The following is a 72089-nucleotide window of genomic DNA, read 5'->3' on the forward strand; positions in this document are numbered from 1 at the left end:
TCTAGCTCATTTGATAGATGAGGAAGTGGAGGCAGAGTTGTGTCCAGGATTACACAGCCAAGTAAGTTCTGACGCTGAATTTTAACTCATGAAGATGAATCTTCCTGATTCTAAGACCAGTGCTCTATCTGGTGTGCCATCTAGCTGTCCATATTTCTATAATTTGATGTTCACAATTGAACTTAACACTCCCAAACAGAGTATCAACTTATTTCTAGAAGCTATGCCTGTTGCATTCAACAAATATCTATGGGGCATCTTTTTTATGCATAGCAGGGTGAGAGACTGATGCAGTCCTAGAATGTCTCCGTTGCATCTTTAATAGCAAGCAGTCCAGAATCCCACAATTTTGCAGTTCATATATCAAGAAATATACTCAGTAAAGTTTAATGTCTTATTTAAGGTTAAATGGCTTTAATGGCTTATTTAAAATCCTGATTTTAAACCCAGTACTTTCCCCACTAAATCTAGTTTCTAGGATGAACTGGGAGAAACTTCAGAGATTATCTAGTCCAAAAATTACTTTCCTTTAACTTTTTTATTACTTTTGTCAAACCCTGAAAATCAATGACCCAAGAATCTAATACTTATGTAACTACTGTTCATTCTGAAAAATGCCAAAGAGCTCATAGAGGTGATAACCCAATAAAGCAAAATAAAACCAAAGAGCTCACGGTGATTATAAGCAAAAAGCATTTTTCATTCTGTTGGAGGAGGGAAGCTAGATCTGCGCTCTGCATGCTGGGGTCTGCTCTGGAGACCAAAGGCAGTGAGGCTGAGCCTGATACATATACATATGATACACTTACAACTGATACATCCACTAATGGCTACACAGTGAGCTGTAGCCTAGCGAAGAGGGGTAACAGCAACAATGAAGCAAGTTTGATTTATAGCAGGGCTTCATGCCCAGAACATGGTTCTTGGAGATGTCCGAGATCAGGGGCTGGTGTGCAGATTGGAAACAGTTGAGGGATTTTACTACAGCAGAAGGTGAGGTGCTTGCTGGACCTCAGCTCTGGAAAACAGGGTGTCTCCTAATAATAAAAAGAGAGGAGATGCAAAAGGGGATGGTGGGTGGCCTTTACATGGGGATGCTGACCTTTTTTTTTCAATGAACAATCATTAATTTTTCTCCCCTTCCATCTTATCATTGTGTGGGACGGGTGCCAGACCCCCTTACCCAAATTCACTACTCAGAGGCATCTTCAGATACAGAGAGAAAGCATTTATTCGGTTCTTGCAAGGAGAGGCCCAAGCACACCCAGGCAGACATTGAGCCTCTCAGTTCCCACCTCCCAGCATGTCCCTGGCCCACGGAGCCAAGCTGGTTAAATAGGAAAAGAGCCAAGTCTTTTCGCTGGATGGACTAAAAAGGAAGTAACCATTATTGACCAATGTTCAACATGCCAGCATGGTGAATAAAGTGCAGACCTCAGACCCTTCTAGACTGGAAAAGTCACTTAATAGATGTGAACTTTAATTTCCTCATCCTCCGTATTATTTTTTTTAATTGGTCAATATATTTTTTTAAATTTTATTTATAAATTTTTTGACAGTACATAGGCATGAGTAATTTTTTTAAATAACATTATCCCTTGTATTCATTTTTCCAAATTATCCCTCCCTCCCTCCACTCCCTCCCCCCATGACAGGCAATCCCATACATTTTACATGTGTTACAATATAACCTAGATACAATATATGTGTGTAAATACCTTTTTCTTGTTGCACATTAACTATTAGCTTCCGAAGGTATAAGTAACCTGGGTAGATAGACAGTAGTGTTAACAATTTACATTCACTTCCCAGTGTTCCTTCTCTGGGTATAGTTATTTCTGTCCGTCATTGATCAACTGGAAGTGAGTTGTCATCCTCCGTATTCTGATGGAAGAGGAAATCTTCAACAAAGAAGATCTAATTCAGTTCCAATCGATCAGTGATGGACAGAATCAGCTACACCCAGAGAAGGAACACTGGGAAATGAGCATAAACTGTTGCATTTTTGTTTTTCTTCCCAGGTTATTTTTACCTTCTGAATCCAATTCTTCCTGTGCAAAAAAAAAAAAAAAAAAAAAAAAAAAAAAATCGGTCTGCACATATATATTGTACCTAGGATATACTATAACATATTTATGTATGGGAATGCTTGCCATCTAGGGGAGAGGGTGGAGGGAAGGAGGGGAAAATTCGGACAGAAGGGAGTACAAGGGATAATGTTGTAAAAAATTACCTATGCATATGTACTGTAAAAAAAAAAGTTATAATTATAAAATTAATAAGAAAAAATGTGGGGAAAAAATTTCCTCATCCTCCATCATCAAGGGAAAGATAATTTCATCTTCCCTCAGGGAAGCTGTTGTGTGGGTCAAATAAAAAAAGTATGTAGTGTTTTGCAAAGCTTAAAGTACCATATAGATGCAAGCTGCTATTATTTGCAGAGTTAATTGCGCTGAATGCAATGAATATGTTACTAAAAGCCGAGCATAAATCAAATCATCTGTTAAAAAAATGTAATAGATTAACTAACTCTGTTCTAGCTATGGATTCAGAGCAAGAGGACGCTATCGATGCTCTCTGAGATCCTTTGATTAGACCTGATCTGAAACGCGCTTTTGGAGATAGGCGATGACTTGATGGGACCTTAAAGCAACTGTTTTTCTACGTCACCTGATCCCGCCCCCCTGAGGCTTCTAAGGTGCTACTATTGGTCTTCCCTTCTTAGCCCATTCCCTCCACGCTTGTGTTGTCACTCTTTGGCATCCTGTGCCCAACCGGAAGTTAATTGAAAAACAATATGGCGGCGCCGGTACCTGGTGTGGGACGCCTGGAGGAAGAGGCTCTGCGGCGGAAAGAGCGGCTCAAGGCGCTTAGAGAAAAGACTGGGCGCAAGGTGAGAGGGGGAGAGAAAAAGGCGGGATGATCGGCGGGAGAGGAGTGTGGACTGAGCGGGATAACGGTCCGGGACGCCTCGGGGCAGATGTGGCCTGCAGGACCTCGTTAAACGCATGCGCGGGGATCTCTGGTCAGTTTGGGTCTCTACTTCGGAGCCCCTATGCCTGAGCGTCTACCTCTACTCGTCCTCCAGTGACTCCACGTGAAGAAGTCCGTGATAAGCGAGCGTGGTCCCCTCGAGATTCTACACTTCCCAACCTCCTCGGAGAAACCGAGGCGTGGGGGAGGGGCTGAGACGTGGGGGAGGAAGTGTTTAAGAGTTTGAGGCTGAATTTGAACTCTGGTCCTCCTGACGTCAGAGTGTTCTATCCACTGCCATCTAGCTGCCCCTTCCAATTCTCTTTTAAAAATCAGAAATCTGAAGCCAAGAAAAGCAATCTAGTCATCTCATTGGTAAATTTAGATGGAATTTCAGCCCAGGTCTTCTGACTATCCACTGCATGAAAATCTAAATAATTAAAAGATTTAAATAGTAGTTTAAGGCAACATTAATTGCAGCATATCATAGTGAATGGAACAGTTTTAAATTAAAATAAAAAACCCGCTAACTATATGAGCTTAGGAATGGCTTTTACCTTTTGGGATTATCTTCTTTCTTTATTTATTTGTTTTGTTTTCCCTGAGAGTCTGGGGTTGGGTGACTTGCCCAGGGTCACACAGCTAGGCAGTTGAAGCTGGATTTGAACTCGGGTCCTCCTGAATTGAGGGCTGGTGCTCTATCCACTGTGCCACCTAGCTGCCCGGGATTATCTTCTAAAGGAGCTTCTACCCCAGTAGTTCTTTTTCTGAGAAAGGCACAACTTTTTTGTCTGTATATTAGTATTTAAAGGAACATTAGAAGAGGTTAAATTAGAATTGTTAAATGGACTGTGTAGATGATTGCTATGAATTCAGACAAGGGAAAGTTCTACTAATTTTTTAAATCATTGTTTGGATATATCCTAAACTTCAGAAGGCTAATGAAAAGGTCTTCTAATTCAATCAAGCAGTAATGGGCAAGCATTTATTAGGCTCCTGCATATTAGTAAGGTACTCAAGACATAAAAAGGAAGCAATAATGCTGCTGAGGAGATTACTGAATTCTGTGAGAGAAACTTGAACATATTTTAGCATAAATTTGCATAATAAATGCATACTAAGTACAATTTGGTTAAGGTGGGTGGGCACTGATTTCTTAAAGGAGGATAGGAAGCAGACTATTGAAGAAAGAGAGATTGTGTGGTGCAGAGGTGGCAAGTAAAGTGACCTCCAGGTGTAGGAGAGATGGTCTGTTCAAAGGGGCTGAGACGGGAGGTAGAGAGCTGAGTTTGAGACTATTTTAGCTGGATATTATAATGTAGGAAAGAGAATGTTAGAAAGATGGTAGCCAGGTTGTAATTACGTTTTCTCATTTTCCTTTTCAACTTTAAAGATTTTGTTGTCTCTTTGTCCTTCTTCCTTAAAGAGGTGATGCTTTGATATGCAAGTGATTTGGATTGAAGTGAGGGAGAGCTGTGCAAGCCTTGCGTTCTCCTTTGGGTCCATTGACCATGTAGATCTGGATGATTGGAGATGACCCTGGATGTGGTGGGAGGTGAAATGCTTTAAAAACCAAACAGGAATTTTATCTTTGAAGGAATAGGGAACCATTAGAGTTTATGTAGAGAGATGTAAATCTGCCTTTTAAGGAACATCTTAGGTATCCATATGGAGGATGAGTTAGAGTAGGAGGAGGCTTAAGGCTGGGAGAACAATTATGAGGCTGCTGTGGTCTAAATGAGAGATGATTAATAACTATTATTATGTTGGCACATAATGAAGACTTAATAAATGTGTATTAATTAATTTATTAAGTCTGATCTTAAGATCATCTCTCCTCTTTCTCCCCTTAGGTTTCATTATGCCTTTATTAGTTTTCTATTATTAAGTAATTTATATATCTTGGAAATGAGACCTTTGTTCCAGAAACTTGTAAAATGAGGGGATTGGGCTTTATGATTATAAAGACCCTTGTTCTAAATACACTCATTTCTTCTATCATGGAACATGAATTTCTTCCAACTTTTGGTGCTCAGCAAAATCGAGCAATAAAAACCACAGAGCTGATGGGGCAAATGAAATTAGGGACACAGAGTTCAAAAATATCAGTATCATGCAAAAAAAGATAGATAGTTAAAAATGGTAGCACAGTTTTATACATGTTACATAGTTAAGAAATATTAAGTACTACAAGCAGCATAGTAGATTGGAAAAGAGCACTGTCTCTGAGGTCAAAGGACCTGGGTTCAAATGCTTTCACTTATATGGTAAAATTATATTGCTGTAATTTATGTGAGTTTGGACAAGACTGGGCTTCAGTAATTTGTAGAAGGAGGGGGTGATCCTTCTATCTATATATGATCTTATGAAGGGTTCAAATCTTAAATCACTTAATCTTAATGAGTCTCAGTTTTTTAATCTGTTAGATGGTAATAATCCTTGTACTCTTTACCTCATAAGGTTTTGTCAGGAAGGTGCTTTATAAATCTGAAGTTGCTATAAAAATGTGATTGTCACTGTTATTAATCCTCCCTCCATTCTGATGATTCCATGATAACATTAGTTTGCCTACTTGCCCCCTGGTGACCCATTCAGTTTTTTATGTCTTTTATGTATAGTTTATAAAGGACATGACTTGAAGTGCTGGAATCCTTTCTCTGGTTCTTTTAATATTTCTTAGATAATGTTAATTCATGATTTAGCATGCCTCCTATTCTTTTTTTTTTTTTTTGAACATTTTATTAATTTTTATAATTATAACATTTTCTTTGACAGTACATATGTATAGGTAGTTTTTTTTTTTTTTTTTTTTTACAACATTATCCCTTGTACTCCCTTCTGTTCTGAGTTTTTCCCCTCCTTCCCTCCACCCCCTACCCTAGATGGCAGGCATTCCCATACATATTAAATATCTTATAGTATATCTTATGTACAATATATATGTGCAGAACCGAATTTTGTTGTTGTTGCAAAGGAAGGATTGTATTCGCAAGGTAAAAATAATCTGGGAAGAGAAGCAAAACAAAAACAAAACAAACAAAAAAAAAACCAGTGCTCTCAGTTTACACTCATTTCCCTGTGTCCCTTTTCTGGGTGTAGCTGATTCTGTCCATCATTGGTCAATTGGAATTGGATTAGCTCTTCTCTATGTTGAAGATATCCACTTCCATCAGAATACATCCTCATACAGTATCATTGTTGAAGTGTATAATGATCTTCTGGTTCTGCTCGTTTCACTCAGCATCAGTTGATGTAAGTCTCTCCAAGCCTCTCTGTATTTCTCCTGTTGGTCATTTCTTACAGAACAATAATATTCCATAACATTCATATACCATAATTTACCCAACCATTCTCCAATTGATAGACATCCATTCATCTTCCAGCTTCTAGCCACTATGAAAAGGGCTGCCACAAACATTTTGGCACATACAAATCCCTTTCCCTTCTTTAGTATTTCCTTGGGATATAAGGCCAGGAGCAGTACAGCTGGGTCAAAGGGTATGCACATTTTGATAACTTTTTGGGCATAATTCCAGATTGCTCTCCAGAATGGTTGGATTCTTTCACAACTCCACCAACAATGCATCAGTGTCCCAGTTTTCCCACAGCCCCTCCAACATTCATCGTTATTAGTTCCTGTCATCTTAGCCAATCTGACAGGTGTGTAATGATATCTCAGAGTTGTCTTAATTTGTATTTCTCTGATCAATAGTGATTTGGAACACTCTTTCATATGAGTAGAAATAGTTTTAATTTCATCATCTGAAAATTGTCTGTTCATATCCTTTGACCATTTATCAATTGGAGAATGGCTTGATTTCTTATAAATTAAAGTCAATTCTCTGTATATTTTGGAGATGAGGCCTTTATCAGAACCTTTAACTGTAAAAATGTTTTCCCAATTTTGTTACTTCCCTTCTAATCTTGTTTGCATTAGTTTTGTTTGTGCAGAAACTTTTTAATTTGGCATAATCAAAATTTTCTATTTTGTGATCAATAATGGTCTCTAGTTCTCCCTTGGACACAAACTCCTTCCTCCTCCACAAGTCTGAGAGGTAAACCATCCCATGTTCTTCCAATTTATTTATGATTTCGTTCTTTATGCGTAAATCTTGGACCCATTTTGATCTAATCTTAGTATGTGGTGTTAAATGTGGGTCCATGCCTAGTTTCTGCCATACTAATTTCCAGTTTTCCCAGCAGTTTTTGTCAAATAATGAATTCTTATCCCAAGATTTGGGATCTTTGGGTTTATCAAACACTAGATTGATATTTTTATTCACTATCTTGCCCTGTGAACCTAACCTATGCCACTGATCAACTAGTCTATTTCTTAGCCAATACCAAATGGTTTTGGTGACTGTTGCTTTATAATACAGTTCTAGATCAGGTACAGCTAGACCACCTTCACTTAATTTTTTTTTCATTACTTCTCTTGAAATTCTTGACCTTTTGTTCTTCCATATGAATTCTGTTATTATTTTTTCTAGGTCATTAAAATAGTTTCTTGGGAGTCTGATTGGTATAGCACTAAATAGATAGATTAGTTTAGGGAGTATTGCCATCTTAATTATATTTGCTCGGCCTATCCAAGAGCACTGAATGTCTTTCCAATTATTTAAATCTGACTTTATTTTTGTGGCAAGTGTTTCGTAATTTTGCTCATAATAATTCCTGACTGCTTTGGTAGATATATTTCCAAATATTTTATACTATCGACCGTTATTTTGAATGGAATTTCTCTTTGTATCTCTTGCTGTTGGATTGTGTTGGTAATGTATAAAAATGCTGAGGATTTATGTGGATTTATTTTGTATCCTGCAACTTTGCTAAAATTCTGAATTATTTCTAATAGCTTTTTAGCAGAGTCTTTGGGGTTCTCTAAGTATACCATCATGTCATCTGCAAAGAGTGCTAATTTGATTTCCTCTTTTCCTACTCTAATTCCTTGAATCTCTTTCTCGGCTCTGATTGCCGAGGCTAGAGTTTCTAGTACTATATTGAATAGTAATGGTGATAGTGGGCAACCTTGTTTCACTCCTGATCTTACAGGGAAAGGTTCTAGTTTATCGCCATTACATAGGATGTTTACTGACGGTTTTAAATATATGCTTGTTATTATTTTAAGGAATAGTCCATTTATTCCTATACTCTCAAGCGTTTTTAGTAGGAATGGATGTTGGATTTTATCAAATGCTTTTTCTGCATCTATTGAGATGATCATATGGTTTTTATTAATTTGATTATTAATATGGTCAATTATACTAATAGTTTTCCTAATATTAAACCAGCCCTGCATTCCTGGTATAAATCCCACTTGGTCATAGTGTATTATCCTGGGGATGATTTTCTGAAGTCTTTTTGCTAATATCTTATTTAAGATTTTAGCATCAATGTTCATTAAGGAAATTGGTCTATAGTTTTCTTTCTCAGTTTTCGATCTACCTGGTTTAGGTATGAGTACCATGTCTGTGTCATAAAAGGAATTTGGTAGGACTCCTTCAATCCCTATTTTTTTCAAATAGTTTATATAGCATTGGAGTTAGTTGTTCTTTAAATGTTTGGTAGAATTCACATGTAAATCCATCTGGTCCTCCTATTCTTTATTATAGTTTTTTATTTTTCAAAATACATGCAGAGATAGTTTTCAACATTCATCCTTGCAAAACCTTGTCTTCCAACTCAAGTTTCCAATTCCTTGCCACTAAAAAAAAAAAATGGCTACTATAAACATTTTTGTACATGTGATCTTTTACCTTAATTTTATGATCTCTTTGGAATGCAGACCCAGTAGAGACTCTCTTGGATCATAGAATATGCACAGTTTGATTGTCCTTTGGACTTAGTTCCAAATTGCTCTACAGAATGGTTGTAATCAGTTCACAACTCCACCAACTATATACTAAGTGTCCCAGTTTTTCCACATCCCCTCCAGCATTTATCATTATCTTTTCCTGTCATCTTAGTCAATCTGAAAGGCATGAAGTGACACATCAGAGTTGTATTAATTTGGATTTCTCTAATCAGTAATTTAGAGAATTTTTTCATATGACTAGAAATGGCTTTAATTTATTTATCTGAAAATTATCTGTTCATATCCTTTGACCATTTATCAATTGGGGAATGACTTGTATTCTTATAAATTTGAGTCAAATCTCTTTCAGAAATGAGGCCTTTATGAGAACCTTTGGATGTAAAATTTTTTTCCCCAGTTTTTTGCTTTCCTTCTAATCTTAGCTGCATTGGTTTTGTTTGTGCAAAACCTCTTAAATTTAATACGATCAAAATTACTCAGTTTGTATTCATAATGTTCTCTAGTTCTTTTTTGGCCATAAAATTCTTCCCTTCTCTACAGATTTTAGGTAGACTATCTCTTGCTCTCCTAATACAGTATCACCTTTTATGCCTAAATCATGAACTCATTTCAACCTTATTTTGGTATGGGTATTAGATGTTGGTTATTGCCTAGTTTCTGCCATATTATTTTCCAGTTTTCCTAGCAATTTTTGTCAAACACAGTGAATTCTTACTCCAGAAGCTAAAGTCTTTGGATTTATCAAAACTACATTACTGTAGTTTTTGTCATTTTAAATCATTGTCATGTTTAGTCATTGACTGTTCTGTATTATTTACCCAATCTATTCTACTGATCCGCTGTTCTATTTCTTAGCTAGTACCAAATGGTTTTGATGAACACTGCTTTATAATATAGTTTTAGGTCTGGTATGGCTAGGCCACCTTCTTTTGCATTTTTTTCATTAATTCCCTTGATATTTTTGACCTTCTGTTCTTCCAGATGAATTTTGTTATTATTTAATATTTTAATTTCTTAAACAGTATATTTGCCTACTTGTCATATCTAAGATTAATGCGGTGTTATGATTCCTACAAGGTACTAAGACAGTGGAATTGATAGAAACAATAATTATCTAATTTAGCATGGTTCAGTATGATTGATCTGATCCTACAAGGAGATGTTATGGGCCAGAACTTGAAACAAGGTACTAAGTTGAATTGAGGAGACAATGGTTAAATCTAATTTGACATTGATTTAATTCTACAACAATTGGTTTCCTAATGATGTAATGATTGGAGTATACTCAGTGTACAGCATATAAGCAAGGGCCAGACCCACAAGCCCATTCTTGGAGGCGGAGACAGATTCATTACATTTTCCATCTTTGTGCTGGCTGGAGGCTTTGGATTCAGAGGGAGCTAGAGGCAGAAGCTGGAAGAGACAAAGCACTAGTGGCAAGGGCTCTCGGAACCAAGGAGAGAGATAGGCCTCTAAGAAAGCTAACCGGGCTATTTTGAAGGAGACAATAAAGGATCTGAACTTATAGCTCCTGGCTGCATTTGGGGTGATTATTGAACTGAACTGAAACTAAGGCTGCTCTTAGAAGCTCCCCAAGAAACCTGCTCCCAGAGAACATTATATTTTAGAGGAGAACATTACAGTGCGGTTAGAATTGCTCTCTGACCCCAAGAGGACAAGAAGATTTTTAAAAGAAAGGATTCAAGTCTAAGGGAAATTTAGATACCCTGAGTAGTTTTTTAAACCCATTTCTTTGGCACGGAATGGGCTTTGAATTGCTTATACACATATGTAAAATATCAGGGTGGGCTGAAAATATGGCTTTTTTATTATTTTACTCTGACTTTCTGGATCAGAAAGCTCGTGACTCTGAGCTCATTTTTAAACAATGGGCACCCAGAAATCACATGGTTTTTCTCTTTCCAAATTAAGAGCCAACTTGTTATTGAAATAATTTGCATTATTCTTTGAAGATGCTACTGTTCTTAAAGTAGGAAATTAACTACCTCATTAATGCCAAGTGCCTTGTAGAGTGTTTTGGAGTTCCGAGAATTTAGGAATAAGGATGAAGTTCCAAGAATGAATTCATTTTTATATTTGAAAGTATAGTCAATTGTAAGCCTTTCTTCCCTTTTTTATCCATATCCTTTTTACTCCAGAGTTTATTATTATATCAATAAATAAGCCCTTTGTAATTGTAATTTTCTTTTGTTTCTTCTCTATCTTGAAAAATAATTGCACCCTTAAGGATTCTGTAATAATAATTCCTAGTTATATCTGAATTGACAGCATTTGGCAGGATAGTGTTAGGCTTTCCTGGGGTGGAAAAAATATATGTGAAAATATATAAACCTCTCATTTTCTTTTTCAACTTTAATTGTTTATTTTCTTATTCAATATTTTAAGTCTTCTTTAGATATTTTCAGTCTTCTTAGATTGAAAGACCTTGCTGGCAAAAAAATAAGTCTGGCTTTTTTCTTTTTGTATTTGCTGTTAGCATTTGTGGTTTCATCAGTAGAAGAAGGTGAAAAGGAAACCTGAAAGTGAAGCTTTTATGTGAACTGAGACTGGTTTCATATTGACTTAGGCTTCAGTTTGAAATCTTGGTTTAGAAAAATCTTTCTAAAGAAAAAAAAGACTTTATAATTCTGTGTAAGTATTCTATTTATCTCAACTCCCACCCTCCTTTTGTAAGTCTCAGCTATATGCTATCTAGCTACTTGGTTTAATTAATCAACAGATATTCATTAAGCATATATTGTTTAATATTTTGCTTAGGGATAAGTGAAAATTGGAGAAAAGATATGTCAGTGAATCATATTAGAAGTTGAAGTTGAATTTGCTGTTTAGTTTCCTAGGCTAGAAGGCTGTCTTATAAGAACTTTAGGTGCTGAAATAGCACAGGAAATGCTCATTGGCTGCTATTGGTAAGATAAAGTTTAAGTTTTATTATTATAGGGAGGAAGCTGCTATATGTTGTTGAGTCATATTTGAGGATACTGGTTTAAGTATCCAAGCTCTCTTGTTTGATAAGTGATTAGTACTTTTTCTTGAGCTTGCTAAATTAATTAATGATTATGTTATATACATATATAATTATATCATTTGATCTTTACAACAGCTTCAGGGAGGTAGGTGGTATTATTATATCCATTTTATAGATGAGAAATTGAGGCAAACAGGTTATTTGACTTGCCCAGAGTCATACAAACTGAGATCAAATTTCAACTCAGGTCTTCCTGACTCCAGATGGGATGATGCTTTATTTATAAATAGTCTACTGTACTATCTAGCTAAAAAAATTGTACTTCTTCTTTCTTTTTTCCTTTTTCTTTTTTTTCTTTTTTTTTAAAATAATAGCCTTTTATTTTTCAACATAGGTTAAATATGTATCTTCTAAAAAGATTCCAGATTCATCATGCTGCACAATAAAAATCTGACCAAAAGGGAAAAAACACACAATCCCCCCCCCCCCCAAGCAAACAAACAATAACAAAAAAAAGTGAAAATACTATACTTTAATCCACATTCAGTCTCCATAGTTCTCTCTCTGGATGCAGATGACTCTATCACAAGTCTATTGGAGTTGTCTTAGATCATTGTTGAAGAGCCAAGTCTTTCACAGTTGATCTTCACATTTATCTTGTTGTTGCTGTGGACAATGTTCTCTTGGTTCTGCTCACTTCATGCAGCATCAGTTCATGTAGGGTCTCTCTAGGCCTTTCTGAAATTATCTTGCTGATTGTTTCTTATAGAATGATATTATTCCATAACATTCATGTACCACAATTTATTTAGCCATTCCCCAAATGATGGGCATCCACTCAATTTCCAGTGCCTTGCCAAAACAAAAAGGGCTGCCACAAACATTTTTGACCATAGACGTGCAATTCTTCTAAACATATTTCCATAATGCTGCACAAGAAAAATCAGAACAAAGTGGAAAAAACAGGAAAAAAAAAAACAACAAGCAAACAACCAGCCAACAACAAAAAGGTGAAAAGAATACAGCATTCATTTTTGTAAGATTTTGAGGTCTGAATATTTTCTCCCTTATTCTCTTATCTTCCCCCTCACCAAGACACCAGGTAATCTGATATAGGTTATACATGTACAATCATTTTAAACATATTTCCATATTAGTAACATTGTGAAAGAAGTCATACAAAAGGCAAAGACCAATAGAAAGAAAAAGCAAATAACAAAATAGGTGAAAATAGTATGCTTTGATCTGCATTCAGTCTCCATAGTTTTCTGTCTGGATAACATTCATTTAAAAAATTTTTTTGAGTTCCAAATTTCTCCTCTTTCCCCACCCTGAAAAGATAAGAATTTTAAATAGGTTATATGTGTATCATGTAAAATATAGTTCTTATGGAAAAAATCAAAATTGGAGCAACCAAGAGATTAACATATTTATTAAACCTTTGCCAAATATAGTCTTTGTGAGGAATATAAAATAAAGTTAAAACACTGACCTCTGCCCATTAGGAAGTTAACATTAACTTGAGTTTATAAGATCATATATGTATATATATGGATTGATGACTAATATAAGACTGTCAGATATCAGGATATAACATGTCAGTTGAGTTTTATAGATAAATGAGTACCATGTTCTGAAGGATGCCAGATTGGGTTTTTTGTTAAGGAGGAGGGGCAGGAGGGGATTGGTAGCTGGGCTTCTTTAGAGAATAGATGTTTAGATAGGAAATAAGAATGCTAACTAGTGGTTATGGTGTTTACAAGAGTCCAAAGATAAGAATTGAGTGTCAAGCATGGTCTGGGGCAGGTAGGGTAGTAGTGGGAGACCTGATTGGGCTGATTCTATACACATTTTATGAAGTGCCAGTTACGTGTGAAATAAGTGCAGTGCTAGGTGCTGAGGCTTCAAGAGACAACAAACCATAGTGAAAGGTGGAAAAATACAGTTTGTACAAATGAATTAGTTCAGAGAAATGAGGAGGAGAGCCCCAAGAATTGGGGAAATGTGGGAGGTGTCACTGAACCACAAAGGAGAAAAGGATTCTGGGAAGCAGAAATGGCCAAGATATAGGAGAATCGCACATATAAATGCTGGCTCTCATTAGTTAAAGTATTGAGTTTGGGAAATAGTTAATAGTCAAATTTAGCTGGAAAAAAAGAAAGAGGAGTATAAAATAGGGCAGGAAAGATAGGTTGAAGTGGAGTTGAGGGGAGGCTGGTGAAAGGAGAAGGTAGAGGAAAGGAGGGAGAAAAAAATTTGAAACTCAAAATTTTACCAAAATGAATCTTGGAAACTCTCTTTACATGTAATTGGAAAATAAAATAACTATTGAGAGGGGGAAAAAAACTGCACCTTCCTTTCTAGTTCTACTCTAGCACCATGATTGATTGGAGTTTCACCTCAGCCAGCTTCCTCCTTCATTGCATCATTAGTGTTCATTAGGGTTGTAGTTATTCAAGAAAAAGTTACTTGTAGAGACTTTTGACATTCTCATAAGTTTTAATAATACTGCTAATTGTTCTAGAACATCAATTCCATCACATCAATTAACAGAAGTGCTACTAGGTAATGCAGTGGATAGAGCAGCAGCCCTGAAGTCAGGAGGACTTGAGTTCAAATCTAGTCTCAGTTACTTAATACTTCCTAGCTATGTAACCCTGGACAAGTCACTTAACTTCAATTGCCTCAGCAAAATAAATAAATTGAAACAAAACAAAACAAACAAACAACAACCCAGAACTGTTTTTATACTAGTACTACTACCATGACAACATAACTGTCTTGTTTGCAGCTGGTTGCACCACTATTCATTCCTTTCCTTTTCTGTCTAGTAACTCTTACTATAAATGGAAAGACATACCATCAACTCTCATTTCTCAAAAACAACCAGAAGTGAGACCTCAGTTTTAAAGATCACCTTAATCATTATAATTTTGGATTCTGAAGAGAGATATTCAAAAGGATTGGTTTAATAAGTATTTTCTTTTCTTTTTTTTTTTTTTAACCGTCTTATCTTCATTGTCATGGCAATGGGCAGATAGACTTTCTGTCATGTCACCTGACTTAAGATTTTTTAGCTGATCTCTTTAAACATGTGGCCTAGGCTTTCTTATCTTCTTAGTCTGTAGCTAGATATTGAGTAGTTCCTGGCAGAAGCATTTGATTAAGCTTTCTTTGTGAAAACATATGATAAACCCTTCTCACTACTTTGAATGATGTGGGTTAGAATATTGAAAAAGACAGAAACAGAGAATTACGTTGGATATTTTTAGCATTGTGGCAGAAAATGATTTGTTTTGGGACCTTTTTTTTTCTTGCCTATATATTCTTCAGTAAGGCATGGTAACCACATAGGATGTCTCAAAAATCTTAGTGCAGTTTTAAATTTTAATAAGCTTACAACTGCACTAAGACTTTTCAGACACTTTATGTATAAATGTTGCATTTCCATTGTTTTTATTAAAAGATTTTTGTTACCTATTTTTTACGTCATGTAGATTTTCTTCTTTATTCCACTCTTTTGCCTTCCCAGAAAGCTACCCCTTATAACAATTTCTTAAAGAAGAAAAAGAGGAGAGAAAAAGAAAGAATGAGAAAACTCGTTAAGCATATTGAAAAAATCTTCCATTTTATTGCATTTCCTTTGTAGCATGGCTAACATTAAAGAAACATTGAAAGCCAAAGAATTCTTGGTATTCAAACTAATTCTTTCCCCTGGTCTTTAGCTTTCATAACAGAAGAGTGGGTATGAGATTGATGTTATGTTAATTGTTTTAGTTCAGTGCTATCTGTTGATAGTGAATGTACTAACAAAGTTATTCCTTTTTGTTTTTCTTAGAACCATTAGTGTTTGATTATTTTCAGTATTCTTTTCACTATATAGTTCTCAACATAGCACCCAGATGTCTTATGTGATTGTTTTATTTAATAGCTAATTTATTATAAATTTTCTCTGTAGACATTTGGAATCTAATAGCTTTTTCCTAATTTTTCCTGTTCTTATTCACCAGAAGTGAAACCTCAGTTTTAAAGATCACCTTAATCATTACAATTTTGGATTCTGTTTATTTGCAAGTTGTATTTACTTCTGAAATTTTCAATTTCTGAATTTTTCTATATTTAATGTCTCCAAGATAGATTTTAATTTTAATAAAAAAAGATTATTAAGTTATAGTACCTTCTCCAAAAATTTAATTAATTTATTATTATGAATTTCACCATTCATTCATTCATTCATTCATTTATTTGTATTTAGAGAAGGCCATCAATTTTTTTGTTGCTTGTTCTTTGTTCTCAAGAGGACCATGACATCAGAGAGTGATGCCATGACAGGCAAATGAATTGGATTTTAGTGAGGAAGGGCTAGTCAAGGCCTTCTGCCTTACTTTCCCTTACAGATTATATGTAAAACCATACTACGCATATTTCTGTTTATTCTTTTTCTGGAAGTAGATAGTATTTTCCTTCATAGGGTCCTTTGTAAGTGATTTGAGTATTTACAATACTCAGAATAACTTGGTTGCTCACAATTATTCTTCAAATAATATTGTTGTTAACCCATATGCAACTTTCTTGTGGTTCTACTCATTTCACTTTTCATTATTTCATGCAAGTCTTCCTATGTTTTTCTAAAATCAGCCGCCTCAACATTTCTTACAGTGCAGTAATGTTCCATCACAATCATCTTCCACAACTTGTTTAGCCATTCCCCAATTGATGGTCATCTCCTGAATTTCTAGTTCTTTGCCATCACAAAAAGCTGCTATAAATATTTTAGAACATAAGAAGTTCTTTTTCTTTTTACTCTGATCACCTTGGGAAACAGATCTAATAGTGGTATTGCTGAGGTAAAAGGAATAAGTTTTATAACTCTTTGGGCATTATTCCTGATTGTTCTCCAAAATGAATCATTTTATAGGTCTACCAATAGTGTATTAATGTTCCCGATTTTTCCTTGTACCTTCCAGCATTTATCATTTCCCCCTTCTTTCATTTTAGCCAATCTGTTAAGTGTAAAATGACATCTCAAAGTTGTTTTAATCCTCATTTCTCTAATCAATAATAATTCACAACATTTTTCTACATGATTATATAGTTTTGATTTGTGGAACCATTTTTAATATATTTCCCCTTCAATTTACCCCTACTTGACTACTCCTATGGAAGCTTCCCAAATTCAAAAGCTCAGAATCCTCATTTATTAATTTCCCTCATGCTACATAATCAATTGCATTATCTTCCAGAGTACCTCTTCTGTCTAATCTCTCTGTTCATTCCTACAGCTAATACCTTTTGCCTAGGCTTTCACAAAAATCTCCCAATTGGTTTCCCTGCCTTAGTTGTTTATCTACTCTAATCCAACTAATTTGTCTTCTAAAATAGTAAAAAACGAATGTTGCTTGAGTGCATATCTGACTGGATCACTTCTTAATCCATGGCAATATGCTTATCTTTTGTTTCCGATACATATAATATATATGGTTCTGTTTGTCTCCCCAAATTCTTTACATCCTGGCCCTAGTCTATTTTTCAGACCTCACTTTTTAAAAATGGTATTTTATTTTTTAAATACATGTAAAGATAGCTTTCAGCATTTATCTTTATAAAACCTTGTATTCCAAATTTTTCTCTCTCTCTCCCATCTGCCCAAGACAGCAAGCAATCCAATGTAGATTAAACATGTGTAATTCTTTTAACATATTTCCATATTCTTCTTGATCAACACAAATCAGATCAAAAGGGAAAAAAACAAGAGAGAGAAAAAAACCCTAAGCAAATAAATAAACAACAACAAATAAGGTGGAAAACTATGCTTTGATCCACAGTTGCTATGTATAATATTCTCTTGATTCTGCTCACTTCATTTAGCATCAGTTCATGTAAATCTCTTCAGATCTGGTCTCATTCTTAACAAAAGCAATACACATATACTGTGATCTAGCCATACTGTCCTTTTCAGCGACCCTTACATACAATTCTTTATTTTTGATTTCTCTGCCTTTGCATACAACTATCACTCAAGTGTGCAAAATGTATCCTCTCTTACAGTTGCTTCATGGAAACCCTCTTTTAAAAAAAAATTTTTTTTTTTTTGCTAAGTGAAAGAGGAGGTTTTTTTTTGTTTTGTTTTGTCTCAATTGCTACCTAGCCTTAATTAGTCAAACTAAAACCTGTTGAAGAACTGAGCTTAAAAAGGCTAATTTCTCACTGTATCCAGGCTAATCTCCAGTCCTGATCTGTATCTGGTCACTGAACTCAGATGGATCTGGAGAAGAAAATGAGGCAGGTAACCTTGCAGCCCTCCCTTACTTAAGTCCAATTCACCTGCATGTCACTGCATCCCCTCCATGATCCATGTCTTTTTATCTTCTCAATTACCCATACAGTCTGGGTTTTGATTTAGGATTTTCCACTGGTCAACCTTTTTTTTTTTTTTTTTTTTTTTTTTTTTTTTTTTTTAAACACAGCTAAGGAGTATGGTGTCAGTTCATTTAGATCCTGTGAGGTGCATACTCAGGGTATCGAGTCCTAATTCTGTCTCAGCTTTCTGAATTTTTACCTTTCTGAAGGTCTATTTGTTGTTATATCCACCTGTGAGAGGCACTGTAATGCATTCAAAGAAGTAACTGTCTTTGTAGTCTGAGCATCTAGATTCCAGTGGGAGCCTTCTCCTTGGGCAGAAGACTGCTTACCTTATTGATACTTAAGTTTTCTCATCTATAAAGTTGAGAAAATATTTATGCTGCCTACCTCACCTCATAGAATTTCTGAAGGGAAACTTGTATGTAAGTGCAAACTGTTAGAATTAGTAGTCTGTGGTCTCTTCCCTGAGATGACTTACCCCTTACTCAATCTACTTTTGTTGATTGGTTCTCCTGGGACAACTGCCCTCTAAGTTGGATACTCTTCTTACCTAGCCCATAGGCCCAGTAGGTGCTGTTATGACTTCACTAATAAGCAGATGTGTTTACTGAAATGTCAGTGAGAACAATGAAGCATCTCCCCGGGAGTCCCTGGGAGGCTGTCTTACAAACCTACTTTTTGCCTGGTGTAAGGCGCAAACAGTATCAAAGCAAAGAGAGGACATAGAGTTCATAAGGAGAGGTGTGCATTATAACTACAGCACCTGAAAGCTGCTTGTGATATCCTTCTCTGGGAGTAGTTGGGAGAACCCCACAAGAAGATGCTGTGGACCTCTGCTGATGTCTCAGATACTTGGCTGCAGCTTCAACAGTCTCCTGCTTTGAGCTTCTCTGAATTCCTGGTTTAGCATATGGCTGTGCTGTTTTGTACGGAGCCACGGTTTAGGACCAGCAGTAGTTAAAACTTAGTGCTGTCTTCCCCTAGGCAGGTTTCCCATTCCTAGCCTAGCCTTTTAGCCCCTCTCACTAATTTGACTTCCCATCGCTGAACTCTGCTCTGTTCTGCTTCAATGCACCATATTCAGATTGGATGAGTAGTGCAAAAGGCAGAGAGAAATTTCATTCTCTCTTCCCCCAACCTCTTCTATACTCTGAGAGAGATGTAAGGGAGAAGGTACAAGTCACCTATGAGAGCTGATTTTCCTGTCTCTCCTCAAGGTTGCATGACTGAGCGCCTTTTTTCAGAGATGGCAGTAGCTTTTTACGGATTTCCAGGAGCAGGTCTGATGAGCCAGCCAATCTCTAGAACTTTTTATGGGTATCATTATTTGCTTTCAACCAGTGACAGATACCTTTAATTGCAGCTTGATTAAATAACTTTTCCTTAAGAGCTTATGTAAAGATTCTTTAAGGTATGGTGAAAATTGGGGAAATAACTCCTTGGAGTTGGTGTGAGGTATAGTATAATCCTGGAAGAAAGCTTCTTTAAGTCATCTAAGTTGAATGTGATTTTTCCTTAGCAATAATACGTATTACCTTCTCTACCAGTGACCTAATACTTACAAACCATAATTTATGTAAACTGGATAGTATAGTAAACAGTCACACAGAATTAGAGTCATTTTTAGAAAAAGAACTGCATAAGATTGGGAGAGTGAGAATGTAATCCTAAGGAAATAACAGCTTTGGGAAAAGTAGTGCTTGTAATCTAGCCAGGGGCTAGAAAACTCTTTCTTTACTTATTCCAAGCTTTTCCAGGCATTCTGGTTTCCCTCATTTGGACATTCTTCAGTTTATAAAAATCATTGCTCAAAACTGAACATAGCATCTAGGAAGATGGTGGATGCCCCCTTTTGGAGGTCTTCAAACAGAGGCTGGTAGATGATTTGTTGGCTACATGAGAGCAGAGATTCCTTTTGTGTGTGCCTTGGACTATATGGGCTTTTGTAATTCTCAAATTCTATGAATGCTATAGAATATTATTGAGGGCTGCCATAAACATTTTTGCACATGTGGTTCCCTTTTCCTCCTTTAAGATCTCTTTGGGATATAGACCCAGTAGAAACACTGCTAGATCAAAGGGAATGCACAGTTTGATAACTTTTTGACTATAAGAATTTTTTTAAAAACAATTTAGGATTCTAGGTTTTTGTTTTTGTTTTGTTTTTTTTTCCAAATTAGATTCATCCCACTATTCTAGAACCTATAAAGAACTTTTTGGATCTTGATTGTGCATTGTTTTAGCTATTCCACCTAGAGTTTGATGCCAAGAACATTTTTGTTAAAGAATCATTTTATCCAAGTCATCGATATTATATGTATTTGGGCTAACCTCCTAAGATCATGGGACAAGCCACTGGGGATCTCTCATATCCATCTGCCCTATACTCTTTGGTATGCAAATAAAGTTAAATAAGAACTAGAACTAAACTAGAGACTCTAGATCTTTAACCTCTTTTCTTTCTTGTTCCAGATTCCTTTCTTTATCAAATATATCAGTCAGCCACAAACAAAACAAAAACCTTTGTTTTGCCTTGTATTTGGGACAGTGCAAGACCTCCCCGTTTCCCCACATAATCTTACTATCCCTACATTATATTTTTATTTTCTTCCTTTCTCTTCATTTAGCATTTACAAAACCAATTATTGTTCAGCACTCAAATCTGTTTAAAATTTTTTAATAGATTTTTATTTTCAAAATACACGTAGATAGTTTTTAATACTCACCTTTGCAAAATCTTTTGTTTCAAGTTTTTCTCCCTCCTTTCCATCCAGCCTCTTCCCCTAGACAACAAGTAATCCAATATAGGTTAAATATATGCAATTCTTCTAAATATATTTCCACATTTATACTACACAGAAAAAAAAATCAGATCAAAAAGGAAAAAATGAGAACAAAAAGCAAACAACAACAAAAAATGTTGAAAATACTATTTTGTGTTCTACATTCAGTCCCCATAGATGCAGATGGTTCTCCATCACAAGTCTACTGGAACTGGGCCGAACTCAATAAATCTTAGTAGGCCTGCAGATTCTTTTTAGTTGATTGAAATTCAGAGTTCCCTAAGATTTTTTTATTCAGCATCACATAGATCACATTAAGGTTTACAAAGCACAAATATATTGTTTTATCCTCATGAAAACCCTGAAACTCATTTTATAGATAGTGAAATAGACTTAGAGAGTTACATAGCAGATGAATATCAAAGGTCTGTTAACCTATTCAGTGCTTGTCAAGAGACTTGGGACTCCGCAGTAGAATTTTTGGATTAATTTAAACCAAGAAAAATTGGGAGCAGCTGCCTTAGTATAAACAACTCCAGTCACTTTGTGTTGTCACTTTGCCACTCTCTTCTCCTTCAAAGAGCTATGATGACCCTGAAGTCACTGACATATTTTAAAAGCTTAAAAAAAAAGAGATGATGAAATGCTTTCTTTTTATCTTCCCAGTTAATTAATGGGAAAAAAAATGGCTAACATTTATGGATAATATAATATCTACAATGTGGTTCTATCCCAGCTCTGTGAGGTGATTAGTTCTTATTCCATTTTACAGATGAGAAAATTGAGACTGAGAGACTATGTGACATATCTGGAATGAGCATTTGAGGTAGGATTTGAACTTAGATGTTCCTGACTCCAACTCCAGAAAAGCTTATCTACTGAAACAATTAAAGAATAAATTGTACCTTACCTGAAAGGAAATATTTGTGGATGAATTTTATAAGAAAGTGTTTTCCCCCTTCAGTTAATTATAATTTTCTGACTTATTGCAGGTTTAATTCTGATTATTCTTTCAGCACTCCTAGATCACACCAAAGCTGAGACTTTCCTTAAATTTAGTTTATTTTAATGTAACACCCCAGGAAAAACAGTTGGTCACATGTCAAAGTACTTTTTTGCTTAGACTCAGTATCCTGAAGTGAGAAAACTTAACTCTTAGAAAACTTTAGATTTGTTTGGGAATTGACTTATGAAGTATTTTGATTTGGAAAGCTTGATACCATATTCATTTGTTCTTCTTTTTAACTTTTTCATTGTTTTGTTTTTGGTGAGGCAATCTGGATTAAGTGACTTGCCCAGAGTCACACAGGTACTAAGTGTCAATGTCAAGTGTCTGAGACTGGATTTGAACTCATTACTCCTGACTCCAAGGCCAGTGCTCTATCCACTGCACCACTTTGCCGTTCCTCTTTCATTCTTACCATTCTTGTAGAAATTAGACATTCATGATCTACCTCTAGCCATTATACATACTAGAGTAGTTCTTAAATGGAAGCCCCATTTTACCCAAGTGATATCAGATGGTATAAGGGATAGAAATCAGATAAGCTTGACTCAGATAAGCCAAGCTTCAAGTAGCACATCTGACTCAGTGCCTTGGGAACACAGATTGTACTTTTAAGCTCAGTATTCTAGGTTAGTGGTGTCAAACTCAGTTGGACAGGGATCCCTGCTGGCCTCATCTTGACTCAGAAAACTGCAAATGAACATTGTTATTTTGTATCTTTAGATGTTTTGTTAAACAATTCCCATATTCATTTTTATCTGGTTCCTTCCAGGCAGACAACATGGGCAGTTGCTTTTAGGTAACTCCTGAAGTCTAAATTGCAGAATAGTGCTCCATATGTTTTGTTGGAGAAAGTTTCATAGAATCACAGTATTCTGGAGTTGTAAGGGACTTCAGTGGCCTAACTCCAGAGAAGAATTTCTACTATAACATATTGGGCAAGTAATCTTTCAGCCTCTGTTTGAAGTAAAGGCAACCCCCTTCCTTCGAAGGCATTAGTTCTACTTTTGGATAAATCTAATGGTCAGGATAAAATTTCTTAAAATGTCCTCTAAATTTGCTTCTTTGCTACTTCCTACCATTGCTCCTGAGTTTGCCTACTGGAGTAAACAGACTAAGTCTAAATCCTTTTATAGGTACTAGCTCTTTAGATTCTTTAAGACAATCATCCCGTTCTCTACTTATGTTTAAGCAAAACATCCCCTATTCTGTTACCTGAAAATATGACTGAACTCGAGACCTTTCACAATATTGAAGCATCCTCCAGCTTATTAATGTCCTTCCTAAACTGGACTGCTCAGAATTTATGTGGTTAGACTCTGACACAGTACAGTGGGACTAGTAACTCTTCTGTTGTGGGCATTTAGCTTCCAGCCTTAGATGCTCACTAGCTGTGTGACTTTAGGGCAAGTCACTTAATCCTATTTGTCTTAGTTTCCTTATCTGCAGAATGAGCTGGAGAAGCAAATGGAAGATTACTTTAGGATCTTTACCATGAAAATCCCAAGCGGGGCCATAAAGAATCAGACACAACTGAAAACAATTGGACAACAACAGTTCTCTTATTGGAGTCCAAGATCAAACTAGCCTTTTTGATCGCCATATATCACATTTTATTTATATTGAGTATATAGTTCCCTAAAATCCTCAGATCCTAATAAAACTAATAATAACTGCTAATAAAAACTGCTGCTTAACCATACTACCCCCACCAGCAACTTGTAAGGTTGATTTTTTTTTTTTTTTGGAACCAAAATATAAGACTTTTAACATTTATTTTGGTTATATTTGATCCTGTTCAACTCAATTCAATGCTTTAATCTATCCACTGCAGGATCTTTTTGGATCATGAATCTGTCATCTATTATGTTAACTAACTGTTCTTCCCAACTTTGGCTTTTCAGCAGATTTGTTTAGTATGCCATATAAGTCATTTACCTATAAAAAATATTAAACAGTTAAAGGCTAAATATAAATTCCTGGAACAGGCCACTGAAAGTGATTTCTTGCCAATTTGACATCAGCCCATTAAGGCTACTCTTTGAATTGGACTATTAAACTGAGTCCAAATCCATCTAACTAGCCCATGTTGCTTCATATTTTTGTTTTCCAGAAGTTTCTATGCAGATGAAGCCACAGAGTTTTACCTGTAAGATACAAAAGATAATTCTTTTATAGCCCTTCCTAAGGTTATTGTGATGATCAAGTGTGATAATGCATAGAGGGTCCCAAAAGTGTTTTCTCTCTCTCTCTCTCTCTCTCTCTCTCTCTCTCTCTCTCTCTCTCTCTCTCTCTCTTTCTCTCTCTCTTTTAATTATAGCTTTTTATTGATAGAACATATGCATGGGCAATTTTTCAACATTATCCCTTGTGCTCACTTCTGTGCTGACTTTTCCCTTCCTTCCCTCCATCCCCTCCCCCAAGCCACTCTGTTTTCATCCTCCTAGTCATTTCTTACAGAACAGTAATATTCCATAACATTCATATATACCACAATTTATCCAACCATTCTCCAATTGATAATCATTCATTCAATTTCCAGTTTCTAGCCACTACAAAAAGGGTTGCCACAAACATTTTGGCACACAGGTCCCTTTCCCTTCTTTAATATCTCTCCCCAAAGTATTCTTTTTTTTTCTTTTCTTGAGGCTGGGGTTAAGTGACTTACCCAGGGTCACACAGCTAGGAAGTATTAAGTGTCTGAGACCAGATTTGAACTCGGGTCCTCCTGAATTCAAGGCTGGTGCTCTATCCACTGCACCACCTAACTGCCCCCTCCCCCAAAGTATTCTTGAAGCTTTAAGTTATTAAAGATTTTTGGGATACTTTGTACACTGCCTATTGAAAATTTTGTGTGTGTGTGTGTGTGTGTGTGTGTGTGTGTGTGTGTGCGTGTGTGTATTATTCCTTAGATTCTTTTTACTAGCAGCAAATATGCAGTTAAGGAATATTTGTCTTGTCGATATTGTATTAATAACAGTAGTCCTCAGATTTGTCATTAAGATACTGTTCTTAATTCAACAAAATATTTATTAAAAGTACTTGCTATATACTTGACAGAGGGATTATGAAAATGAATCAAAGTACTTGCTGACCTAAGGAAACTGAGAGCTTAGAATTATTATCAATAATTAATTACAAATTTTATATATTAATTACAAAACAAATTAGTCAATCAGCAGGCATTTATTAAGTAATTAGTATGTGTCAGGCACTCTCAAGTGCTGGAGATTAAAAAAAAAGCAAGAGACAGATCTTATTCTTAAGGAACCCACAGTCTAATGGGGAAGACAACATACAAACAACTATGAACAAACAAGATTTATATAGAATAAATAGGATATTATGACTAGATGGAAAAATTTCCAAGAGAGAAGTATGAACATTTTGAGAAGGAAGAAATTGATTTTAGGTGGAAGACCATAGAAAATTTCATAGGTAATATATCTGAATTGGATCTTGATGGAGGGGGAGGATTTTGCATAGCTAAAATGTGAAGGAAGACCATTCTAGGTAACATTCATAAAAAGGGGCATTGGAACATTTCTTAAAATTCAGAGGTCAGAAGGAAGTTCTTAAGAGAGATCATGTCAATTTTTGCAGTAGATTAGAGCCATGAATGGACCTTAAGGTGACAGTAGGACATGTTGAGAGGAGCATGATATGAGTAGATGAATGATGTGAAGTAAGGTGTAGGAAGAAAGCTAGAATAAGATTATAAGGGCCTTAAATGTCTTTTTTACCTTTCTCATAGAATGTTCATTTAGGTCCTTTCATTATAGTCAAGTGAAATTTATGAAAGGGATTAGTGAATAATGAAGGCATCAGACTTGCAGCAAATTCATTATTTGGATGGAAGTAGATGACCTAACTTCTAGCCTAGTCCAGCACAAACCTTAGACTGGAATGAATAAAGATCAAGAAATCTAATGAGAAAATATAATAAAGGACAACTTCTTTGTAAGAATTGCAAGGAAATTAATTCTCATGCTCACCCAGATGGTGAGCCTTTCTGTCTTTCTGTAATGTAGGAGCAGCTACCATGGCATGGGGATGGGGAATCAAAGTACTTGCTGACCTAACCCTCAGAAGAGAGGAAGAAGGGAAGCAGAAGCTAATTGCCTCTCCCTTTAAAGTCTGAGTGGGAAGTTTTTGGTTTCTCGTTGGCCAGTCATCTTTACAATATTCTATCATGAGGATCAGGAAGCACTTGGGACCAACCAGAAGCATTTGGTTTTTATTGCCCTTTAGGAAAAGATATGCCCAGCAGAAGGGGCTAACGGGACAAAACACATGCTCAGATCTATAGGAGATGAACTCCAATTTAGCAGATGAGGGGTGAGAATATGAAGGGAGTTGGTACTAATTTACTACCTCTATTACAAAGAGAAGAAAATAGACCCAGAGGAGGAAAGTGACTTGTCATAATTAAGTAACAAAAGCAGGTTCTAATCTACCAGCTTGGGAATCCAAAGCCAGAACTCTTCCCTACTTTATAAGACTTAGTAAATAAAGGAAACATAGCAATTGCTAAATATTTAAAGTGTCTCACTTTATCTGTAACATCTATGTTTTGGTCATTTGCTATTCCAAAGTCAAAGATTAAACTTAGTGGGGGGTTTTCCATTTTGCAGAATAAAGAAGATGAGGAACCAAAAAATAAGTTTTTGAAAGAAGAAGAAGGTGGTGAAAAACACAGGTAATAGATTGTTTTTTGTTTACTTGTTTGTGATATATGGTAATGTATGTTATATGGTGACCTTTTGTATAATTTGAGGCAAAGCATTCAGACGATTTAAACTATGTTATAGCCTACTAAATGTTCTCATTTTCCTCCTTCCCACATCTAGCTGTTTGTATTGGAAAGAAAATCTGGAAGCCTGGCTTCTAATCTTTGTTCTGCCATTAAATGAGTTGTATGACCCTGAGCAAATAACTTATTTTTTTCTGGTCCTTAAAGCAGATGATCTAAAAGGGATCTTTACTTTTAATATTCTGTAGTGATGGAGGTAATAGTAGTGTCCTGAAGGATACTTACTTAGAGGATTTGATTTTGCATTTTACTTATTTTTTTCTAGACCTTCATGCTATGGACTTCTGTGTGCGCCAATTTGAATGGCTGATTTTACTTTTTTGTATCCCTAAGGAGTATATTGTCTGTCTCCTGTCTTACAGGTAAAAATAATAATAATAATAGCTGACACTTACGTAGAATCATATGGGTTTTTTCACAAATGTATAATTTGGTACCATAATTCTGTCAAGTAGATAATGCAAATATTATTCCCATTTTATAGATCAGTGGTCCTCAAACTTTTTAAATAGGGGACCAGTTCACTGTCCCTCAGACTGTTGGAGGGCTGGACTATAGTAAAAACAAAAGCTCACATTCTGTCTCCGCCCCTCAGCCCATTTGCCATAATCCAGGGGGCGGCATAAAGTCCTAAGCAGGCTGCAGTTTGAGAACCCCTGTTATAGATGATGAAACTGAAACTCAGTATATATGCAGAGTCACATACTCACTTACTGGCACAGGCAGGATTTGAACCCATGGCTTTAGATTTCTAGTATACTGACCTTTCCATTTCATAGCTACTGCCTTTACGAGTTAAGAAAATATATATCCACATCAATATAAGAATATATATAGCCACATCTACTTACAAATATTACTAAAATTCAGTGACTTCTCACAACACCCTGGGAAGTAGATATTTTAGAAAGTTTATTTTCATTTTTTATAAATGTGTTTAATAGAAAATGATACTTAGAAAAGTTAACTCATTTGCATATGATCACACAAGTGTTAAAGGCAGAATTAAATCAGGTAATCATCAAGAATCTTAAAGAGTCTAAAGGAATCCCTATGATTAATTCTGCTGCTACAAAAATCATTAATCACATCTTATCAGCACTGATTTTCTTGTGTATTTGGGAAGTGAGTGCCTTCACATGAATTTTGAGAATAATTGTTCATTTTTTCAAAGTAAACACTTTAACAAACAAGAAACAAACTCATTTTGTGCTTTCATATGCTTCTTTGGCCTCTTTAGTTAGGTTCTGGAATATAATATAATCTTTGCTTAAGGACTTTGAGTCTTTGGGGAGCATTGATTATTTTAATCTACTGGAATAGAATGTGTTGAGGTGTTACAGAGAAGATTTCTTTTCACTGTTTAATGAAGATCTCTCATTCAGTACATTTTAGACTTCAGAGGATCATAGAGTGGGAAGAAGCTTAAGAGTTTACTGAGCTCAATTTCCTAATTTTGCAGAAGAGAAATCTGACACAAAGAAAGTGATTTGCACAAGTTCAAACAGGTACTAAGTGGCATAGTTGAGATTTAAACTCACATAGCCTTACCCAAATCTATTGCTATTTCTACATTGCTCCAAGAATAAGAATTCTTGTTTCTTTTGTAAGTCCAGTCAGCCTCTAGCAGCCTTCTCTATTAGCAACTACAGTACCTTTTTTTTTTTTTTTTTAACAATTTGTTGCTTCTTAGCTTCTATAGACTGGAAAATTGGATAATTAATGCTTTTTAAAGAAGTACCTAAAATAAATAAGTAGACATAAATACAGAATCTCCAAAAGATCTTCTTATGAGTGGAGTATGTATGTTTTAGTATACTTTTATATGTAGAAAAATACTGATGTATGTAGAAAGATACTGAAAATATAGAGAAAGATTGTATCTTTTCTAGGGGAAGATATAATGAGTTCCAATAAAAAAATATTTTTGCGTGATCTTATAAGATTCTCATAGAATCATGCAGATCATGTATGAAATAACATTGCCATTTGTTCATTTGAATGAGGTTACAGAGACTTATATTCTTTTCCTGTAAAAGAAGCTAGAGGCAGGCACAATTAGCAACAACAAGAGTTTGAAACAGATATGAAAAATCCAAAAAACCTAATGGGCTTGGGCCATGTAATGTAGGGGCAACATCTCACCTACCTATCCCAATAGAAAGTACTTTAGCATATTATTGCAAAATCTACAAAGTACCCATTCTAATACCTCATTATGCTACGTAATTGGGTTCTTGAAGAATTATGCCTGGAGAGTACAACTTTGGCAGGTTCTGCTATGTTATAAAGAAAAGCCTTAATTGTTGTCCTGGCCACAGCTCTGTCTGCTGTTTGGTCGACCAAAAGCTAAGTATGGAGAGGCTCATTACTGATAGGCAGTCCTCTTATTTTCTGACCATGGCAACTCATGAAACAAAGAAACATAACAAAATGGCCCTTCATGCTTTGTGGCTACCTTTCATTTCTGTGATGACAAGGGGGAGAGATGGAAAAAATGACCAAGGATACTAAGAATCAAATAGTTTTTAAACGATTTTAAACCTTTACTCAGTTCTTGGTATGGAATGTGAGAGCCTTGTCTAGTGACATGGGATTGCTGTAGGTAGGCATACTATTGGATTATAATCAAGATCTGTCTTGACATTCTCATTATAAATAAAATATAGACAAAAGAATTTTTTTTATTAATAGCTTTTAATTTTTCCAAATATATGCAAAGATAATTTTCAACATTCACCTTTGCAAAACTTTTGTGTTCCAAATTTTTCTCCCTCCCTTCCCCTCTCTTCACTCCTCTAGACAGGAAGCAATCCAATAAAGATTAAGCATGTGCAGTTCTTTTAAACATATTTCCATATTCATCATGCTGTGCAAGAAAAATCAGATCAAAAGGGAAAAAACAAGCAAACAACAACAAAAAGGTGAAAATACTATATTTTGATCAATGTTCAGTCTTCATAGTTCTCTTTCTGGATGCAGATGGTTCTTTCTGTCACAAATCTATTGAAATTGCCTTGAATCACCTTGTTGTTGAAAAGAACTATGTCCATCACAATTGATCATCATACAATCTTGTTATTGCTCTATACAATATTCTCTTGATTCTGCTCACTTCATTTAGCATTAGTTCATATAAATTTTTTCAGGCTTTTCTGAAATCAGCCTACTTGGAATACAAAAGAATGTTGCAGCTAAATTGAAGACTAGCATATATATTTTCCTTGGAGAGCCAATCAACTCCTTGGTGGAGTTGATTTTATTATGTTTCCAAAGACAACAAAGGACCATGATTTCATCTGGTATTGTGTTGTTTATGCTGAGTATTTGCTGAGAAGCTACTATGAAATTGGAGCCTGTGTGTCAAATACATAATGTAGAGAATCAGGAAATAGAGAAATTCCGTGAAAAACTTGATAAGATCAAATGAAATGACATCCATGTAAAGGGGGAAATAGAGGAGGATGATAAAAAAAATAGGTGAGAAAATAGGGTTTAGGATTAAGGAAATAATTAGAAGGCAGTTTGAAAAGTTTCAGCATCATTAGAATATGAAGGAGACCTATAAAGGTTATCTAGTTCATCCTCCTCTCTTGGGAATTTAGGAAAAATTGAGTGGGCCTAATAAAACCTAAGTAGATTAGGGATAGTTTGGGTTAAATTTTTAAAAAAATTTAATTTTAAATTTTAAATTTTTTATTTAATTTTAAAATTTTCATTGGTGTCTTTTTTTTTTTCATATCATCATAGCATTTTCCTGTATTTTTCTTCTTCCCCCTTCCTGAAACTATCCTATTTAGCAAATAGTAACAAAAAAATCTTTTAGCAAATAATGTTTTTATAACCAAAGAAACAAGAAAAAGGAAAAAAAATTGTCCTAATTAGTCAATGCATTAATAACCCCCAAATATGTGCAATGTGTAATACATATAGACCTTCTACTTCCATAAAGGGATGGGTTGGGGGTGTCCTCTCAAGTCTCTTCCTTTGAGTTAGGCTTGATCTTTAGAATATTGTTATATTCACTTTTGATTTTTGGTATGTGGCTGTTTTTTCCATTTACTTAGTGTTTTCTTGGTTCTATTCTCTCTACTAATTCATGTAACTTTTCCATGCCTTTCTGTATTCATCACACACATAATAGCCCACAATTTGTTTAGGTATACCCTAATTGATGACCATCTACTTTTTACAAAAATTCATTTCTATCACAAAAAGTGCTGCTATAACTATTTTGGTATATGACTTCCTTGGGCTATAAACTTATTAAGGGAATCTCTGGTTCAAAGGATATTTACATAATTCCAAATTGCTCTCTGTGATTGCTCATCACAGCTCCTTCAACAATGTATTAGTATGCCTATCATCCCACAATCCTTCCAATATTACTATTCATATGGTTCTAGAGATCTCTAGAGGAAATTCCATAAATCTTTCTTACTTATCTTTTCTCAGATACTTCACAGGCTTTGTGTCACCTGTGTTAAACTTGATATATTTCATTTTAAAAAGTCCATATAGTGACTGATCTTGTCAGATCAAAAGAAATCAAAACACTTATTAGATACCCATAGTATCATAAACGTGAGAAAGTAACTTAGTCCTTTTCTGTTTTTTTCTCTCCTCTTGCCATTTAAATAGTTTCTCTAGAAACTTCTATCTAGGTAATTCTGATTTATATAGGAAATACAAATAATCATATCCTGACAAAGGCAGATTCCCAGGACTTCTGCCAAGGGAACATTTGATACTTGTATTATAATTGATTAAAATAACCCATCATTGATTTACTTTTCTTCTGTGAGCCTCAGTTTCCTCATAGGGTGGAGTTGGCTTTAGATAGACTAAGATCCTTTTTAGCTCAATATCTGTGAACCTATAATTCTTTGAGTCCTGCTTGTACTGGCTTCCGAAGTAATCTACTGCCTAGTCTTACCTTCAGCCTGGATCACATCTGCTCTGATTCAGGTACTAGGAAAAATGCTATTAAAAATAGCCAAAGAAACATCAGTAGAGAAAATTCCATTCTAGAAGCATCTTCCACTGCTAAAAAAACAAAAACAAAAACAAAACAGATTTGCTTAAAGAAAGGGAGATGATTTCATTTTCCTAATATCACATGGTAATTGTCCTTGTCCTTTTTGACTCATTTTAAAATCCCATCATTTTTGTGAAGTGTTCCTGGGGCTATTATTCAAAGACAAACTCTTAAATTTAGCATTTACTTTGCTTTCTCTGCTTTAGTTTTGTCTTAATTAAATTGTAGGTTCTTATAGAACCAAGTCATATATTACTTGGGTCTGTCATTTACCAAAACTTTATTACAGTGTAAAGAATTCTTTAGCAAATAATTGATTCAGCAACACTTAAGTGACTGTCTTTGGTAGGTAATGGAGAAGATAGTTTAGTAGGTGAGTTTTTTACCTCAAGATGGAGAAATTGAAAGTCTTCAAGGAGGAGCTATTTGAGTTTGACTTTACAGGGTGGATAGGAATTCAACAGGGAAAGGGAATAGTGTAAACAAAGAAAAAGTGTTTTGAGGGAGCAAAGAAAAGTTTGAGTTTCGTTGGACAAAAGATAATTGAGAGAGAAATAATATTAAATGAAGCTGGTAAGACTTTTGCTAGATTATAGAAGTTTGAATGCCAGTTGTTGAACCAAACTTCTTTGTGGGTGAGAAGGAGCTACTGAAGAGATTTTTAAAAAGGAGTGACATGATCATATTTCCATATTTGTGATTTTAAAAGGTTATTCTGGAAATATTGGAAGAAACAATTTTATTTGAGTTCTAGAAAGAATCAAGAAATTTAATTCTTTCCCTTCTCTCAATTTCCTTTTTTTCTCTAGGTAGGGAGCAGAAAGAGGGAATTTATCTTGGTTTTAGTTCCTTCATATAATAGCCCTTCATATATTTAAAGGCTATTAAACATCTCTTAGGGTTGTTTTTTTCAGGTCAGTTCTGAATTTGAGATTTTCTTTATTGGTTGCATTTTCTAGATATTTTGTTATTTCTTTCTTCTGAATAAATTCCTTAAGTTATTTAACCTTGAATCAGACAAAGTGAATGAATGTTGTGTAGATTTAGAGGCTTTCATGGCTCCAACACGTTTATTCAATCCAGTTCCATGATCATTTAAAAAAAGATTACAGGTGCCTTTTGTTTTCACATTACAGATATTTCTGGATACATGCTACCCTTCCCATCCTCAGTAAGCCTCCCTTATAAGAAAGAAAAACAGTTAAACAAAACCAATAACAATGGCCACATTTAAGAAACGGATGCAACATTTTAATACCTATAACTCTCTTTGTTGCAAAGTGGGAGGTGCTCCCTCATTTCTTTTTCTGTTTTATGATTAGTCATTATAATTAATTGGCATTGGACTTGTTTTAGTGTTCTTTATTGTAATAACATAGATTAGATTTATTGGCTTCAAGTTCTTAATTCTTGTCACTTTATATGAATCTTCCCAGATTTCTTGAATTCCTCATATTCATTGTTTCTTTTGATGAAAAAAGATTCCATTATGTTCATATACTACCTTTTAAGCCATTGATGGGTACCACTTTGTTTCTGGATTTTTGCTTCTTTAAATAGGCTTTTATATTCGTGAATACCATGCTTTGTTATGTTCAGCAATTATAGATTTTGGCTGTTCTAAGAGATTCTATTCTTTTTGTAATTTGTTTTTCTTTCTAATTATTCTGCTATTACACTAGGATCTTTTGAAATGGCATTAGGATTATTTCTGCTTGCTTATGAACTTATCACCAAGCTTTTGCCTGCTGACCACTTCCCTGCTGTTATCCCCTCAGACTTTGTAAAAAGCAGAATGGAAAGGTAGATGTGTTTACAGTGTTATCTTGTTGGTCCAAAGCATGCAGGAGAGCCCTAGCAGAAGGGAAATGAGCCTTTATAGAAAGACAAAGTCAAGGAGGACAGTGAATTATGAATAAGGTATGATTCTTTTCCAGCCTTGTGCCATTTGAAACCTAGTCCTTGCGGATGTAAGACAGATGATACTAAGGGATTATAACGAGAGAGTGGCATGGACTTGAGAATTGAGGTGAGTTATTTCTAGGTGAGAGTATGTATTTTGTCATGTAACCATATTTATCATACTTGCATTTTGGAGTTTAATCTCTTTTCCCTGACCATGAAAATAGAATGTACATTCTATTTGGTCTCTTGCCCTGCTTCTTTAACATATTTAAATTCTTTCTTCATAATTATATTACCTCCACCCATCATTTTTTCCCTCTAAAGTGCTGTACAGATATTAGCTGAGTCTATTCACATTGCTTTCTGCTTAATGAGTGGGGGAAAGGAGGAGGAAGTTTGATTACAAGCCTAATTTTATGAATGAGGAACAGAGAAAACATGACAATTGGAGTTGGAGCCATGACCAAAACTGTCCAAAGCTAAATATTAGCGGGCCCCTTTGACCTCTGGAGAGCATTAGGAATAGAGTAGAATTATCTCTGGCTGCTTTTGTAGGAAAGTTCAGAAGAATTCCTATAAAATCCTTTTTGGTATCATCTGTAGATAATATTTCACCTCCCAAGAGTTCACATGACACAAAGGTTCACATGTCATTTTGCATTGCAGATTAGGAGATCGGAAATCTGTTTTGGAATTTGCAATACAAATATGAGAAATTATTAATTTCTTAGAGGAATTTGCTAAACCAGAAATTCCTCTTATAAAAAACAACATTGTTAACAATTTTTATCACAGGAAAACTCTACAGGATTTACAAGTGTTTGAGGATATGGTAGATAGGATGCTTCAAGTAAGAATTTTGAGATTTCTTTAAAAAAAATTTTTTTTTCTAGCTTTTTATTTACAAGATATATGCATGGGTAATTTTTCAGCATTGACCTTTGCAAAATCTTCTGTTCCAACTTTTCCCCTCCTTCCCTCAACCCCCTCCCCTAGATGGCAGGTAGACCAATACATGTTAAATATGTTAAAGTATATGTTAAACAAAATATATGTATGAGATTTCAATTTCAAAATTCAGTAATTCTGATTTTAAGTGACAATCTAAGTCAGTGAATTATTAACAATCAGAACTAGTGAATGACACAGAGACTAAGCTTAGTGTTTTCTCTATTTATGGTAGGTATATTACTCCATTCCTCCTCACTTTTTCCCCTCAAAGCTTCAGGATGCTTGTTTTTTATTTACCACTTCTGACTGATTGGATAGGTTGTTGGAAAGTGGCAGGCTATTATCTCTTCTGGTTGTGGGAAAAGGTATAGGTAAGCAATCAGATCAGTGAAAGATTAGGGTTGTGTTGGGTGGAGATTATGGAAGGGCAAGATAGAGGCTTTGTTTTATTGTTCCTCTTCTTGTTGTGTGAGAGTGTGTGTGTGTGTGTGTGTGTGTGTGTGTGTGTGTGTGTGTGTGTGTGTGTGTGTGTTTTATAGGAGTATAGAACAAAGGTTAGTTGGTATCATGTACCTGAATCCAAAGATTTAATATTTAGGATAAACCTTTTTGGGGAAAGCATATTCCCTTCCAGGCCAACATTGAGTAGTCAGTCACATTACTCAGAATTTGATTAAAAAGATACTTTTGCTTGAATTATCCAAACTGGCCATTTAGACAGCTTCCTGAGAAATAACTATAAAAGCCACTTTTTTCTTTTTCTTTAGCTGTGACCTCAGCTATACCTTTTCCCATTGTGTTTTAGGTTGTACTTCATGGTTCCTGCCTTCTTCCATAATTTTTTCCTTCCTACTCCAATAATCAGTTTTGCCTCATTGTTTCTCATTTGTTCTGTTTTAAGAAGTTTGTGAAAGCCTAGAATATAGACCAGGGGTTCTCAAACTACGGCCTGCAGGCCAGATGCGGCCTGCCAGGTTATGGCAAATGGGTTGAGGGGCGGGGACAGAGTGTGAGTTTTTGTTTTTACTATAGTCTGGCCTTCCCACAGTCTGAGGGACAGAGAACTGGCCCCCTATTTAAAAAGTTTAAGGACCACTGATATAAACAATGCTCTTATGTTTACAATTAGCTGCCTAATTCTGCTAATGGTATAGTTTTTCCATTCTCTGTGGTGATTCTCTTGGGTAATATGCAAGACCCTCTTTTTTCTGTAGGAAATCTTTTTTATGGATATTATCTGCTCACCTATTAAAGGAAATTGTTGGACTACATGATCTCATAAGTCTAAGGTTTCTTCCTCCTTTAACATTCTGTAATTCTCTGATTTTATCTCCATTGATTATGAAATCTGAAGTGGAGGGAGGCTTGACCTGTGCTTGAACCAGTAGTCCCAGGAGGCCCATGGATTATAATTAATTCTGATCTTTATTTTAGTACTTCATCATTTTCTTACAATTACAACTCAGTGTTAGGCTAAATCTGCAAAGAATTTATGACTTGGTGAGATCAAGCTCCCAGAAGGCCTGTTTTGGGCAGGTCAGGTAGCAGGAGCAATGCTTTCCATTTAGTCCAGGCTCTGGGAATTCATTCCAGTGATGGCTTACCCCTGCTGACTGTAAGCAGAGGAATTTATTCAGGTGTGACTGGTCTTCCTGATCTGCAGTGAAGTCATGAAGTTCTTTCTTACTGTTTCAGTTGCTGAGCTCCACCAGCTATTTCAAAATACGTTTTTCCTATGTTTTTTTTTTGTTGTTGTTTTTTTTTTTCTTCTCACCTGTCTAGGAATCTCATAACTGGACATTAGGCTCTTCAGATTAGGCCTTGGCAATGGTTTCACATACTAAATTATCATTTGCTATAGGGCAAATTATGACACTTTCTCTTTTATTGTCAGCATTGAAATTGGTCTCTCATTTCTATTTAAGCTACATGACTGATCTTCATTCCATTTTCAAGTTCCATTTGTGAAACTTAATTGCTGATTCCATATCACTCAGAGCCAGTCCAGCCCTGCCCAAGTTTTTAAACCCCTTAAGGTGTTAATTACCTGATAGTCTAATCTTTCTGAAAACTCACACTCTAGAGGATGGTTTTCTTGGCATAGTTTCAATCTTAACTATTTATCCCAGGTGACTGCATTTCAGTACTTTTGAGACTTTGATGCCTGGCATACTGGAATTATTTCTTAATTTTCATAGTAAAAATTAGTCATTTCTCACATCTGAATATTTTTGGATCAAATGATACCATGCTCATTGACTAATGTTTCTGTTGGTGCTTATGAAAACAAGAGAAGTGGATTGAGGGCTTAGGGGAGAAATTCTGAGTGGCAACTTGTTGACAAGAAGAAGACCACCTGCTCTTCCTTGGTGGTACATAATAAAATCTTATCACCAAGTATGAGAAAGGAAGTATGAGACAGAAAAAGGGGGACAAATTAATGTTTAATCAAGATGTGCTATAATAGAAAGAACTCTGGGCTGAAAATCTGGACACTTGCATCCTAGTCCTGGTGCTGAACCTCTGAGAGCTGGAAAAAATAAGTAAACAATTAATTGAACCTAAGGCAAAAATATTCCTTGGATCATAAGCAAACCCTTGGTTATCCCTGGGGGCAGATTACATAGTGTACTTCTGAAACTCCTGCCTTTGTAGCATACCTGTAAGAAAAAGTTCACTTGACTCTCAAGGAGAATGTTAAAGGGGAAAAAAAGTTAATAGAGAACAAAGTTCAGGCTAAGTAGAAGGACCTCTTTAGTATCTTACCTGTTTTTGTGGGTTTTTTAGTTTAAGTTGCAGTTATTGGCTGGAACTTTTCCTTATCACAGTACCTCTTTAGTTTCTGTTGGACCTAAAGGTTCTTCCGTAACTTAGATTGTAATTGATAGTAGAGAGGGATTTAGAAAAGGAGAGAAAGGGGAAAAAAAGACAGATGATATTTGTTTTAGATACATTGAGTTTTAAATGTTAGCAAAACAGTAAAGTAGAGATGCCTGTAGATATTAAACTAGAAAAATCAGAAGTGGGAGGAAGTGGAAGCACCCTTTTTTGTTGGTGAATAGCATATAACCATTTCTTTTTGTTTTTTTGGTATACAGACCTGATCATATGGATCCTTGGCATTGCGGTTTGATCTATAATATAATATATTTATATAATTATAATATAATATAATATAATCTATAATCTAATAATTTATAATAATAGGGTGGGGCTTAGGGTTCTATGAATAATTCCTTTCAGTTACTGTTTAGCACCATTATAAAGTGTTCAAATCATAGACATGTTAGAGCTGAAAGGGATGTTACAGATCATGAGATCAGTTTCTTCATTTCACAGGTGAGGAAATTGAGATGTAGGGAAGATAGGTAATTTGCTCAAGTCTAGTTGGTGACAGAATTTAAAATTAGAATCCAGGTCTCCTGATTTCTACTCCTTTATTTTTTCTACCATATTACCCATTTTTATTTCTCTGATACCTTTTTTTTTTTTTTTTTTTTTTTTTTAGATCACTAACTGCAGTTGTGCCACATGATTGTGCAGAGAAGCCAGTTTTTGGCATTAGAATAGAAGGCATTTTTGGTTTTTGATTTATAGGGGAGGGAGTGGACCTTCAGTGTGCTGCTTAGTGCTTTTGGCACTTCATACATCACAGGATTTCTGGGCAACGAGGGGCTGTGAAATCACCATCCTTTCCAAATCTGTATCTGTTTGGGTTGGTGATTAACCTAGTAGCTTATAAGCAGTGTGCTGGGAGACTCTTATAATGATAGGACCTGCAAATTCTTTCATAAACCCATTAAAAAGGCAACAGCACAGCTTAGTAAAACGGTGGACTGGAGTGGTAGTCTAGAAGAAATTGATGAGAGAGTACGATTAGAACTACAGTTATAGATATGCTTTGACTCTGTTGTATGTGTTTCAGATTCTCTCCTGGAGACTTTGAGGGATCAGAACAGTAACTATATGTGTACCTGTTCTCAGCCACTGGCTGGCCTTTGCAAGTCACCAGGAATATTTATGGTCTAATTTTTGACCACTAGCATAATTCATTGAGGATTTACTAGGTGTAGGGAAGTGTATCCGACAATATAAGAAAGTGCTTCAATGATAGAACAAAGGCAGATTCAAGCCATTCCTGTTCTGAAAGAATTTATTTTGATTAAGACAGTGAGGTGAGGGATTAATGAAAATAATTATTAGAAGAAAGTGCATATTTTGCTCCCCATCCCTGCTAAAATTTACATATAGTTCTGTCTCTTCCTCTGTTCTCCTTGTTCTCTCTTTGGAAACAGGAGCAGAATTGAGCTAATTCTCACTTCTTGGCTTTTCTAGTACATAATCACTTAGCATGTGTAAGACAGGTGAGACACCCAACATTCTGAAGCTATTATATTTTGGAAATTATTTAAAAATTTTTTTTCTTTTATTAAGTAATCCAGTTTGGTTTATTTTTTTTCCATTTGGGAAAGTCACTGTAAGCTCTAGTGTCCCAAAACAGAGCTATTTGTAGAATATAGCTATTACTTCCTGGGGATTGGAATTTTATTGATTGTTACAAGCTGTTTCACGGTCCTCAAACAGGTCAATATTACACCCCCTTAGTAAATATGACTCTTAAGCTCAATAACATTATGATTTTAAGGTGTTAATTCTTGATTTTACATATTTGATTTACTTGTACCCCTTCTTGCTTTGAATTTTCACAGAATGGCAGAAATCATCTAGTGCAGTATATTTTTATAATATCCCTTTAAAAGGATTTTTTGCTTGAAGGCCTCCAGTAAGAGAACATTACCTCCCTAGGCAGCCTATTCTAAGTGACATCTAATAAGAAGTTTTTCTAATTGCTAGGAATTTTGGTGATTAAGAAGAATAGGAGAATTGGAGTAGAATTTGCAGAGTAGATTACTTAGTTCATTTTCCCCTACTAACAGAGTTTTGGATCAGATAACTTAGCTCATTTACAAACTTCCAGCTAAACCTTATCACCTACCCTTAGTCCTTACTACTTTTTGTCTCCTTGAGATAACAGAAAGAACAAAATGACTTATTCTTGTTCTGTTCTCTAGTTTAGCTTCCTATTTAGGAATTAAACTGGATGAGGGTCAGAAAGGACAAAAGTCACGTTATGGAAGAAAACTTGTCAGCTAGAAGAAAGACCAACTGGTGATAGCTCATAGAAGTAAAAATGATAATGTGCATCTTATCCTGATCTTTGTTATCTGGTTTACAGATTGGGGGCCAGTCATAGGAAGGATGATTAAAAGACATAATTTATCAAAAATAAGTATTTTACAATGCTGTGTTTCAGTATAAATGTCTTAGCTCCTTTATTTTCAAGACAAAAATCTTCCTAGTTTAAGTTTTACCTTCTCCTTCTTGCTTGAGTTATGAAAAGGCTCAAAGAAGGGACTATGAAAATCTGACTCTGGCTTATAGCCAAAATGACTTTGATGTTTCTAAAGAGCAATAGGAGCTTGTTTTGACTTTGGGGTTTCTGTTTGTGCAGAAAGGGAGAAAATCTGGGAAGGTGCACGATTCTTTAGGGTAAACATTGCTCTATCTTGGGGTGTGGAGTGTTTCATCAAGGTTGAACAGTTGTGTGAGAAGAGTCAGGGTAATGAGAGATGTGTAACTTTGGGGTATTGAGATCAGATAAGAACTTTTATTTTTGATTTTTTTCCTCCTAACTACACATGCTTATTTCTGTCACATTTGCCTCTTAGAGTCTATCTGTAAAAGAACAACAGATGAGCAGATTAGAAGGGTGAAAATGGTTGTTCTTCCCTTGTATTTTAGTAGGTGCAAGGGGAGAAAGTGGAAGCCTAAAAAAATGTATGTACCACTTATGTACCACTTTTTTGTTTTTTACAAGTTTATATCAAACTTAGTATTATCAATATTGCCATGTTGATCTGTGATCTTTCTGAACTGCCTTCTACTATCTTCTGTGCATTTTTAAGAATAGATTTTTATTGACATTTTTGCTTTTTATTTATTCATGTAATAAAGGGTTTTTTTTAAAAAAGGACAAGTGGGAAGAAAAAAATTTAGTAAAATCCATTAATACATTAAAAAAAAAATCAAACGTGTCAAAAACTTGTATACTCTGATGAAGCAAACTTTGTACTCCTCCCCTGTTTGGAGGAGTGGGAAGAAGAATTTTTTTCATACCTCTTTGAACCAAGCTTGATTTTGGTAATTTTGCAGAATTAATTTTTGCTTATTCCTTATTGTTATTCTTTCCATTTACATTATAGATGATCATTATTATTTTATTTCCTTGCATTGATTCATGGAGGTCTTTTCATATTAATTTGTATTCATGCTTGTCATTTCTCACAGCACAGCTGTATTCTATTACATTTATCTAATGTATCTCTATTTAGTTAACTATTTTCCAGTTGACAAGTATCTACTTTATTTCCCATTTTTTGTTACCACAAAAAGTGCTACTGTAAACATTTAGTTGTAAAAGGAGCCTTTCTTTTTGTTGAGTGATCTTGAATATATAGCTAACTATAGAATCTTTGGGTTAAAGATTGACATTATAGCCATGTTTGTTTATGTTTCCTTTTGAACTTCCTTCTGTTCTTTTCTAAATATTGTAAAAAATTATTGACACCACCTTCCTTTTCTTTTCCTCCCCTCTCCTCTTTTTTATTTTTAATTTTTTGTTATTCCTATTACTGCCTTCAACTTCTTTTATCAGAGAAATACTTTTATTTTGTATTGTTCATGTCTGAAAATATGTCTCATTCTGTATTTATAACCTATCACCTCTCCAACAAGTGCTCTGAAAATATATTTCATCAGTCTCTTCTGGATTTTGATAGGGCTTTGCATTGGATTAGAATTCTTGTCTAAATATTTTTTTTTTTTAAATTCTGAACTTTACAGATGCTGAAAATTGCTTATTTTTAAGTAGAACAGAAAAAAAATGAATTTGTGCACCTTTGTGTGAACATAAATTACATGTGAAATTGTGAACCTCAGTTATTATAAATAACTTACTTTAAAAATATATTTTAAAAAATAAATTCAAGAAAGAATCTTTTTTCACTTAATGTTTTATTTTTTTCAATTACACAAAAATAGTTTTTCAGCATTCACTTTTATAAGAATTTTGAGTTTCAAAATATATGCAAAGATAATTTTCAGTATTCATCTTTGCAAAACCTTATATACCAAATTTTTCTTCCTCTCTTCCCCCCTTCTCCTAGACAAATAATCCCAATATATGTTAAACATGTGCTTCTATATATTTCCACATTTATCATGCTGCACAAGAAAAATCAGATCAAAAAGGGAAAAAAAATGAGAGAGGAAAAAAAAGCAAGCAAACAACAAAAATACTGTTGTGATCCACATTCAATCCCCACAATCTTCTTTCTGGATGCAGATGGCATCTCTCCATCCAAGTCTATTGTAATTGACCTGAATTACCTCACTGTTGAAAAGAGCCACATCTATCAGAGTTGATCATCACATGTTATTGCCATGTACAATGATCTCTTGGTTCTACTCATTTCACTTAGCATCAGTTCATGTAAGTCTCCCCAGGTCTTTCTGAAATCATCCTGTTGATCATTTCTTTCTTTCTTTCTTTCTTTCTTTCTTTCTTTCTTTCTTTCTTTCTTTCTTTCTTTCTTTCTTTCTTTCTTTCTTTCTTTCTTTCTTTCTTTCTTTCTTTCTTTCTTTCTTTCTTTCTTTCTTTCTTTCTTTCTTTCTTTCTTTCTTTCTTTCTTTCTTTCTTTTTTTTTTTCCTATGCAATGTCTTAGTTTTTTTTTTTTCTTTTTTCTTTTCTTTTCTTTTTTTTTTTTTTTATTATAGCTTTTTATTGACAAAACATATGCATGGGTAATTTTTCAGCATTGACCCTTGCAAAAACTTCTATTCCAACTTTTCCCCTCTTTCCCTCCAGCCCCTCCCCTAAATGGCAAGTAGTCCCATACATGTTAAATATTTTAAATACAATATATGTATACATATTTATACAGTTATCTTGCTGCACAAGAAAAATAGGATTTAGAAAGAAGGTAAAAATAACCTGAGAAGAAAAACAAAAATGCAAGCAAACAATAACAGAAAGAGTGGAAAACGCTATGTTGTAGTCCACACTCATTTCTCAGTATTCTTTCACTGGGTGTAGTTGGTTCTGTTCATTACTGCTGATCATTTCTTGTAGAACAATAATTTTCCATGACATTCATATACCATAACTTATTCAGCCATTCCACAACTGATGGACATCCACTCAGTTTCCTGTTCCTTGCCACTATGAAAGGGACTGCCACAAACATTTCCCCAATTTTTTTTTCTTCCTCTCTTCCTTCCCTTCCCCCCTTATCAGCAAGTATCTGATATATATATATGTACAGTAATTTTAAACATATTTCTATATTAGTCATATTATAAAAGAAAAATCAAAAGAGAAAAACCATGAGAAAGAAAAAAAAACAACAAAAAAGGTGAAAACAGTATGCTTCGATCCATATTCAGTCTCCATACTTCTTTTTCTGGATGTGGATAGCATTTTGTATCCCAAGTCTATTAGAATTGTATTGGATCACTATTGCTGAGAAGAGCTAAGGCTGTCTTAGTTGATCATCATACAATCTTGTTGTTACTATGTACAATAAGTGGTGTTTACTTAATGTATGTAGAAAAGAGGATACTGGGAAGTTACCTAATTTGTATTATGGTTCCTTATGGCCTTGTAGGTATATGTGTTTGATTTCTCCAACCTTTTCTTCTTAATATTAATATATTATTCCTCTAACCCTGTCCAACTAAACTCTTATTCAAGAATTTCCTTTGCTGTTGCCAAACCTTTGTGATAGCTGCTTCCCATGCCTCAATGAATCCTTCCTTACCTCTGCTTTATAATATCTTTGTAGTTTCCTTCAAAACTGGTGAAATGCTGGAGGGTTTATGTGAAAGGAACCTTTCCTGATTTTTTAGCTGCTAGTACTATCCTCTCCACAAAACATTTGTCTTCTCTTTATCTTATGTAGTTTACATTTGTTTATGGGTATGCATGTTGTCCCCCTCCTTCATAAAATTGAAGCTCTTTGAAAGCAAGGACTACTTCATTTTTGCTTTTTTTTTTTTTTTTTTTCAGGCCTAGAATAGGGCCCGGGGCACACAATCAGCAATTAACACATGTTTATTGATTAATCAATTAATTGACCTATCACTTTAGATTCCATTTGGTGAGAATTTAAGACTTTTGCTGAGGTGAGTAGAGATAGCAGGTAAGCCTTCCACGATGATGGTGGGTGTTCAGTAGACAAAACCAGGATTCAGGGTTGGGACGTTTTGAACACCACCTCCTAGGATTAGGACTGGGTAGTGCCTGTTTCTGTGGTTTGATTTATAAAGTGCCTTACCCCTTGGGTGGCCTCTCAGGAAATACTGTGTCAGCAGTGTAGGAGAAGACTTAAAAATAATACAAACCAGAGGGTGTGGTGTGATCAACGATTTCTTAGTTCCCTTGACTGAGTATTCAGTAAACTGAACCAAAACCAAACCACTATTTTGTGCAGTGGTAATTAATGGTCATTCAAAGGACCATTTTGTTATTATTGATGAAATGTTAAATTTGAAATACATGAGGCTTTGTGTTTCCTTTGCAGTAAAACTATCTGACTAACCAGTTTAGGGAAATAAGAACAAAGAAAATGGAGAATATTGGAGGCTTGTTCTGACATCATAGCCTCTTAAAGACATTCTTATAATTTGGCATTCCTGGAGCATTTATATATTGACTTCCAGAAATACCATTACACCATTAGGAAGTGGGAATAATAGTAATAATGATAATAATAGTTAATTATTTATATAGTACCTTAAAATTTATGAAGTGCTTTACATATACTATCTCATTTGATTATTGAAGCATCTCTGTGAAGTAAGTACTATTATTAAATGAGAATTTTTAGAAATAGTCAAGAATTATTGACAGGTGTTTTTTTTTTTTTCCTATGTTCCATGTATAATAGGACCTCACATTGTATATAGAATCTGTGATAAGACCTTGGAATTCAACTACTTCAGGCCACTCATTTTAGAGATCAAGCAACTGAGACCAGAAAAATTATTAGTTACTACTCTCTAGGTCATATCTTGAGTCAGTTCTAGGAATAAAATCTTGATATTGTGATAGCTTTCTCCCAGGAAGGCTTCATAAACATAATGGAGAAAATATGGGGAGATTGAGAGAAAACACATATACTGTTGAGTAAGAGGCCTCTTTTAAAAGGTTCAAGATTTGGACATAGGACAGAATTTTCATTTTATTAATGAAGAAGGTCAGATTGCTTCCCCAAATTCTTGCAAGTGCTATGCTAGGAACTCAGATGAGCTCTTACTCCAAATCTTATCTTTTTTCTCCTTTTCCACATAGATTTCTATGATTTAGAATACATTATGTAACTTCTCTGCCCTTCTGCTTTTTGGAGATGTTTTGGATCAAAGAGTATATGAATTTCTAAGAGATTTGGCTTCTTGTACTTCCGTTTTTGTGCCCCTGGCTCAGGTCAACAGAAATAGCCTTGAGTTGCTGCCTTTGTGCTTCCAGGGTTTTCAAAGAACAGTTTTCATTCATTTGGCATAAACAGTAGTAACTGTGAGGAATTTAAAATAGTTACTCTGACTGAGATTTTTCATCTTAAAAAAATCCCACACTTGACCCTTCTATCCCAGCTAACTCACATTCTTTATTTCTTCTGCTCCTTCATAAGAGAACATCTACAAACAGGTGCTGCCTCCATTTTTCTCTCCTCAGTCTGGCTTTTGAACTTATCATTCCATCAAAACATCTCTCTCTGTTGATCTCCTAGTTGCCAAATCCAATGGGCCTTTTCTCAGTCCTCATTTTCTGCAGTCTTTGACACTGCTGGTCCCTCTCTCTTCCTTGATATTTTCTTCTCTCTAGAATCTTTTCTGATTTTGCTCTTACCTATGTGATCACTCCTCAGTCTCCTTAGTTGGATTCTCTCCAGATCAAATATACTAACTATAAGTGTCCCTCAGGATGACTTCCTAGACCATGTTGTTCCACATCTCTGTGTTGACTCTCAGATCTACCTTTCCTGTGTCAATGTTTCTGCTGATTTCCAATCTCAAATCTCTAGCTGCCTTTTAGACATCTTGAACTAAAGGTCCAGCAGATAGCTTAAACTCATCATGTCTGAAACAGAACTCCTTATCTGTCCTCCTAAGCCTTCCCCTTCTCCAGCTCTCCATCTTGTAGAGGCAACTTAGGAGTCATTCCGGAGTCCTCACTATCTCAGCCTGCGCCTCCCCTCCCCATTTGCCAAGACCTGTCAATTTCACTTTGGCAACATCTCCAGAACCCCTTCCCTTCTCATCCTGATATAGGTGTCCATGCCTTAATTACTGTAATATCCTTCTGGTGGGTCCTTTCGTCTCAAGTCTTTCCCCACTGCATTCTATTCTCTGTTCAGGTATGAAAGAGATTTTCCTGAAGTACTGGTCCAGTCATATTAGCACCCTTTCTCTCCCCTCAGTAAACTCTAGTGGTTTCCTGTTGCCTCTAGAAAGAAATGCACAATACTCTACTTGGCATTTGGACCTCTTTCTAACTCAGCACCCTTTATCTGGATCTTCTTATACCATACTTCCCAATTCAGTGATACTGGTCTCCTGGCTGTCCTGTGAATCAGGCATTCCATCTCTCTGCTTCAGGCATGTTCTTTAGCTGTCCTCCATGCCTGAAATGCTTTCCCTCTTCCACTCTGACTGCTTCTTTGGCTTCCTTTAAGTTCCAGCTAAAATCCAGTCTTCTACAGGAAGCCTTCCCCAGCTCTTCTGAATCTAGTGCCTACTTTCTGCTAATTATTTTCTGTTTATCCTATATATAACTCTGTATATTTTTATTTGCATGTTATCTCCTCCATGCAATTCTAAGCTCCTTGAGTGCAGGAACTGTTTTTTGCCTCTTTTTCTATCCCTACTACTTATTAATATAGTGCCTAGAATATAGTAGATGTTTAAGAAATATTTGTTGACTGATCTTGTTCTGTGTTTTTATTTTTGAAGGGGCACATCTTATATTGAGACCATTTCTGAGCAAGCTTCAGAGACATTAATTTTTAGACACAGGCTAACCTTCAGTCTGAAAGAGTACCCTGATGAGTAGCAGATACATGAAGGATAGAATGTCCTATTAGATTCAGTCCAGCAAAAAGTGACTATTTTAAATTTCCCACAGCCACTGTGGTTTATGCTTGGTAGAAGGGAGAAAATCCCACTAAAACTCTAGGGATCAGTTTTAGAATATTGTCCTTTGGTACGTTTGGTGAGCTGTTTGCCTAGGTTGAATTTTTTTTTTTTGTTTTTGTGAGGCAATTGGGATTAAGTGACTTGCCCAGGTTCATATAGCTAGTGTCAAGTGTTTGAGGCTAAATTTGAACTTGGATCCTCCTGATTCTGGAGCTGGTACTCTATCTACTGCACCACCTAGCTGCCCCCTAGGTTAGTTAAGAACTTTCTTTTCACTTATATCAGTAAATCAGCTGAGATCCCATTCTTGAATTTTAACCTTATCAATACAAGAAAACTTTATTAATCTGTCTTAATTTGGACAAGGGTTTATCTTTTAAGTATCTATGAAAAAAATTGACTAAAGAAATGAATAGGATAGACAAACCCGTTGTCATTTCCATGATCACTTTCTGTCATCATCACATAGTAACTTCTCTGAGGTTCACTAAATCTGTATCTATAAACCAGTCAGAATTCCAATAGTTGTTGTTTACCAACTTCCAGTATGTTCCCTTTCTTTCCTCAATGTTTTCAGTGCTTGACTCATAGTCTCTTTAACTCCTGCTCTCATATCAGAGTACCTCAATTTATGCTCCCTCTAACACCTTAACTATGTAGTTCTTAAGTTAACTAATTTCCCACAACCTAGTCTTCCATTTAACCTCAGCTATACACAGAAATGATTGTACCCTTGGTTTTGCCATCACCACAAACACTCTACTTCTATGTTCATGAACTCTGAAATTTTGTTATCTGCTCACAATCAGTTGTCATTTCTACCTCTTCCTCTAACTCACAACTCTAAACCTTTTTCTTAGTCCTCACTGTGACATTTATTTTCTTAATTCCTCGGTTCTCTCCCAGACTATATTCCATACAGTGGTTATGCTTTCTTCCATTCCCCATCTTGATTTTCTGGTGAACCAGTTCAGCTCTATTGCTATTTTCTTCCTTCCAGTCTTTTGCCTCTTTATCTTATGGAAGATCTTGCCCTGCCAAACATTAACTTTGGAATATTCTCACCATCTGCTGTTTTCACTCCTATGTATGCTTTGCCAAATGAAGCTGCAGGAAAAAGTCACAAAATTGTGTTTCTTGTATCTCCTATAAATTTTTTACATAATCTCAAGTGGATCCTCACCTTAACAGGGCAATCCATTTGTTTCCCTGATTGATTCTTCATCCCATTCACCACAGTGGATTTTCCCAAACCTTTTTATTCCCCCCTCAAACTTCCTATAGCTTCCTCCTCCCCATTCCCAAAGCTGAGACCATTACCTCATATTTTACTGAAAAAAATATTGAGAACATTTGCTAACAGATCCTTCTTCTTCCCTCTTTTTCATTTGACATAAATCAGGTGTCTTCTGCCACTATCTCCTCCTTTATCTATGTCTCATGTAAAGTTGTGGACTTTGCTAAGAAAAGTCTTTATACACAAGTGATCCCTTTTTATCTTTTCTTCTCTAGCAGATTGCCCCCTCTATTGTCCCTACATATCTTCTCATTATCTTCAATCTCTTTCTGTCTTTATTGGCTACAAATATGTCCATAGTCTCCTCATCACCCCCAAATCCTCATTTTCATCCATCCATCTCTGCTAATGTTTCATATCTCCCCTTCCTTCAGTGACTAAATTTGAGAAGGCCTTCTACAAAGGTGCTTTCCCTTTTTTCTCTCTCACTCTCTTTCCTCTGTAGTTTGACTTCTGACTTGACTTTACCATTCCAACTCTCTCCAAACTAAATAGTGATTTCTTAATTGTCAAATCTGATAACCTTTTCTCAATCCTTGTCCTTCTTGACCTCTTCAACTTTTGATATTATTGATCACTTTTTTTCCTTGAAGTTTCATCTTTTGAGGTTTCAAACTTTCCTGGTTCTCCTCTTAATGTGACTGCTTCTTCTTGGTCTTTTTTATCCTGATGATACTTTAGAACAGTGTTTTTTTCCAGGGTTTTGAATTCCAGATTCTGAAAATTTTGTTAAAAGAAATATTAAAATTTTAACATAGTTTTTCTTTGTGATTGATTCCACAGGGAACTCAAACTGAGGAATTATGTTCCTGAGGATGAGGAACTAAAGAAGAGGAAAGTGCCTCAGGCTAAACCAGCCTCAGGTAGGATATTGGCTATATGAGAGGAATAAGATTGATTGAAAAAAAAGAAAGGGTAGAGAAAAGGAGAAAATAACTCCATAATATTGCTGCAGTTTGTTTGGGAAAAGTTAATAGCCTTAAATGGTACCTTTCTCATGCTCTTTTGTATTCCCATGTTTAGCATATTACTTGGTACATACTAGGTGTATGATGACTGTTTATTAATTCACTGGCTTGAGGAATTTGATCTATTTGGGATGGTGAGTAGAAAAAAAAAAAGATCAAAGTAGTCCTATAAATTACTTAAATTTTTTAGCCAATGCTAGATGGGAACAAGTCTTAGCAGGTCTCCTCCTCCTATTTCTTTAATTGAATTGATAACATTCCTTAAAAGTGCATATTACAAGCCATTTAATGGTAAAAATAGAGCTCATAGCCTAATAAGAAGATAACATGCAGACAACTTAGTACATCTAAGATATTGGAGATAATCCCAGACAAGAAAGGCACTAAGATTAAGGAAGACTGGGCAAGACTTCTTATAAAAAGTGGGGACTTTGACCAAGACTTAAAGGAAGCTAGGTGGTAGGAGGCATGAGAGAGTTCCAAGCAGTGAAGATAATGATTGGGAGTCAGGCTATGAGTGTCATGCCCTCTGTTTTCTCAAAATCACTGTGCCATTGGCCAATAGACTTCAGTGCTGCTGCAGGATTGTTTGGTCACTGTGTTCCTCTGTTAATCCTAAGCAGTGAACTCTGCCAATCTTAAAGAGCTATAGGTGATGATGGTGATGGCATTGACAGCAACAACAGTGGGAAGACACATGGTGGGCATAAATAAGCAATGATCTTATCATTTGCTACTGGCATGGACAGGTGTCATCCACAAGCCCTAGGACCATAAAAAGAAGTGACTAGTCATTTAGCAAGAACAGTAATAATTGAATAGTCCATTTAGTATACAATAGCCATGTAAATTTTAAAGACATTTTGAGAGAGTGATCCTTAACACATTTATCCAGTATATATGAAAAAACATGAACAAAACTTAGTACTAGAGAAAAAGGTCTGGATGGGTTTCTGTTTGTATTATTGTAAGGAGTGCCCACATTAGTAACGTCATAAATCCAATGAAGTACCTGATGGTTGTTATCTGAAACATCAGTTTTAGGATCATAAAATTTAGAGTTTGAAGGAACTTTGTAAGTATTGGTTTTAGAGATGAAATGTACCTTAAAAGCCATCTAGTGCAACTCTTTCATTAAAAAGTCTTTTTAAATTCTGAGTGTAAACACCAAAAGAAGAGCAACATTTCAATATGCAGATTAGAATACAAAAAAGATTGTATATGAACTGTGAAACTGTTTCATACCAGTTGGTTTTTTTTTAATGTATATTTTAAAAAGTGTTCCAATGACTTTACTCTTTTTTTTTTTAACTTCATTACTGCTATTTTCTCCCTGCATCTCCCTGCATTTAAAAAAAAGAAGAAAAAGAGAAAATCTCCTGTAATAAAAACACAAGTCATATACTTTTCCAAAAATGAATGTCTCCCTTGACCCCTTTTGTGCCCTCCCCTCTCTACCCATGGGCTTCTCACTGGATTTTTTGATCCTTTGACTTGTTGTGAGGCAGCTTCCATATTTTGTAAGGCTTAATTGGTAGGAAACCAAATGGAAATTGCACTGAATAAATATTTAGAACCAGTGGAGTTCTGTTACCCATGCTTTCCCTATCTTGGGAAGAAGGAGAAACTCTTGATACCTCCTGGTGTGTGGCACTGAGACCCAGGGCAGGACAGTGACACGCACTCCCCTCCCCCCCCAGTTGAGACAGATCACTTCCTTGGCACAGGATACATTGAAGGGGATGCCCCTATCCCCTATCATCGCACACATGGCAGCTAAATACATAGGAAGGCTATGGGTCGGGGGAAGAGGGGGAAGAAGGAGAAAAGGGGGAATGGGAAAGGGCCTGCTGATGGCTCCAGCAGCATCTTTCTGGATTGCCTGGTTCTGCTTTCTTGGCTGGGTCACTGCCTTTACTCTGTATGGTTTTCTTGCTCCTTCTAGTGGAAGAGAAAGTCAAAGACCAGCTGGAAGCCGCGAAGCCTGAGCCCATTATTGAGGAAGTGGTATGTTTATTAAATGATAATTCTCTCCCCATTCCTTCCCCTCCCCTTTATCAGGACCTCTTTTTGAGCATTGAACAATCGAGTTAAACTGGTATAAGTCCTCCTTCCCTGAATTTAGAATTTAGTGTGGCAGTAGTCAATATTCATCTGCTTTTATGAGTAAACCCAAGTGGTTAATTATTTACCAAATTTATGCATTGGAGTAGTTGATTATAATCATGAGGAAGTCGTTGAAGGATCTCTTTTTGGACAGAATAAAGTCCAGGGAAACCATGTGGATTTCCTGCCCTTGACCAGTGTGCCCCTGCATTCTCTTTTCTTTGCACTCTGATTCTGTTGACATGATCTTTCTTTTTCCCTAGGATTTGGCTAACCTTGCTCCCAGAAAGCCAGATTGGTAAGTGTTGCTGCCCAGAGATGTTTTTTCCTTGACACAGAGAGCCCTCCCTTACTGTTTTTCTATAATAGCTACACCTATTCCCATGGAGCTTTATATTAGACAAGGTGTTCCTCTTTCATAATCCTATCAGATGGCATGAATTTTATAGATGAAGAAGTGAAGGTTTAGCAAGATGAAATTGGACCATATTTATTCGATTATTAAGGGTGAGAGTCAGGCTTTGGATCCAGGTATCTTTTTTCCAATCTACCATTTTTCCCACTGTACCAGCTCAACCATGTATGTCTTTTCCATGCTAATTTTCATTTGATGATTTGAATTGATAGTACCTTTGTCAAAAAAGCATGGTTGAAGTTGACTTACATTATTGTCCATAAATTCAGTTTAGCTGAAATTTTTGGTATCCTGGCATAAAAGAACTCAGTAGCAGCCAAAAACTCTTTTGGTCACTCGCAACCATTACTTTTGTTGATCCCCTCTCTCTCCTAGCTGCCAGCAAAGAGTTGAATTGCAATAATAATAGAAGAGAAAATAGTTCCAATTTCTTTTATGTCCTGAACAGACAAATCTTTTCATAACTGTTTTAGCCAATTCTCAGGGTAAGAATGTTGGCCAGAATAGATTCAGACTATGCCTTTCTGGTCTGCCTTCTGTTTCCCCACCCATTCTGGAATGGAACTGAATAGACCTTTTTCTCATTATGGAAGACTTTGTAAGACTCTCAACATCAGGCATGCTTTCAACATTCTCTTAAGACAAAGTGGAAGAAGAAGGATCTTAAGGTCAATTGCCTCTCACCAAAGGCTCTGATGACCAGATTCTGAAGAAGGTCTTCAAAAGCCCAGGATATTTTCTTCAAAGAGGCTTGGCTAGAGAGATGTCCAGTGTGAAGGAAGACAACACAAGACCAGGTCTACTAAATTCCTGGTCTCTTCGTTAATTGAGCCCAGAAGGAGAGAGACAGACCTGGCTAGAACATTGATCTGGTGTCAGTCTGCCTATGGTTTGACTTTGTAAGAGAAATTCCTAAAAGTTTATTTTCAGAAAAGGAGATATTTTTAGGTTTTTTAAAAGCTTTTGTTTATTTTTTTCCAAATCCATCAGTTCTTTTTGTTTTTGTTTTCTACCCAATAAATAGTACTTTATTTTTCCCTATTATATATAAATATAATTTTCAACATTTACTTTTATCAGATTTTGATTTCCATTTTTTCCTTCTTCCTTCCCTTTCCATTCTGGCAAATAATCTGATATAGACTGTACATGTACAATATTAAACATATTCCCACATTAGTCATGTTGTGAAAAAAAGAATCAACAAAAGGGAAAAGCCACAAGAAAGAAAAAAAACACAAAAAGTGAAAATAGTATGCTTTGATCTTTATTTAGACTCCACAATTTCTCTGGTTATGCATAAGCTTTTATATTCATAAGGTAATTTTGGGAATAACTCAAAGCATTTTTAAATGTTATATCATTTGTTCTCATCATCTCTCTATAAGGTATGAAAGAATAGGACTTACTTCCTACTTTATAGATTGGGAGCTTGAGACCTAGAGAAGTAAATCAAACCTGAATTTTGAGTTCTGGTCTTTGGCCTATATATTCTGCTACTGCCAGGAATTTGAAGGTATCCGTTTGGAATGAAAAGTTAATTGTTAATCTCTCCTTGGTTGTAAACCTGGGAATAGCTCCTGACTTCTGGCAAATCCATCTTCTTTGAAGTAGAACAGCAATTAAATGGGATGAATTAGAAAATGTGCATCTACTCTGTGTTCTTGTTTAGCCATAAGTTTTTGACCTCTGCAGATTCTAGTCTTTCCTCCTCTGTGTTTTGGAAGAACTTTCTCCAGAAACCACTAAACTACTAATGGATCCTTGAAAAGATAATGACCTAGGCTACTTTCTTTTATCACCTCATTACTGAATTTACCCGACAGGAGCCTAGATTTAAAAAAAAAAAAATATTCTTCATTACTGGATAGCCAATTCCAACTAATTGGGAATGTGGAAAGAGTGCTAGACTTGAGTTAAAAGACTTGAATTTGACTTTTGATTCTGCTACTTACCTGCAAATTACTTCTCCCCACTCCATAAAAAAAGATAATTGGATTTTATAATCTCAGGGGCCATTCTAGTTTTTGTTGTTGTTGTTGTTGAGCACAGTCTATAGAATTTTATAGATAGACCATAAAATTTATATTTGGGAGATAACTTCTAGATGAGACCCAGAGTCACTCAGGAGCATTTGACGTGGCTGTCCACTCAGGAGGAAACAGTCTGGAAAATGCCTTGTATTCAGACTGAGAGAAAGAGAGTTGAAGGACCCATGAAACTGCTCCATCCCTAACAGCCACAGCTGATCATGTATAGATAACCTTCATGTGGGTAGGACCTTGACATCCAGTATCTCCTTTGAGCCTCATCATAGTCCTGTGGAGTAGATATTACAAATATTTCCATATTACCAGTGAGAAAAATGAGGTTCAAAGAGTCTACCTAGATAGTAAATAGCAGAGCTTGGATTTGAATCCAGGCCTCTGACTATAGATTAAGTATTTTTTCTTCTATGTTGCACAGCTTTTTCTTTGCATGTGAATACATGGGAATTGCAGGATGAGATTTCACTTGCATTTGATCCTATGGTGGTTAGTAAATGGTACCATTCCTTGATGAATAAGCATTTTTTTCTTGTCTACGCACTGTTTTGGCAACTTAATTGAGGAAGCAGAGGTCCCAATTTGAGAGGAGTTACGAGATCCATATCCTTGATGAGTTCTTGATCTGATATAGGTGAGGCATCTATGAAACAACTTAAACTATATGAGAGACATGCACAAATGCAGTAAGAAATATAATAGTTTCTCTTAGTGCTAAGGGTTTGCTGGATAATTAGAGATAGATAGGATAGATAGGATAGGATTCCTATCTGAAGATAGGAAGTCTTCAGAAAACTTCCTGGAGGCACTGAATTTGGAACAGACTTTTGAAAGTAAATGCAGGCAACAGACACAGAAAAAGCTATGTCTGTTAAAAAACCCAGGAGATAAATAATTCATAATGCAGGTGGTAGGGCAATTAAATATAGTGAGAATTGAATGCAGAGGTGATAATTAATAGACTCTGCATCTTTTTCTTTTTAGTTGGCATCTGTGTCACAGGCAGAAATCTGTTGTCCCAAGTGGTTATGAGAAGTGCTATGGTTCCTCCAGAAAAAGGACTGCCCAGGAAGGATCCAGCGTCTTCTTACTTGGTACAGCATGAGGTTTTGACTTTGTGGCACACACTCCTCTTGTAGTGGGCAGAAGTCATGTGCTCAACAGCTTGTTGGGCCATGTTGTGTCTTTGTCCTCCCACACTACAACAAAGGCTGAGGCTGTCTTCTCTATCCTGGTGTTCTTATATCATCCCTTCATCTCAAAGGCCTCTTTCCAGTCAAGGGCTATGTTGTTTTCTTGAGAGTAATTTTATTACTTTATATCGGGGAGAAAATTACTTTGATATCCTCCCACCCCTAGCCTTTATGTCTGAATCCTTCCGGACAGTTCAAATACCATCTATTCCATGAAATCTTATTCCCCCAGCTGAAAATAAGACTTTAATTCTGCATTTTAGAGTACCATTTCTGTTTCTATTTTATATATATATTTAGCATATTCTATTTTGTTTTAACCCTGTCTACATGGTTGACTGTTGACCTACTGAAGGGGTGAATAAAGCCATAACATTCCTTTAAGGCTTAGTTTTGTTTGATTTAGGAGTAAAAGGTTCTGTAGATTACTTGCTCAAGTTTTCCTCCTATTGCATGTGGGACTATCCCCACCATGAGGCAGCTGTTGGTATAGCAGATAGAGCATTGGGCCTGTAATTCAAATCGGGCCTTAGATTTTTTTATTAGTTATATAACTCTGGGCAAATCATTTAATTTCTCTTTGCCTCAATTTATTCACCTGTAAAATGGGAGTAAAATCCTTACCATATTAATAAGGATGGCTCTGTTTGTGATGAAACAATTTTTTTTGTTAAATTCTGTTGATTTCTTCTACAAGCCAAACAACATGCACTCTTAAGAGTATATAGTGATATTGTTAGACACTTGACTTTGCAAAAGAGCTAATTTAGTAGCACAGCTTAGAGATAACCTTTTGTTATTTTTATTTTAATGTGAATTAGTTTGATCCTTTTTTTGAGCACAGATTCTGTTTAGAAGAGAAGAAATATCTTACCTCATCAGTCTGGGAGGTAAAATTGGGGTGTGTACTGCCCTGTTGAACTGTAAGACATGTTCCCTGAAGATCTAAGTTTATCGATCATTCTCTCTTCTGCTTTCCCACCTCCCCCATTCTTGTTTTCTGAACTCTTTTCCTCTTATAACAGATCTTTTTCTGCACTTGTTCCTTTTGCCTATAAAGAAAAATATTTCTCTTCTAGAAAGCTAACCATACTCAATTTTCTTTACTTATTTACTCAACTTTACTGGAACTGTGATCTTGATGAGGGTACTTCTTTCTTTGGTTCAGATTGCAGCCCATTTATAGTACCTTAATCCTGTGTTCCTTTTCCATCCATGTATGTCCTTTTGTGAATCCTCTAAAAGTTTCATCAGTTTTTACAGACCTTTGTCTGCATCTTTTGACTGCAGTGCTCAGGGCTTTTTGCTAGTTAACCATTTTGACTTCTTTTTTAATCAGTTATTTCTTTGATTATATATTTAATGTTGCTTCTCCTGTAATTCTTTATTGGCATTAAGCGTTAAGACTACACAAATCTACTGAAAATGTATTCATTGTTTTTTGAGTGATCTTCAACTTTTAATTCTTTGGATACTCCATGTTCCCTAGCCATTGTAGCATCCCTGTGAGAAAGTTGGTGTTATAAGAGTAAATAAATCTTTGTTTCAAGGAGATAATGGTTATTTTAAGCATTCTGAAATTTTCCAAATCTATTCCAATCCAAAGTGCTTTGTGACTTGTTAGTGTTATAATTTTACTCTCCATTTATGAGCCTAGCTCATAGTCCATCTGTAGGATATGCTCAAACAACATATTTTGAGAAATAGCATAGGATAGAAGCTGGAATTCTAGACTTGAAATCAAGAATATCTACAGTTAAATCCTACCTTTAGGACTTTTTTGGGGAGAGGGGGAGTTCCTGTGTGTGTATGTTCGTGTTGTCTCTTCTGGTTGAAAATGCTCCTTCCCAGTCCTGGTCTATTAAAATACCCTCAGTCTTTTGTGGTTCGATTCATGTTTAAAATACTTATCTGTTCTTATTCTTTTTTCTCATTTCCAGGGACTTAAAAAGAGATGTAGCTAAAAAATTGGAAAAATTGGAGAAGAGGACACAGAGAGCCATTGCTGAGCTAATCCGTAAGCATCTTGACCTCTGGCATGTGTGTCAACTAGTGAATTGTCAGGAACAAGTTAAAGAAGCATTAGATTTCCCTTGAGCCCAAGACAGATTCTAGAGGTCTTGGTCCCTTTAAGTTCTACAATGTGATGGTGCCCTTTTCCTAGTTTCAGCAACCATTTTGAAGCTGGTATTGATTAGGATCACAGATTTATAATTGAGGATCCTTAAAGGTCATTGTGCCTGGATCTTATATTTTGAAGTCCATAAAAGTTAAGCCACTTGTCCTAAGTAATATAGCTCAGAATGGATTCATTTAATGAGTCCATTAAGCCAAAAATGTCATTTTACAGCCCTTCTAAACTGTCTCTTTCCTTGTAGGAGAAAGACTTAGAGGCCAAGAAGGTGACCTGGAACCTGCAAAGCCAGAAGACAGTGACTCAGATTAAAGCAGCTTCTGCTCAGCTCTTGGCCACAATTCAGCATGTAAACTGATGCTTCTAGGCCAGGGACGAAGGCCCACCCTCAGTCTTAGTCCCTAGAGTGACCACCACTATGGTACTACTTTTAATGCCTACCTGAGTGCATCTTGGAGTACATTTTAGAGGTGTGGCTTGAATATGTCTGGTTTATGATTATCAATCTAAACTTTTTTTTTAAAGCCTTAAAACATGAAACCTCAGTGAAAGCTTTTCTGCTGTTATCACCATGTTAATATTTTCTATCAATTCACGTGATAGCTTATTACATTTTTATTTTTAATATTCTTTTAAAATTTAAAATTTTGAGTTCCCAATTCTCTCCCTACCACTCCCTACCATATCCACTGAAGAAGCAAGCAGTGATATCAGTTACACATTTAAAATCATGCAAAACATTTCCATATTGGCATTTTTTTAAAGTAAAAAATAAAGTGAGAAAGTTATACTTCAATTAGCATTCAGAGTTCCATGTGGTATATTCCAAATGGTTAACTGTAGTCTTTAGTGACAGCGGCAAGTTTCTGTGATAAAATATCAGCCAAGATGATCAAATGTTGGCCAGTTGGCAACCTAATTCTGGACAAGTAGGAAGAAGGTGATGGTAAGGCAGGAAGCAGCACTGTTACGTATAATATGTATATATGTATAGGTATGTATATTTTGGACTTTCACTGGTTTTTTAGAAATAAAGGCAGACCCAATGAAACTGAAATGCTTGTCATGACCCAGTGTAACCCACTTATTCTGCCAATGCTTTATTATGTCCCTGGGACATATATTGTTATTATTTCATCTAATCATGAATCTAAATGGGTTGGAATAATCTTGATGTGGGCTACCTTTTTGTCTAAGCCAGGGAATGACAATTTTTGAAGAATTAGGTTAGTGAGGAAGGGGGGGGTTCAGGTCAGATCAGGCACTTTTTTCCTAGTTTAAAGGAAAAGTCCCAATGGAAACTCAAGGGAACACCATTCCCAAGGCATGGTAGAACCATAGAAGTGTTTTTGTGGAGCAGGGAGCAGTTCTAGGCAGCTCTGAAGAGTCCAAAGTGGAATAGGACAAAGAGTGGAAAAACTGACCTAAAAATACATTGGATGGGAGGTCATGGGTACTGATCTTGAAGCTGGTGAGCCCTAGCTTTACAGTCTACCCCCATCTAGTTCACGGAACTCCTTTAGGCAACATCTGAAGAACAATAAATGTTAGTTTAAGCTATTGAATTGAGCCAGATCATTTGGTGCTATCTGTCTAGCCATCCACTTGAACTTAAACAGCAAGGTGATAATCTTGGCTCTTCTGCCTCTGAGAAAATGACCCACAACCTTCTCTTCCTACCTTTCTACCTCTTTTTCAGGAAGCATATTATTGCCACTAGAGAGAATATAAAATTTACTGTTCTAGAGTTGTACTTGGGTCCCTGTGCCTCTGGCTCCAAGTATTCCTGCTTCCCTTTTCCAGGATGTGTTGACTATTCCCAGTACAATGGCTTTGAGGGCAGGGACTCTCCCTTTTATATTTGTATCTATAATTTCTGGCACCAAACAGATACTTAATAAATTCTTGTTTATTGATTAGTCCTTTGTTCAGAGTCCTCTGTTTCTGTACTGCACTATGGAAGAGATTGAATGAAAACAGATTTAGAATTAAAAGGGACCCAAAAGTTCTCAACATTTTTACAATCTTAATAATAAACCTAAGCAGTGACTCCCTTCATTGGGAGTTCCTTATACCAATGAAATCAAAGGTCCAATCAAAAACAAAACACAAAAAAGAGGAACGCAGAGAAATATGCACATACTTGTGAAATGAAAAGCAAACAAAACAGAACTGAAAAAAAATATATAGAAGAAGATATCTTTTAACAGCTATAGAGGTCAAAGGTAAATATAATTGAAAGTATTGACACTTGTTTCCAGGTTAATAGCTTAAATATTTCCCAGGTTTGGGCGTATATATTTTTAAACAATTGCTTAATTTTTAAGACTGGTTTTGTTGAAAACTTGGTTTGCTAGTTTTATTACTCTTCCTTAGGATTTATTTGGCTTTCACTTTTCTTCAGTCATAGTGTAGACAGCTAGACTTATGTATCTGATGATAGAAGGGAAAATAAAGTTTACACATTAAAAAATGCAAGGACAGAACAGGAGTTCCCCATCTTTTTCAATATCCACATTTTTTGGCTTCTCTACAGACTTTCCTGTGCCCCTTATTCAATCAGAGAGAAAATAAACTCGATTTTATCATGCACATGCACACAGAAAATGAAATAGATAATAAAAATCTTTTCCAACAGTATAACAAAAGTTTTGTAATTTCTGTGATTGGAAATTAGTTTGGATTTGTATAATTCAATAAGATAATGTATGTACGTACCAAATATCACTCCTACATTCTTTTGACAAGCTTCTTGTCACACATAGATAGGAAGTTGGGTGGGAGAAGGGAGGGGGGAAGAATGAATTCCTCAGGTTAGATACATGGTTAGAACTACATGGTTTCTGTGATGCTGCAGTTTTCTCCTTTTCCTCAACTAGCACCTTGTTTACCTTCACAGAGATCCTGGAAAATGTCTATGGACCCAAACAGCTTATAGAACCCTGATCTCTCTGCTCCATTTCAGAGAGTTTCCCAGACAGGGCCAGGTTTCTTGTAAAGTAAGGAGTATTTTGAACAGTAGGAAAGTGTCAGTATCACCAGGAGAGCCTTGTTACTAAAGCCACCTCTTGGGCTCATCACTTTGTCTACCTGATCTTGGGCCATTGACACATGCATGATAATCAGCTGCATAATGGGAACTCAAGTATCTAGGGAGGGATAAGAAAGGGGGAAATTATTTTTTAAGAGCTTTTTATTTTCAAAATATATGCATAGTTTTTTAACATTCATCCTTCCAAACTCCTGTGTTCTAATTCTCCCTTCCTCCTCTCTACCCTCTCCCCTAGATGACAAGTAATCTGATATAGGTTAAACATGTACAGTTCTTCTATGCATGTTTCCACAATTATGCTTCACAAGAAAAATCAGATCAAAAGAAAAAATTAAAGAAAACAAAATGTAAGCAAACAACAAAAAAGTGAGAATACTATGTTGTGATCCACATTTGGTCCCCATAGGATGCAGGTGGCTTTCTCCATCATAAGTCTATTGGAACTAGCCTAAATCACCTCACTGTTGAACAGAGCCACGATGATCAGAATTGATCATTTTACAATCTTGCTGTTACTGTGTACAATGTTCTTTTGGTTCTATTTACTTCACTCAGCAGTAGTTTATGGAAGTCTCCAGGCCTTTTTGAAATCATCATGCTGATCATTACTTACAGAACAGTAATATTCCACAATATCCATATGTCATAACTTATCCAGCCATTCCCCAAACTGATGGGCATACAAATAATTTCCAGTGGGGAATCTATTTAATATGAGCTGACATGTCTGTGACTTCCAAGCTTTACCACAATTCTATGAGGAAGGTACTTCAAAGATCATTGCTCCCATTTTTCACTGAGTTCACTGAGAGGTGCCGTGACTTGAGTGTTAATTCTGTGTCTTCTGAATACAAATTTAGATTTCAAGATAATACCCTCCTAACCTCATCCAGACACTGGCATCCTTTTATCCTTGGGCAGATTGGCACAGAGGGCTGGCACTGAGATAGGCTTGTATAGTGCTGCCTTAGATAGTCTGAAAAGCTCTTTTCTATATTCTATACTTGATGTGCCTTTTTCTCATTAGAATAGCTTACCATCATCTGACAGGGGGAAACCCCGAGAAAGGTGCACCAGCTTGTACAAGCTCACAGTGACAGGGTCCAATTAGTTCCAGAGCCCAGCCGCCAGTGGAGCCTAGGCTAAAGCCAGCTGGCTTGTCCTGGGTCCGTAGACTTGGAACCCGCATACACTCTTAAGGCTTGTAGTTTAACCAGACATGAAACCTTCAAGGTTGCAAGTCCAGCCCTGGTTGGAGAGCGCATCATCCATCACTTGGGATCCCTGGGGCCAAATAGCGGGATGGCAAGCCCCTGTAGAAGGGCCTCTTCTGTGAAGGGGAGCGGGCCTTTGCCCGCACGAACAAAGCCCGTTTGCACTCAAGGATAAGGGAGTTTTGAAGGACCAGCGTTCCAGTGGGTTCTTAGAGCATAAATTTACAATAGCTCGTTATATGTAGGATCTGATGTATAACATCAAATGGATTACTCTCTCAGGGAGGGGGATGGAGAAGACTCGGACTCTAACGTTAAAAAAAAGAACCGCTTGTACAAGTGCCGGCTCATCGTCCGCAGACCCCTTTCTCTCTTCCCCTTCCTGAGCTGTAATCGGCTCCCTCCTTCAAGATCCAACTCCCCTTGTGCTCTGGTCAGTGTCTGGGTATTCACAGGAATAAGTCCGACTTTGTCGGTCCTCCCTTCTAAGTCCAGTTATTACTTTGAACTTCCTCGTCTCCGTTTGGTGTCCGAGACCTCAAAGGTGCTCTTTCAACAGTGATGTGAATGAATTCTGGCCGACGCCCGGTTCCCGGGACCACACTTAGCAAAATCCCACCGATTCATGTATGGGGGGGAGGGGCGGCTGGGAGCCAGAGGCGGGACCATAACTGCTCGGAAGTCTCCTACAGGAACAGCGCCTAAAACTGCACGTTAGACGCCTGTACAAGGACGCGGTAGATGGAGTATCCATCGCACTCAGGAGACTCCTTTGTATTCTGTTAGAGACGGACTACTGCGGGAGGAAAATCATTTCAGTGATCAGCTCCGTGGGTGCCAAGCTACGCAGAGCGTGCCGTGTCGCTGGTCCTCAGCTGCGGGGCATTTACCCCAGAACGTGCCGTATCTCAGCTGAGGGAGAAATAGGCCCCGCGGCTTTAAACTGCTCTGGACAATCTTCCCGGCCAGAGAGAAGCTCCCAGAATATTGCGACGAAGTGTCTGCTCTGGGCCACTAGGTGGCGCCAGAGGCACTCGGGTAGCCTCGATGGCTCGGGGGCAGCGGCAGTGACGGCGGTGTCGGGACCTCGGCTGCAGTCCGTGAAAACGCTTTTTTATGGCCGTCTCCTACAGGGAGGGGGACAGAGGTCACGCTTCTCAGCTGGCGGAGGGTCAGCGCGAGGCACGGTGAGGATCAGCCCCAGGGCCCGGCGTCCGTCGGGGCCGGGGCGAACTGCGGTGGGGAGGAGCTCCCGCGCGCGCGCCGGGGTCCCCTCGGTCGCGGCCCGCCCTTTGGGAGCGCTCTCTTACAGACGCGGTGACGGACGCGCCTGGGGTCAGTGCCCTGCCCCGCCACGCGACCGGCGAGGTCGGATTTGAACTCGGGTCTTCTTCCCTCCGGCTCAGCGATCTTTCCGTCAAGTGAATGATTCTTTTGTAGAAGGATACTCTCCGGAAGGGCCCGGCCTCTGGGACCGTTACCTGAGAGCCGAGCCGCTTCTCCGGGAGGAGCTTTCTGTTCGGAGAAGGGACCCAGACATCCAGGCCCCGCCCCTCCCCCACTCCCCCCAGGGCCAGGCGGACCAAGTGAGGATGAGCTAAGTCCCAGAGCAGATCTCCACGGGGTCAGTGAAAGGGAGCCTTTGAGAGGCAAAGAGGGAGGGAGAGTTGGTGGGACGCCCGGATCCCAGGAGCCGAGAGTGGGGTAGGGATCCCCAGTGCTGCGAGGGGAGAGCCACTTCTGGCTAACCAGTCTAGGAGGGCTTCCTGGAAGAAGTGCCATTTTTAGGCTTGACCCAGGGGCGAAGGCGGCTGGCGAAGTTCGAGCCGGTGGCTAGAGTGGAAAAATCCAGGCCAGCTTGCGGGGGCTCCCAAACGGGGTGGAAAAATGGGACGGGAGGAATCCGAGGCACCTTCCAAACCCCAGCCCTAATGCAAACATGAAACTCGGTGATTAATAAAGCACGCAGGGGACGGCTATTCCCCGAGGAGCCATTGAGCCAGTCCAGAGAGTGGCGGCAGCCCAGCCCCGACCCCAGCGCCCCTCCCCCGGAGCCGAGCTGGGCACACACACACTACCTGCTTCATGCCGTCTGTTTGCCCTTCCCTCTTTAATTTAAATAAACAAATTGGATAGAAAACCAACCCCACGGGGCCTGGCTCAGACCTAGCCTGGCTTTCACTCCCGGCCAAGTTCCTTCACTCGGGCTTCTGGGGCCCGGGCCGGCTCTTTCCCCCTTCCTTCACGCCTGCCGTGAGGCCCGCGCGGCAGGAGAACGGTTCGCTCGCTGCTCGGCCGGAGCGCACAGGTGGGGAGCGAGCAGACGGGTCCCACAGTAACGCCCAGCGCCAACACAGCCACATCACGTCCTCATACAGGCATTTTAAACGTCGGGCCATTTTCTGATACTGCCCCCTCGATGGAAATTAGGCTGTGAGAAAGACATTTGGGCAGAGGGTAATTTCCTATGACTTTTCTCCACCCCTGCTTATTCTATCAGTTTCCCTCTTGATAGACAACCATTTTTTTTTTTTTTCTTTTTCTTTTTTTCCATTTTAAGAAAGTCTACTCCGGTTATCTCAGTACCTATGGGACCTTTGTTTCTTTCCTTGGCCTTGAAGCCCATGCCCAGTAATAGGATTGCAGGGTCACATGGTTCCAACTTTTCTCACATTAACTTCAACGTGTTTTCTCCAGCAGACCAAACTCAGAGTTCATGTGCTTGTCTTCCTATAGTCCCCGCAATGCTACTTCTGGCTTTTTTTTTTTTTTTTTTAATCATCTTTGGCTATGAGGTGGAGTTTTAGAATTGATTTAATCCAGTTTGTGCTTATCATTAGAGATCTGGTGCATTTTTATGTGGCTATTTATAGTTTGCTTTTCATCTTTTTAAAACTGTTCATCTCCTTTAACCTCAGTACTCATTCCATAACACCATTTGCTTTCCTTACAATCCCCTCCTGAAGCAGGCTGGTCCAGAATTATTAACCCCATTTTGCAGAAGAGGAAGCCGAAGCTCAGAAATGACAAATGATTTTGCTGAAGATCCCATAGGGAAAAAGCGAACCCAACTTAATAGCAGGACTCCTGACAAGGATTGCTTCCGCTGTACCAGGCTGATAACAGAAGGCCCAACAACTCATGTCTCCTCAAGTGAAATCATAGTGGCATTTAGGACTGACCACACTGAGGCCACCTCCAGCACTCCCACTGCCTCGGCCCAGGTGACTGAGAGATGCCCGTTGACTCCCCAAGAGCTGTCATCAGCCTCTTCAGATCGTGGTAGTAGCTACACACACAGAAAGAGGGGGAGGGTGAAGGAGAGAGGGGGAGAGAGGAAGACCGTGCCTCATCTACATCCAGGTACATAAAATACACTGAGGGTTGAGCATACCAATGCATCTGTGATCTCAGGGATGTGGGTAGCACAAATCCCAGTCCATCCATCACCTGTGTGATCTTCCCTGTGCTGTAAATTTCCTTACAAATGGGGAACGGGGCAGAAGACCTGCGGAGCAGAAAGGATCCAATCTGCTGGAGGGGGAAAGTGGACTTTTAAAATATGTGACTGGCTTTTCACATGGTGCTTTGAGGACACTGTTTACCCCACTTCTCCTGCGTAATTTCTCCTTGGGATATTTCCTAGCCTGCTCTTCTTGCTTGCTGCTTTGTCTTTTTGGTGATTCTCAATTTCAATTCTTCAGACAATGGATCTTTCCAAGACTCACAACTAGCACTGATTAATAGCACTGAAAAATATGGGATTTTTGGGGAAAAAATGTTTTCAGGCAAAGCTTGGGGTCATTAAAAGCAGGGTATGATTTTCAAAGGCAATCCAGCCTATTCTTTTCCTCTTGCATAACTCTGTCCTCAGATCCTTCTCCATTTTTATCATCTGTTTAAGATATGTGTACTAATGGATACATAAATACTCACATAGGTCAATCCAAGGCATATTTACGAATCGCCATGTGCAGAGACAGACCGCTGTAAACAGATGGACATAATATCTCATATTTATGTACTCTACAATTTTCAAAGAACTTCACGTATGTTATATTTGATACATAGATTATACATACAGCACTCCACACATATAGACACGTGCACACAGACATAAATACATACAGATATTTAGGTGGATTGTTTGTCCTCCGTTCTCAAAGAGGGCCATGACATCAGGGAGGGGATGCCATGATATGCAAGGGAATTGGATTTAAGTGAAGGAGGGCTGCGCAAAGTCACCAACCAACCTCACTTTCTCCTCCAAAGCCAGTAGCAAGATATAGATCAGGATGATTGGAGATGGATGCAGTGGGAAATAGACATGTGTAAACCCAGACAAAAACACATATAAACAGACAGACGCATATATAATCCTTCCTCCCTGGCTACTATCTCCCCTGAAACATAGATAGGACTCCTGGGAGTGCTGAATACTCCAAGTGTACCTTCTCAAGACCTGAGCACTTTTCTCTATCTATAGCTGATCTCAGGGAGAAATCTCTTCTTCTTTCAAATCCAGCTCTTTCCCACCAGAAATAGGGCCAGGGTTTATTCCTTTTTATTAAAAAAAATTCAGCAATTTTCCAAATACACATAAAGATAGTTTGCAACACTTATTTTTGTAAAACTTTGTGTTTCAAAGTTTTCTCCCTCCTCCTTTACCTTCTTAAATATGTGCAATTCTTTTAAACATATTTACATATTTGTCATGTTGTGCAAGAAAAATTGGATTTAAAAAAAAAGCCACGAGAAAGAAAAGAACAACAAGCAAATATATAACAGAAAAAGGTGAAAATACTATGTTTTAACCCACATTTAATCCCCCTAGTTTTCTCTCTGGATGCAGATGGCATTTTCCATCAAGATTTGTTCATTACAAAGAGACTAGTGCCTTAAACAATCATATTTCATTACCTGCCTTTACCAGAGACTTGATTTAGGTGTGAGAAACCCATTTGACTTTAGATGGAGGCTCAACATCAGTCTAAGAGGTGATACTGATTGCCACTAACCTGGAAGAAGTAAAGGTAAGACAGTAGGAGGAAGCTGAATGGATTAAAAACTCTATAGCTTTTAAAGTGCCATGTGTCGTCAATATTATATATATTAAACCTTTGAAAGCAAATGAATATTTTTAATTTATTTTTTACATTTTAAGTTCTGAATGGTTTTGTTCCCTCCCTCTCCACTCATTAGAGAAGGCCACTATTTTACACAGATTTATAAGCATATGTAAAACCGTACTATGCATACTTCTATTTATCAGTTCTTTCTTTAGCATCTTCCTTCATAGATTTTCTGTAGTTAATTTGAGTATTTAAAATACTCAGAATAATGTGGTGGTTCACAGTTATTCTTTGATAAATATTGCTGTTACTAGTCCTTTGTCCATTTCCCAACACTTATCTTGTGGCCCCTCTAGGACTCATAACACTTAATTATTTCTATTGTACAACCCCATCACAGGAAAGATAGGTGAATTTGGATGGAGACAAAAGAGGCCACATTGGACATCACAATCATTACCTTCTTTTTTTTTTTTTTTTTTTTTAATATTATCCCTTGTATTCATTTTTCCAAATTATCCCCCCCTCTCCCTCTACTCCCTCCCCCCGATGACAGGCAATCCCATACATTTTACATGTGTTACAATATAACCTAGATACAATACATGTGTGTAAATACCATTTTCTTGTTGCACAATAAGCATTAGATTCCGAAGGTACATGTAACCTGGGCAGACAGATATTAGTGCTAACAATTTACATTCATTTCCCAGTGTTTCTTCTCTGGGTGTAGCTACCTCTGTCCATCATTGATCAACTGGAAGTGAGTTGGCTCTTCTTTATGTTGAAGATTTCCACTTCCATCAGAATACATCCTCATACAGTATTGTTGTTGTAGTGTACAGTGATCTTCTGGTTCTGCTCATTTCACTCAGCATCAGTTGATGTAAGTCTCTCCAAGCCTCTCTGTATTCCTCCTGCTGATCATTTCTTACAGAGAAATAATATTCCTTAACCTTCATATACCATAATTTACCCAACCATTCTCCAACTGATGGACATCCATTCATCTTCCAGTTTCTAGCTACAACAAAAAGAGCTGCCACAAACATTTTGGCACATATATGTCTCTTTCCGCTCTTTAGTATTTCTTTGGGATATAAGCCCAGTAGTAGCGCTGCTGGGTCAAAGGGTATGCACAGTTTGACAACTTTTTGGGCATAGTTCCAAATTGCTCTCCAGAATGGCTGGATTCTTTCACAACTCCACCAACAATGTATCAGTGTCCCAGTTTCCCCACATCCTCTCCAACATTCATCATTATTTGTTCCTGTCATCTTAGCCAATCTGACAGGTGTGTAGTGGTATCTCAGTGTTGTCTTAATTTGCATTTCTCTAATCAGTAGTGATTTGGAACACTCATGTGAGTGGATATAGTTTCAATTTCATCTGAGAATTGTCTGTTCATATCCTTTGACCATTTATCAATTGGAGAATGGTTCGGTTTCTTATAAATTAGGGTCAGTTCTCTATATATTTTGGAAATGAGACCTTTGTCAGAACCTTTGCTTTTAAAAATATTTTCCCAGTTTGTTACTTCCCTTCTAATCTTGTTTGCATTAGTATTATTTGTACAATCATTACCTTCTTTACAGGACATCTGCATGGAGGAGGAAGAGGAGACTCTAGCATTTTAAGCCACAGTTCTTAATTATGGTACTTTTTGTTACACAAATTATGTGGCTGGATCAAATTCGTACAATTCTTAGTCACCTCTTTTTTTAGAAATTTGGCTGGATTTTTTCAATCAGAATATTTCATTACCTTCCTAAGGTCATTCGGTAGGATAACTAGTGGGTAAGGAGCTGGATTAAAATACCACAAACTTTAATTACTTCTATTTCCCAGTGAACCCCCATCCCCTGGGAAGGAGATGTTGGATTTTGAAAACATACCACTTAATTCTCTCCCTTTATATATAGGACAGTCCCAGGGAGATGCCTAGATTTCTAGACCATTACACTACATGATTTATTCCTTATAGAATACCCTCACAGAGAGGGGGCCAGACTTTTAAGTGGTCATGGTTAGCCCTCTTTTGGCTACTTTAATTGGGGAGGTTGGTTACATCTGACTAATCACTGTATTTCCTTCACATGCTAGGAAGGAACTTTATCTTGGGGGGGGGGGGTGTGTATGTGTGTGTGTGTGTGTGTGTGTGTGTGTGTGTTTCCCCTGTAGTTACAGAGTTGGGAATATACAGAAACTCCCCAAACCAAAGAAAGGATAGAACTTCCAGTTCTACCAGTGACCAGTCAGAAGGCAAGTTGGGCTGGAAGTGGGGCGAAGGTGAGAGAGGGGTATCTATTAAAATTGTGTCCCTGTGTATGTGGGTGGTATAAATGGATGATTCTTCCAGATGTCTGGGGTTGGAGGAGGTTTTTAAGCACCGTATTGGGCTTCTCTGTCTATTCCCTTCTCCATTTTAGAGAGAATGATTTCCCAGAGAGCTTCAAACACTAGTGGAATGTCCTATTACAAAGTCAGGCAGGGATCTAGGAGGTTGGGGAGGGACTAGAGAGAGCTATGCTGGCTAACCTGGGAATGGCGTCCGTATTTGGGCTGTATTTATTGGTTTTCTTTAAACGTTCCCATTACTCAGAGGCCTCTGGGCAGACGTGGGGACAGAAATAAATACCACATGTTCACTGCAGCCAGGAGCTGGGGAATCCAACTCCCCATCAAAGGCAGGGAGGGAGGGGCTAGGCCGCAAGGAGGGAGGGAGAAAGGGAGAGGAGCCAGACCACACGGACACACAGCACAGTGTCCTGTCCTGGAGGTGATCACACACACATCCACATATACACACAGAGACATAGATATACACAGACATGGATAAACACAGTCATCTAAAGACCAAGTCATACACAGACACAAAAACAGACACAATCTCACACTCAGATACATGTAAACATAGTCACACGTAGCTTTTGTAGATTTTGTAGGCAAAATCACCCTTTTTGTTTCTGGTCTCCTCCACACCCCCATCCTTGCTTTGGCTTTGATAACTCCTGTAGATCCTGGCCAGGAGCTTGCTCCTTCCCTCCCTCCCTCAGATCATCCCTCTCTCCACTTCTGTTAGCTTTTAAGGACTCAAACGAATACCCCTGAGCTGCTTCCTCCTGACCCCCTAATCTGCCTCAAGGATAAGAAGACTGGTCCAAGGGAGCCCTGTCATGAGGCAATACAGACCAATTTATGCTCGATCTCGGAGGGTCCTGGAATGGGATGAGGGGAGTCAAGTAGAGCCACAAGTCCAGAGTCAAATCTAAATGTCTTTGGGCAGCTGACCTCAGGACCAGCAGGTGTTTGGAGCATGGCACTACTCTGCAGATGGGGATTCATTACTCTAACATGCATTTATTACATGCCTATTAGGCATGCATATTAAGGTCAAAAGACAAAAAACAAAATATCCCCTGTCCCCAAGGAGCTTAAGTTCTATAGGCAAGAGACAACCAATGTGCTCAGATAAACAAATGCAAAATAATTTGGGGAGAGGGCACTAGCAGAAAGGGAGTGATAACGAAAATCGACCTTATGTAAGAGGCATCACTTGAGCTGGATTTTGAAGGAAGGCTAGGGATCCTAAGAGGTGGAGAGAATCCTAGGTATTAGAGATAAACCTGTGCAAAAGCTTAAGAGATGAAGATGGAATGTCCTATACAGGGAACAAGCAGAAAGACAACATAGAATGAATAAAGGAAGTAAATTTGGAGAGATAGTTTGTGATGGATGTTAGTAAACAAACAGAGGAGCTCAGATTTTATTCCAGAGACAAGATGGAGCCACTGAAATTTCTTGAGCAGAAGAGTTAAGACTTCTGAAATAGCAATTTGGTCAACACATGGAATATGGATTGATAATGGGATAGGATGGATGCCAAGAGACCAATTCCAAGGCTATTATAAAAGTTTAGGTCAGAGGTGGTGAGCTGAATGAATTACAGTAGTAGCTGTGTGAATGGAGAAATGAAAACTGAGAAAGATATTGTAGTAGAATTAGCCAGATGGTGGGGCAAGAAAAAGGGAAGACTTGGGTGACTTGAAAGATGTCATCAATTGATAGACAATGAGGAAGATGGAAAGTGTTGGAGGGAAAGATGATGAATTTGAAATTCAGTGAAACTAGGATCTCATGTTTTGTCTCTCTTGGGAAGCCTCCCTTGATTGATGAAGAGTTCTTCTTGTGTTACTTATGCTCCGGGCTCCCACATCTGCACTCTCCACTCTTACACTGTCTCTGTTTCTAAGAAGCCCATGGTGCTGTGGCAAGAAGGTTGAATTTGCTATCAGAAAATCTGGCTTTGAATGCCAGCTCTAACACTTCATCTATTAGCTATATGACTTTGAACCAGATACTTTCCTGCTTTGTAAAATGGGATAATAATCCTTGCATTACTTCTTCCCTCTCACCTACTTGAAAAAAAAACTTTTTAAATCTTAAAGTGTTAGAGAATCCTGATATTTGGCATTACCCTGACAGGGATAGTGTTAATATTTCCAAAGTAACTGGAAAAAGGAATGGACCTGTGCCAGATGGAATCAACATTACTCCTCTCTCCAAAGGGCTATAGGAGGGACTTAGGGCAGTCTTTCTTGCCTTCTTGGAATTATTTGTTCCAGTCTTGAGTCCGGAACTTCTTTTCCTCCTGTCCCTTCTTTCACTCTTCTTCCTTAGGGTCTCTTTGATCTCAAATTTTGTGATTCTGAAATGGACTTCCCTGCCTCTAGACTCTCCCTGTACTAGTCTTTTTTTTGTACCTACTTGCCAAAAAACCCTCCTAAAGTACAGGTCTAACCATGTTCTTCTGCTTTCTCCTTTTCTCTTTTCCTCTCATGGTGGAGACCTTATAAATCTCCTAATCTGTCCCTCCTATTGAAAAGAGAATAGAGACCAAGGTCACATAGATAATAAGTGGCAATGCCAGAATTTGATCCTATGCCCAAAACTAGGTTCTTATTACTGTGCCATACTTGAACTGCCTCCTCCTCTTCTTCTTCCTTTTCCTTTATTATACTGGCCTCCACTGATAATGCTTCCAAATTTACAAAGTGCGTTCCCAACACTGGTCATTTGTCAATATTTTGCTGATGGAGTTGATGTAGTCCAAAAGGTCAAGTGTCTTAAATTCATGTTGTTTGAGCTGGCGGAAATCTTAGAGGTCATCTATTGAATGGCAGAGAAAGATTTCATCTCAGGTCTTCTACTTCCCAGACCAAGATGTGTCAATATTACAACTTTGAAGGATCTTTTTTTTTTTTTTTTTTTTTTAAATCTGTGAGCACTTCCTCTGCCAAGTCAGTTTCTAACTAATGAGATGGATTGTTGTGGGTTTTTTTATTTTTTGTTTGTTTTTACTTTTTATTGTTTTCTTTTTTTTTTGGTTATACAAGCACATTAATTTTTAAAAAATACACATCTCTTTATGAATCATATTGGGAGAGAAAAATAAGAACAAAAGGGAAAACGATGAGGAGAAAAACAGAAGAAAAAGAAAAAAAGTGAACACGGCATGTGTTGATTTATATTAATTCTCCATAGTTCTTTCTCTAGATGCACTTGGTGTTTTCTATCCAAAGTTATTGGGATTGCCTTGTATCACTGAACCACTTAGAAGAACCAAGTCTTTCATAGTTGATCATTGCAAAATCTTGCTGTTACTGTGTGCACTATATTCCTGGTTCTACTTGCTTTGCTCAACATC

General features: G+C 37.0%; 1 protein-coding gene across 4 annotated transcripts; it reads left to right on the forward strand.

The window, feature by feature from the left end:
* The first annotated feature begins 2758 nt into the window (after positions 1–2758).
* Positions 2759–58963, forward strand: CCDC12 (coiled-coil domain containing 12). Of its 4 annotated transcripts, XM_074283107.1 has the most exons (9): positions 2822–2893; positions 21693–21746; positions 26561–26625; positions 27005–27101; positions 48967–49046; positions 51097–51158; positions 51521–51555; positions 56851–56927; positions 57289–58963. In XM_074283107.1, the coding sequence occupies exons 4-9, from the start codon at positions 27016–27018 to the stop codon at positions 57354–57356; spliced, it is 408 nt and encodes a 135-aa protein (XP_074139208.1). In that variant the 5' UTR covers positions 2822–2893; positions 21693–21746; positions 26561–26625; positions 27005–27015; the 3' UTR covers positions 57357–58963. The 4 variants fall into 4 exon arrangements, 3 of the variants coding, with proteins under 3 accessions (XP_074139207.1, XP_074139208.1, XP_074139209.1); XR_012484873.1 differs by lacking the exons at positions 21693–21746; positions 27005–27101 and adding an exon at positions 54702–54811 and having other exon boundaries at positions 2759–2893; positions 57289–57372; XM_074283108.1 differs by lacking the exon at positions 21693–21746 and having other exon boundaries at positions 2866–2893.
* The last annotated feature ends 13126 nt before the right edge of the window (positions 58964–72089 follow it).

The sequence above is a fragment of the Sminthopsis crassicaudata genome, chromosome 1 (assembly GCF_048593235.1).
Source record: "Sminthopsis crassicaudata isolate SCR6 chromosome 1, ASM4859323v1, whole genome shotgun sequence".
Lineage (NCBI taxonomy): Eukaryota > Metazoa > Chordata > Mammalia > Dasyuromorphia > Dasyuridae > Sminthopsis > Sminthopsis crassicaudata.

Coding starts and splice junctions, on each gene's coding strand:
- CCDC12 (XM_074283106.1), top strand. CDS start 2,798: ATGGCGGCGCCGGTACCTGGTGTGGGACGCCTGGAGGAAGAGGCTCTG. Junction 26,626..48,966: donor GAAGGTGGTGAAAAACACAG/GTAATAGATTGT, acceptor TTGATTCCACAG/GGAACTCAAACTGAGGAATT. Junction 51,556..56,850: donor GCTCCCAGAAAGCCAGATTG/GTAAGTGTTGCT, acceptor TCTCATTTCCAG/GGACTTAAAAAGAGATGTAG.